Source organism: Adiantum capillus-veneris, chromosome 4 (genome assembly GCF_014529385.1).
Source record: "Adiantum capillus-veneris isolate H3 chromosome 4, ASM1452938v2, whole genome shotgun sequence".
NCBI classification, from domain to species: domain Eukaryota; kingdom Viridiplantae; phylum Streptophyta; class Polypodiopsida; order Polypodiales; family Pteridaceae; genus Adiantum; species Adiantum capillus-veneris.
The window spans coordinates 69,505,768-69,577,856 of NC_140934.1; the positions used below are offsets into that span (position 1 = coordinate 69,505,768).

General features: G+C 44.4%; 1 protein-coding gene across 1 annotated transcript; it reads left to right on the plus strand.

The window, feature by feature from the left end:
- Positions 1-7,556: 7,556 nt before the first annotated feature.
- On the plus strand, positions 7,557-57,754 carry LOC147459369 (NADH dehydrogenase [ubiquinone] 1 alpha subcomplex subunit 13-B-like). The gene is made up of 3 exons (XM_086510649.1): positions 7,557-7,853; positions 57,141-57,212; positions 57,326-57,754. The coding sequence occupies exons 1-3, from the start codon at positions 7,639-7,641 to the stop codon at positions 57,468-57,470; spliced, it is 432 nt and encodes a 143-aa protein (XP_086366775.1). The 5' UTR covers positions 7,557-7,638; the 3' UTR covers positions 57,471-57,754.
- Positions 57,755-72,089: the final 14,335 nt, after the last annotated feature.

Genomic DNA, 72,089 nt, shown 5'->3' on the forward strand with positions numbered 1-72,089 from the left:
GAACAAAGAGTTTCAACCCCAACACACAACTCCACATTGAGCATCCAATACCAATAAACAATGCACAATGATAGCTCACCAATAAGACATTCCACCATTTACTTAACACTCCCTTTCTCCCAAATCCTTCTCCATATCCCTTCAAGAAAACATTTTTTAGAGCACTTTCTTAGCAAGCCAATGTGATCCTTCACCTTATTTTATTTTTGGATTTTGTATAATCTTAAAAATCAATCATTTCTTCTGAAAGGGCTTGCTCTGGTCAATTTTATGAGCCTATAAGAAGGGGTCCTTCAAATCTTTAGTGACGTTCGTTCAAAGCGGGCCTTATGTGGTGTATATGGTAGAGCGCTCGTAATAAGTATGCATCTCATGTGTCATTTTTTCTTTCCAATCTTTGGTTTTAAATAGTTTAATGAGAGAAAGGGGTGGTCTTCATTGACTTGTCCTAACGGTATACATGATTTTATGCAAGTTTTGGTGATGCTCGTTTTGTGACAATAGTTTGTTTTGAGATCTTTAGTGTGGCCACATCTTATTAGTGTGGATGGTGTTTTAGCTTTGTGTTGTCCCGATGGTGTACACCATTGGTTGATTTCAAGGAAGATTTTGGAGCATGATGTCTCGGTAGCCCTTTGCTGCTTGGGCTTGTATGAGGTCTTCAACAAATTTTAATAGTCTTTTCAAGATCAATAGCCTCTTCAGATTTATATCCTCCTTGTCTGCACATATCTTAATACTTAGACTGATCCATGGGTTTTCTCCCTCAATTTGTGCTTCTTTAGAGATTTTGATGGGTTTTTTCACCACACACACACACACACAAATTTTGCCCATGATTTGCCAGAAGCTACTTGTGGCAGCAACCCCCAAACTCACTAGGATAAAAGGGCCAATAATGGGACACTCTCTAGCTTTGAACCGTACCCTCCCTTAGATATCACATGGGAAAGCGTTAGTTAGTGGATATCGTATCCGACACGGTGCCATTAGATTGGTAAGATTCAAGTTGGATGCATGCACAAAATTGTATTGATGTTGGGGTGGGATAGTCCCTTTCATTTTTAGACGTTGTTTTAGCATCGAATCCTATGAACACATGTCAAAATCCATTTGTGGTAGGTAGCTGCAAGGACACGGGTCCTACGTGCAAGGCCAGTGGCACGATCGGACAGTGTGTATGCTAGGGGGAGGCTATAAGATAGCATGGTTGGGTGGAGACTAGCACACAGAATTACTCTTGTCCTTTCAGTGGTATTTGAGCTATTTCGAGAAAGGGGGAAAGTGGGTTGCATGTGCATGCGACGCGTATCCCCTCTCTCACAATCTGCAGGCAACATGTGGGAAAGACGACACCCTTTACAATGCAGCAAAAAGGAACACAGACACAAAGTTCTATGCGCAGTAGGAGAGGACATACAGCGAGCATCAATCCCACGTATGCCCTCCATAGCAGGTGACAAAGTCAAACTCGATCGACAACTCTACAACACCGAGGCTCTGTTGCACCTTTGGTTGCGCGCGTAGGAAGACCCTCTATACCCTTGCATGAAGGAGGGTTGAACCCACCCCATGAGGGTAAGAGGCCAACACCCTACCATCCAAGCTATTGAACCTTGTTGAAAGATAGCATACTTGTGTTGACAAAGAAAGCTAGAAGGAAAGGAAAGCTACAAACTTCAAGGAAGTAGTTTCACCGTTCCTTTTCACTCCCTAGAGAAAGACAAATTTTCTTCCAAAATTCATTTTTCTTCAAGAAAGAAGCTTCACAAGTGAACAAAAGAATTTACAAAAACGACAAGTTTTTGTTAAAAATCAACGAAGGCATTCTTACGAAGAGCAAGACGTGAAGCGCTACAATTTTCGCAAGGCGAGGTTCACATGCAACGCAAAAGTCACCGCGCATAAAAAGCACAACGACTTCAAGCTTTACAAGGTACAAGTCAGCATTTTTTTTCTCTCTCTACATTAGCGTGTGTTTACCATGGCCGACGAGGATATCCCACCTTTCACACTTTTGATTTTGAGCATGCACGTCAAAATCCGACCACCACAAGTGCCGCCGACATTAATATGCATGACGATGATGATCTAGGAGATCATGGTCTCGTAGGTTTGGCTGTTTTCAAGACTTTGGAAAATCTCCAAAGCGTACTTGAACGCAACCTCTCTGCATTAAATGCAAATGTTACAAATCTTATTGAGCTACTTGTGAAATTTATGAATTCACAGACGGCTTAAGGAGCCCAAGCTGGCACGGTTCAATGAACCCAAGCTCACACTACTCAAGGAGTCCATGAGGCAAGTGATTCAGAAGATGCAGAAGGTAGCAATGTACTACTTAAGAATATTACCATGCTTGAGTTTCACGGTGAAGAGCGTGATCGCAACAAGGATGCGGTCAATACGTTCTTAGACAAAGGAGTGATATTCATAGGTTGAGACACACCCCAAATATTAAGACAGTTGTGGAAACAAGTCTATCTCTTAAAGGAAAGGCCTGTAAGTGGTGGGGATGACATTTCCAATAGATGCTCGTCCTCAATCTTGGGTTGCGTTTCAAGCTTCTTTCTCTAAAGAGGTTTTGGACTCTAATGAAGGAGATAAGAATTGGCTAGCATGGGATGCATGCCGCATGTCTGGCCTCTCTCTCACTCAGTATCTTTCTAAGTATTGAGAAATCATATTAAAACTAGAAGGTCTAGATGAATTCCAAAAGATACCGGGTTTCAATAGGGGTCTTGACAAAGACTATCGTCTTCATGTCAAGACCCATCAACATCCAAAAAATTTGGAAGAAGCCATCGCTCATGCCCAAATGTATGATGATGCCAAGAGAGGAAGGGAAAATGTTCCCTACTCTAAGAACACTTTTGCTAAGAGCAATTCGGCTAAGAGCCAATGGTGAGGTAGATCTCCTACATGTTCCAAAAGAAACAAGAGACAATCCACCTCTCCGTGCCCTCAAGAGGTTAAGAAGCCTAAGAAATCACGAGATACTCCACGCGGGTCTCTCAGCACTGCCGATGTTGAGCGTGCAAAAAAACACAATTTGTGTTTCAGATGTCTTTCAGACCAACATAAGAAGGAAGGATTGTCCTCTTTTGCAAGTCAAAGAAAAAGGCATACACACGGTGCAACGCCTCACATTAGACTCATCTCCTAAACATTGTGATGTAGAGATTCTTCATATGAAAGAAAAGCACAAGTGTTGTGTGCCTGTTTCAATTTGGCAGCCCACCTTTGGCCCCCATGAGTTGATTCGCATGCATGGCACTATTAACGGACAACGTGTTCATATTTTAATGAATGATGGTGCAACTCATAACTTTTTGAACTATAAGCTAGTCAACAAATTGAAGCTTACACAGACTCCCTGCTCCCACAAGTATGTGGTAGAACAGATGTCTGGAAATGATGAAGAAGTATGGACACAATAGTTCAAGGGATTGAGCTTATTGTTTAAGATGATACGATGACCCTTGACTTTCTAGTTATGAACATGGACCGTGCTGATGTAGCCTTAGGACGAGAGTGGATGCATGGTTTAGGAAACACATCGCACACTAGTTACGAACATAACTCCTTATCCTCTATGGACAATGGTAAACATGTGTTTTTGCTTGGTGAGAAAAATATACCATCTGCACCTCTTATATGTACAACCGAGCTTTCTATTTTATAGAAAGCAGATTTAATAGATGAAATCTTTTTGTGTTACTGCTTCTCTCCAAGTCTTGTAATTTCTCAAGAGCAAAGTGATGTGGATTCTAGTTATGTTATGCAAAGTGCAATGAATTTTAATGAAAAGCAAAGTGCTAACAATTGTAAAGAGCAAAGTGCTCTCCATTCTAATTATATTGAGCAACATGCAACTATTGTAAAACAAACATTAAAGGAATTACAAGATTCTCCATCTTAGCATAACTCTAGTTTACTTTCTCCTTTTGCACAACAAAAGCTGACTCACTTACTCACGGATTATAGTGATGTATTCTCAAGTGATTTACTGCCGGGTTTACCCCCTACATGTGATGTGAAGCATGGCATAGATGTCCTGCCGGGCACTAAACCAGTGAGTAAACCACCTTATCGTATGAGTGCTAGTGAGGCCAAGGAGGTTGAGCGTCAATTGACTGACTACCTTGCCCATGGTTTCATTAGACCTAGCACTTCACCTTGGGCATCACCAATTCTATTGGTAAAAAAGAAAGATGGTACTATACGCATGTGCTTAGATTATCGCAGATTAAACTCCATAACAATCAAGAACAAGTATCTTGTGCCTCGAGTGGATCAGTTGTTTGATCAACTCCATGGGGCAAGATACTATACAAAGATAAATCTTCGTTCAGGATACCACCAGGTGCGTATCCTTTCGAAAGATAACTCTAAGACTGCTTGTAGAACACAGTTCGGGCATTTTGAATTTTTGTTTATGCCTTTTAGTTTAACCAATGCTCCAACTACATTTATGATACTCATGGATAGTGTCTTACTTCCCTATCTTGGAAAATTTATTGTGGTTTTCCTTGATGACATTCTCATTTACAGTAAGACTGAAGATGAACACATAGAACACTCACAATTAATGTTCAAACATCTACGAATTCACGCCCTGTATGCTAAGCCAAGCAAGTGTAAATTTTTTAAAACAGAGATACATTACCTCGGTCATGTGATCTCTTATTCTGGCATCAAATAGACAATGACAAGGTCACTGCCATTCTTTGATGGCCACATCCCAACACGATTGAGGAGATTCAAATCATCTTAGGCATGGCTGGAATCCTTGATTATGCCAAAATTGTTGCTCCTACGATGGATCAAATTAAAGCAAAAGATAAGACCTTTTCTTGGGGAGAAGCCCAACAATGCATTTTGGAATAGCTCAAGGTAGCTGTAGCCACTGCTCCCATCATAACAGTCATTGATCCACTTAAGTAGTTTGTGGTAGAGACTGATGCTAGTGATAAAGTAATTTGTGCGGTACTTCTCGAGGAGGGAATACCTATAGCCTTTGAAAGTAAAAGTTGGATAGAGCTTAACAGAATTATTATGCCTATGAGAGGGAGCTCTATGCCATTTTCACACTTTACAAAAGTGGCGACATTATTTATATGGTGCCGAGTTTGAAGTGGTTTTTGATCATGAGAGTATAAAATGGTTTACTACTCAAACGGACTAGAAGGGTCGTAAAGCTAGATGGATGGAGATCCTTCAAGATTATGATTGTAAGCTACGATATCGCAAGGGCACTATAATGTAGTAGCGGATGCACTAAGCCGGATGCCTAAGATTAATTCACTTGCTTTCACGGGAATAGAGAGTGAATTATTGGATTCATTATGTGGCAAGTGCGCACAAGATCAATCGTATGCTAAAGTGTGGAGTGTAGTTTTAAGAAGGGATCCTTCACACTCACATGTCTTTGCACGACCAAATCAAAATGTTTCTGTACGCGCAGATAAAAAATCCAACACACAGAGCTTCACCCCTACTCAGGAAGAGACCCTAAGCCTTGGAAGAAATTTTCCATTGACGATGGCTACTTACTCCAAAAGGGTAGAGTATGTGTGCCAAAGGACTCAGACAATAGGCACCAAATATTATTTGAGTGTCACGATAGTCCAAGTGTTGGTCATCCAGGTATCCGTAAGACAAATGTCGTAGTTCGACGTCAATTTTATTGGCCATGCTTACATCACGATGTTCAAGAGTACGTACTGAACTGCCAATAGTGCCAAGTTAATAAGGCAGAGCGCCTCAAGGTAGGTGGCCTTTTACATCCTTTAGAGATTCCACAAGGTAAGTGGGAGACTATCTCTATGGATTTTGTAGTAGGACTCCCTTATACAATCGTGGCCATGATGCCATATGGGTAATTGTAGACCGTCCAACAAAGATGTGTCAATTCATTCCCACTAAGACTACGGTTAAAACACCGGAATTAGCACGGCTATTTATAGAGCATATATATAGACTCTATGGCCTTCCAGCTAGTATCATTAGTGACAGAGATCGAAAGTTTTTTGATAATCACTTTTGGAGGGTTGTGTTCCAAAAGTTGGAAACTACACTTAATCTTAATACGGCTGATCGTCCAAAAATAGATGGTCAAACTGAAAGGGTTAAACAAGTGCTAATGGATATGCTATGAGCGTACATTAGCAAGAAGCAAACCAATTGGGAAGACTACTTGCCTATATTGGAATTTGCTTATGATAGTTCAAAGCATGTGACTCAGGGTTTAGTTCATTTATGCTTTTATATGGTTTTCAACCTAGATCACCTGTTACGGTGGGGTTGGCTACGGAGAAGATACAACAAGCGAACGATTTTCTCCAAGACCATTTTTACTTTTCAAGAAGGAGGCAAGGTTTTCCTCAAGGTTCCGGAGCATTCAAAAAGTCTGAAGACGGGAGAGGTTGCTAAACTTTCACCATGATATTGTGGATTGTTTACCGTTCTCAAATGTATAGGTCAAGTGGCATATAAGTTAGCTCTTTTCAAGCACTCACGAGTTCATCCTGTTTTACATGTTAGTCGTTTACGAAAACAGCTAGGACAGAATGATAATGTCATTGACATAGTTGTGTTAGTTGACCTTATCGAACCGCCAAGCATCCCTCGTGAACCCAAAAAGATTTTGGATTCTCATGAGCTTCACACTAGACATCATGTCAGACAACAGGTGTTGGTAAAATGGCTAGAAAGACCTGAAGAAGGTTCTACATGGGAGAATGTCTCCGCACTTAAGAAACGTTTTCCTACATTTGTTTTCGAGGACGAAAACGATTCTCCAAGGGGGGGCGGAGGGGGGGATAATGTACATAGTTTCTATGAGCAAGGCCACCGACACGGTCAGGATAGTCTGTATGCTAGGGGGAGGCTATAAGATAGCGTGCTTGGGTGGAGACTAGCACACAGCATTACTCTCGTCTGTTTAGTAGCGAGTGACGTTGGCAGCTTTTGGTGGAAGATCGCACTGCCGTCCATATGAAAAACCCCAAATCTATCAAGCATAGGCTATAACTTGTTACAAGATTTTTTGTTTGTTTTAGGAGTCGGGTTTGGGCACTCTCGACTGTTCCCCTCATACACCAAAAAAAATGCACAAGAAGAACAACCGAGACTATGCACCCATGCTCTTAGGCCAGACACTTGTGTCACTAGTTTCCTCTGGATTACGTGAGGCTTTGCTTCCCCAAGAGGCCATAATTATCTACACTCCTAGGGCAGCGCCCTTGACAGACCCATCTCGTTGACTAGTTATGGGTGTGACAACGATCAAGTACCTCTGTCCAGAGGCTCAGGTACTACAGGACTTGCATTGGTCTTCCCTTTGGAGTCTCCTCCTCCAAGTAGCTTATCGCTCACCTCGCTAAACTGCCATTGTAACCCGGCGGTTTTCCCCTACCTAGGAAATGCCATACCCACTTGGAAGGGCTTAGGCTCACAACTCGTCACAAGCTGTGTGCAATTTGGGTGTCCCTAAGTTGTGCGTTTTACATTTTGGAATTAAACGGAGAAATCATAAATGCTGAAGTTCATTAAACGGATACGTACTCTTTTCGTTTGTATGCGAGGAAGGACCACAGTCGTGAAGCGTCAGCGAGATCGTGAGGCCTTGCAGCCATGACGGAGCTTCTGATAAGACGCCGCAAGGGCATGACCAGCGTGAAGGACATGCCCGTGCAGCAGGATGGGCCTCCGCCGGGTGGCTTCCCCGCTGTCCGTTATGCCCGTAGGATTCCCAGTTCTGGCCCTGGTGGTGTCTCTATCTTTATCGTCTCTACTGCTGTTGTCTTCTATGGACTTTATCAAGTTGGGCAGGGAAACAGGAAGCGCAGGTATGTGTTCCGTCTTTTGCATTGCCTCATCATGAACACAGAGAATGGGACAGCATTTCATATCTAGTAAGATGTGAGGTTCAGAGCTCTTAAGGTTTTGCCTCGTGTAAGCAATAAGTGCCTCAGGTCCCTGTCTTGGATATTCGATCAGGAACGATGGATCAAATATAAATTTTGTCTCTGTCATTGTCTTAACAACTGTTTCAGTGGCTGCTCTTATTTCTATTGAATGTCAATGTCAAGCATGATTAATGGTCCAATCCATGTATGATTTTGTAATGTTTTTTTTATAGCATACCCATGTATGGTACGATCCACTTTGACGTGGTATAAGAGCCCTTGGTGAAGCTTTGTGCTTGAAGAGCTTTGGTGGAAGACAAGCAAGTTGAGAAGTAGAGCCATGAAGAGAATCACCTCCCTTGTCACCGACAACACTTCCCCCCTTTGTCTCTAGCGTTTCAAAATACCCATTCTCTGCAGCCATGTCACCCCCCCTTACCACTTAGGAGCTCAGCCTTTTAAAACACCGGAGGTGTGGAAGAGGAGGGTAGCTAGGGAAGGTGAGAGGGAAAATTGCCCTTGGTGGAGGTGTTTAGGAAGGAGGTCTTCGAGGCCCCTTGGCAAGCAGTGTTTGGAGTCTGGAGCTCTAGAGAGGGGTGTAAAGCACCCTTTAGCTTTGGAGAAATCAAAGAGAGGAGCGCACTTTGTGTGGAGCTTTCTACGCAGAGGGTGTGGAGCGGCTTGGAAGAGGCGAGGAGGTTGGAGGCTATAGACAAAGAGCCCTCTTTTTGTACGGCTTGAGTATGAGTTTGAGGAACTGTTTGGAGATTATTTTGTGACTTTTTTACTGCGGTCGAGAAGGATTCTCAAATTTCTCGATCTTGCAACTTCAACATGGCCCCCCCTTGTTTGAGCGCAAGCAAAAAATTGAACGGCAATAAGTACGCTCATTGGAATTGTAATGTGCAGCGGAAGTGAATGATGGTGTAAGCTTAGGATGAGTGATCAGTGAGTGCTCAAGGTTCCTTTTACTTAGCGGAAGGCAGAGCCTTCCTTACTTAGAGAGAGAATGTGCAATGACCAAAACAAAGAGTGGAAACTTTGAGTGCAAGTGCATGAGAGTGCTAGAGAGAGAGAGAGAGAGAGAGAGAGAGAGAGAGAGAGAGAGAGAGAGAGAGACGACACCAGATGAGGTCCCAAACCCCCCTCCAAGTGCCCCCCTCTCTATTGCTAAAGAGGTATTTGCTTTAGATTGCACAAGTCTGGTACAATGGTTCTAAATGCAATGGTACTTGTCGACGGCGATGATATCGACGGTGACTATGACGATGAAAACGACGACGGTGCCGACATCGAGGTCGAGGCTAAAGGGCTGGACTGCTGAAATCTGAAAACGCTAGGTATGATGATGGGATTTGAGTCGTGCGACGAAGCTATTGGGCTGATCCATCGCGAGGAAGTCGAGGATGGCTGAAAATTGAAAAACGTGGGCTGTTTTATGGGCTGAAAACTGAAAATACTGATCTTGCCAGGACGAGGAAGTTGACCGCGATGAGACGATGCTGATCGGGAATGGTACTGCAGCAGTACGCCGATGGAAAAGTGAAGCGCTGCTGGCTGAAAACACTGTTGATTCAAAACGCTGGGGATGCTGAGGAAAACGGGATGCTGGGTCCTGCGGTGCACTGCTTGCTCTGTGCTCCTTGGTCTTCTTACTTTGTGTCTTTTGCCTCTTGCTATGGGGTCCCATATATAGGTGCAAGTTGATGGGTTGAGCAGCATGCTGGAATTCCCCACGATTTGGCATGTGAAAAGTCACTTATTCATAAATAAGTGTAAGAGGTGGTTCATATGCACTTTGGGAAAAAAGGGTTCATGCGGTGGAAATTACTGATGTTGGGTACTGATGATAATTCTAGTGGCATAGTAGCATGGAACGGTAGGTCGGGGTCGGGAACGAGGACGGGGACGGGACGACAGAAGTTAAGAACGGGGACGGGGTTGGAACAACAAAAAAAAAAAGGACCTACACACATGCCACACACATAGAGCATCACTTTGACCACAAATTTACACTAAATAGACCAAAGAACACGGGTCATATAGACGCAAATGTGCTAATAAAACATCGATGGCACGAGAATCGAGATGGATACAAAATGAAAAGTACTTGCCACAAGGGCTCAAAATGAGTCAAATTTTAGTGTCATCTATGATCTCAGTGACAAGGATAACAAAAAGACTAAGTAAAAGGGGGTAAAGTTTAAACAAAAGTGTAAAGGGCTAGGTAGAGGAGTAGACTGTAGACTCTAGAGTCTAGAGTGATCATCAAACTTCGGAAGTGCTGGCCTGTTGAATCTCCACATCATTGTCATAGTCGAGGTCATCACTGACATATGAGGCCTCGCGGTCCTCCCCTAGCTTCTCCAGAAGTGTCTCGGCTGTAGATGGATTCTCTTGTACTATCTCCCACTCAGTGAAGGGATCTGCCTTGTGTGTGATGCTCTTCGAAAGCATGCGCAAGTTAGCACTCACAAACACCAAATCATTGGCCCACTCGACCCCAAGGCGATTCCTCTTCTTAGAGGCAATGTGGTTGTACACACTCATAGTTGCTCCAAGCAACTAGTGGTACATGCGCATACTGATCGGCCATATCCACAAAGCTGTGTATCGCAGAAATAGCCAGGACCAACGGCTACCAGGACAAAGCATCCGCCACCAAGTTCTTCTGTCCCTGCACATGGACAATCTAGAAGTGAATCTGTGACAAGATGTCCGCCCACCGCATCTGCTTTTTCGATAGCTGCTTCTATGACAAGAAGTAGCGTAAACTTTGGTGATCTATAAAGTCGGCTCCGAGTAGGTAATGTCGCCATTGAGTAAGAGCATGGATAACCGCCAAAAGCTCTTTCTCATATATCTGTGTTGTCAATTCCGGCCTTGAGAACAATCGGCTCTCATAGGCAATGACATGGCCTTCTTGCATTAAGACCGCACCCAGACTACGATCACAAGCATCACAATATACTTCGAATGACTTTTGCAAATCCAGCAAAGTCAAAACTGGTCCTGTAGTCAATTTCTCTTTCAATGTGAGAAATGCAGTCACCTCTGTGGGTCCCCATGAGAAAGGGTCTCCTTTCTGCGTCAACATATGCAAAGGGGAAGCAACCTCTGCCTGTAGTACGAACACAAGCCCAAGAAGCTTCTAACTTCATGGACATTCTTCAAATCGGGCCAATCACGGATAGTCTCTATCTTGGCCGGGTCCATCTGCACTCCTATTGCCGAGACAATGTGTCCCAATAAGTGTATCTCGGGTAGGAAAAAATCACTTTTCTTTGCATTAATCACCAACTTGTGATCTCGTAATGCTTGAAAGACATGTAGCAGATGTTCTCTATGTTCTGCCTCATCCTTGGAGAAAACAATGATGTCATCAAAGAAAGTGCCAACAAATAGTCTGTACTCTCGAAAAATCCTGTCCATCATCCGGTTAAATGTCGCTGGAGCATTGGTTAGGCCAAAAGGCATCACCAAAAACTCAAATAACCCAAAAGTCGTCCAAAAAGCTGTCTTGTAGACATCTCCCGGCGCGATTTGGATCTGATGATATCCGCTCTTCAAATTGATCCTGCTAAAACACGAGGATCCCTGTAGTCGGTCAAGAATATCATCGATCCTAGGAATCGAAAATTTGTTCTTGGTGGTGATTTTGTTGAGAGCTCTATAATCGATGCACATTCTCCAAACTCCGCCGAGCCAGTGTCGAATCAATTGGGAACTGTGAACTGTTTTGAAGTGTTTATTTGTATTGACGCGGTAGATTCTCGACTTGGAGTGTCCAAGTCTGTTACAATATTTTATGTTTGGTTCCACCTTGGCATCCTCTAGTGTTTTTGCACCAGCTACCGTATTAGATCAACCTACAAAACCCCATCAGCTCCAGCGTTTTCAGTTTTCAGCCCTAACCTTGCTGTCCCGTCGCAGATCCAACAAGTCACACGAGCATTTCCAGATTCCATCCATAAGATCAGCCAACATTTGTCACAAATTGGTGACGTGGCTGCCATTACACACACACACAACTGCCCTGCTGGTGTTGAATTGCTGACGTGGCAGGCCCGCAAAAACCGGCGCATCTCACGGAAAAGCAGGCTGTACGGAAACCTGCGTTTTGCGGCAGTTTTGGGCCTGCTTTTGGCTACGCAGTTCTTACGCAATGCTTGAGACTTTTTAAAAAAAGCTTTGCTTTATTTTTTTACCAAGCCTTGTGAGAGGAGATGCATTATTTTTGAATGCTTTTTATGGCCAGCTTTTGGGGCTCTGCTTTTGGCATCCCTTGTAATCTCTTTATAAGTGTAGTTGGGCTCCCACTTCTCAGAGCATTTGGACGCAGAGTCTGAGAGTGAGACCCAGCCACTCCGTGTACTTTGTGCAACAGATTAATACAAAAAGAAATACCGAAAGGGGCGCCAGTCTGTGGGGCCAATATCTCTAGGCACGGAACTCCGCCAGGCCGTGTCGAATCAATTGTGAACCGTCAATTGTGAACCGTGAATTGTTTGGAGTGAATTCCTGTCGTGTCGCGGTAGAATCTTGACTTGGAGTGTCCAAGTCTGTTACAATGGTATCAGATCGCGGATTTCTCTTCTATCGGGAAATCCAATCCTTTTTACGCGCCACTTATGGATTCAGACAGAGATCAATCGACTTCCTTTGCATCTGGAGATGCGGGAAGAGATCACGAAGAAGATTCACGCAAGGAGTACGGCCCACCTCGGTCTACTTAGGCAGAGCTCGAAGAGGTGGAGCGTCGACGATTGATCGACGATGCAACAAAGATGATGCTAAATTTTGCGAGAGACCCGAAATTTGCAAAATTTATGACTCAGACCTCCTTCGACGAGGTGCATTCACAGTGGCGGCAAACCACAGAACCACCCCTCAATCCGGCACTTAAGAAACCTCCTCCTCCAAGGATGTTTACAGAGCAAGAATTAGAAGAGACGGTTGATGCACGGATTTCTCAGCTTTTTGACGCGCAGAACAAAGCAAAAAAGCACGACAAAAAGCGAAAGAAAGGAACTGACTTCCCGAGTTGCTTGGGTCATCAGTCTACTTTTGCCTCGGCAAGAAAGCAGAAGAAGCATGTGCCATTTGAAGGAGTACCCAGTTCTTCTTCTTCTTCTTCTTCTTCTTCTTCTTCTTCTGACAGTTCTTCTAGCTCCTCTGACTCGAGCGAAGAAGACAGAAAAGAGAAAAAGCGAATCAAAAGCAAAGCTTCGGAAAGGGCAAGAAAAAGGCAAAGCAGTCTAAATCTCGCCCAGTTGTTGACAGTTCTACAGAGGACTCGTCTTCGGATAGTTCGGACTTTGACGACAACGGCTTTTATGCAAAGAAGAAGAATTTCTATAAAGCCAACTAGTATGACTTTCTGGAGGATAAAAGCAAGAAAGTTCGAGAGTTTAAAGAAGGTGGACAGTCAATTAAATTTGACACGTTTTCTGGATATCGAGATGCTTCGAAGGCATTGGCCTTCATACAACAGTTTGACATAGCTTTCTCTGGAGGGCGTCACTCAGAGCACTTAAAGATTCGGAGGGCTACCTCTTACTTCAAGGGAAATGCTCGAACTTGGTGGTCCACGCTTCTATTGAACAAGACAGCGCCAGTTAAATGGCTGAAATTTAAAAGGCTTTTTATTTCTTCTTGGTTGACTCGGGAGTATGAATGCGACATACGAACTGCTTGGACCCATCTTCGGATGACCAAGAAGGATACATTGGACGCATATTGCGAGAGATTCTGGAGCTCTTTTCTACCAGCCTCTTCATTTAAGAAGATCTCGTTCAAAAGACAGATTGAGTGGTTTACCTTGGGACTTCCTACAGAGATCCGAGATCACTGCTTAGAGCAAAAGTCAAATTCCATTCTAGAATTGATGAGTCATGCGAAACGGGATTTTGCCATTTACTCAGGCAGTTTGACCTACCCCATAGATGAAATCATGACGCAAAGGACCGAACAAACTTCGAACAATGAAAGTAGAAAGAGAAAGAGCAACCCAGAAAAGAAAGAAAAGGATGCACGACCCAAGCTCACTCTTTGAGAGAGAGCTCTCTACATCAAAGAGGGGAAGTGCTTTGGATGTGGGGAAACTGGGCATATCTCCGCGAAGTGCCCTAAAAAGGCACCAAAGGAACAAAACGACAAGGATGAAGACATGCATGAGATTTTGAAAGCAGCTCAGGAACGTGGACGAAAAGGCAAGATGAAAGCAGGACTGGTTCCAGATTGCATGGGTACTGACCCAAGCACGACCAAGCACGATTGACGAGAGTACTGAACTTTGCTGAGCATGGGGCAAAGTGAAAGACCAAGAAGCCCTGATTTTCTTTGATGGAGGAGCTAAGGTCAACTTCATTTCACGTGAAATGGCGGCGCGGCTAGAGATCGCACCCGATCGGATGGGACCACTAGCAGAAGCAGTTCTAGCGGCACCCGGCAGGGACGTAGCCATTACACCTGCCATTGGCAAACTTCGGTTGCATTGTCAGGGGTATTTGGGGCAGGAGGACTTCTACATAATGCCCTTGGAAGGTTGTGATGTCCTTTTGGGAATTCCCTGGTACCATAAGAACAACGTCGTGGTCGACTATCGAGCGAGAAAAGCGACTTTGACTACATAGAAGGGCCAAACCATTGTACTTGATGTAAAACTTAAGGGCGAGTCTGTCCCTATTGTATCGGCTTCGGCTGTTTCAAAATTAATGAAATCCTGTCTGTTTGTTTACTTGATCTTTTTGAGAGAGTTGAATGATGAGAATAGGACAAATATGTCTGAACTTGATAAAGAACGCCAAGATTTTCTCCACACTCATGCCGATTGCTTTTCAGAGGGCTTTCTAGGCGAGTTACCACCCGCTCGTCTTGAGGATCATACCATTGATCTGATACCTGGAAGCACACCACCGAACCAGCCACCTTATCGTGTGAGCCGAGCCCAGAACGAAGAAATTATGAACCAAGTGAAAGACCTCTTGGAAAAGGGGCTTGTCTAGCCTAGTACTTCACCGTATTGCTCTCCAATGTTGTTGGTTTTGAAGAAAGACGGATCTTGGAGAATGTGCATCGATTATAGAGCTCTCAACAAAATCACCATCAAGAACAGATTTCCGATTCCCATGATCGATGATATTCTTGACCGACTACAGGGATCCTCGTGTTTTAGCACGATCGATTTGAAGAGTGTATCAGATCCGAATCGCACCGGGAGATGTCTACAAGACAGCTTTTCGGACGACTTTTGGGTTATTTGAGTTTTTGGTAATGCCTGTTGGCCTAACCAATGCTTCAGCGACATTTAACCGGATGATGGACACGATTTTTCGAGAGTATAGATTATTTGTTGACACTTTCTTTGACGACATCATTGTTTTCTCCAAGGATGAGGCAAAATATAGAGAACATTTGCTACAGGTCTTTCCGGCATTACGAGATCACAAGTTGGTGATTAATGCAAAGAAAAGTGAAATTTTCCTACCAGAGATACACTTTTTGGGATACATTGTGTCAGCAGCAAGCAGGAGTGTAGATGGACCCGGTCAAGATAGAGACTATTCGTAATTGCCCCGATTTGAAGAATGTCCATGAAGTTAGAAGCTTCTTGGGTTTGTGTTCGTATTACAGGCGGTTCATTAGAAAGTTTGCAGAGGTTGCTTTCCCTTTGCATTTGTTGACGCAGAAAGGAGTCCCTTTCTCGTGGGGACCCACAGAGGTGACTGACTTTCAGACATTGAAAGAGAAATTGACTACAGGACCAATTTTGACTTTGCCAGACTTGCAGAAGTCATTTGAAGTATAATTGTGATGCTTGTGGTCGTAGCCTGGGTGCGGTCTTAATGCAAGAAGGCCATGTCATTACCTACGAGATTCGATTGTTCTCAAGGCCGGAATTGACAATACAAATGTATGAGAAAGATCTTTTGGCGGTTATCAATGCTCTTACTCAGTGGCGACATTACCTACTCGGAGCGGATTTTATTGTCTTCAGAGATCATCAGAGTTTACGGTACTTCTTGTCACAAAAGCACCTATCAGAAAAGCAAATGCAGTGGACGAACATCTTGTCACAATTTCACTTTCAGATTGTCCATGTGCAGTGTAACTAAGTCAGACTTTGTAAATAATTAATTTATTTACGAGAAAAGAATTATCTAATTAGTTGTGTGCACATCAGAATAGATTTAGCAGTTCTGGGGCCTCAGGTGCGCCCAAGTTTGGGCCAGTGCACCTCAGGGAGACCCTAGCAGAAAATACTTTGAAGCCCTAGCGATTGGGAAATCGGGTCTTCAATGAAGGGGTAGATAGTAGCCTCAGATTTCAGGCTCAGAAAATTACGCGCGCTAGTGCAAGCACAGGAATGAGATGGGGTTCTTAGAATAATAACCCTAAGGCCTGATTATTTTACGGCCTTAGGATAAGTTAGTTAAAGTATTCTTAAATGATTTGCGCTGGACCAAATGGCCAGATTGGTACGAACAGGTAATGCCAGAGCCGTGTCGGTACGGCATTGCGTTGGAGAGCAGCTAACAATTTAATTGGTTGCATCTATGTGTGCAGTTGTGCACTTAATTGCACATTTCATTAACTAGCATAGGATTTTTAAAGTCAAAAGTTGAATGGTTTTTAAATTTTAAAGTAAGTGTGCCACTTAGTGTGCCAAGTGGCACACTTTCCCATGCAATCTCTCTCTCTCTCTCTCTCTCTCTCTCTCTCTCTCTCTCTCTCCATGCTAGCGCCCCCTCCTATGGGAGGCTATAAGAGAGCAGCCCCTCCCCCTCTTGCCAGGTTGGCAGTGCACTACCCCCCCTAAGTTGAACGTCCTCTACGCAGTGAAGCTCTCCATTGAAGCTTGAGAGCAGCACCTTGTGGTGTATGTGGAGCATCTGTGCACCCATCACCTAGAACAAGGCCTCTCATGGTCATAGGCAGCTGTGGGAGAAGTTTCATCGCGTAAAGTAGTAGAAAACTCTTTTTCTCTCTCTACTAGCTGCTGCAAATTCTCAGTTTTCAGCCCCTAATCACTTGTATTAGGGTGAATTTCAGCAAAGCTTTAGTAGGAAACTATTCCTCTCTACCTACTATACACACACACAAAGTTTGGAGCATTTCTGTCGCGAAAAGGACCTCCGTTTCGGCATTGGAACGCGCTCAGGTAACAATTTCTGGTAATGTGCAGAAAATTACAGCAAGCGTGTGTGTGTGTGTTTTGCATGTTTCCTTCGTGGGTTGACTGCAGGAATGATTATGTCCGAAGAGACATAGTTAGCGGAAGATAGACTCTCGTTTTTGAGACTTCCGATGAGTTTTGTGGAAGATAGATTCTCATCTACGAGAGCTTCCCAAAATCTCACAGAAGAGGAAAGATCCTCTTAGTAGTCAGGAGAGCAGTTCTTCTACTCTCTCAGTCAGAAGAAGAAGAAGGACAAGAAAGAATAGAGGACAGGCTTTCGCCCCGTTCCCGTGCTTGTAAAGAATTCTCTCTTAGTAATAAAGATATTCTCTTTATGGGGGGGGACCAGCCCATCTTCTGGTCCCCAATGATGTGTCAAGCTTTCTCTCTGTCTCTCCAAAGTCTCTTGAGTATATAAATTGTATTTAACAATCAGTGTTCGCTTCCGTATTTTTGTGACAGTGGTATCAGAGCAAGGTCATCTCTCTCTTCCTTAAGGGATTGACGACTCTTGGCAGACTGCAGAAATGGGAGGACGCGAGATAGAGTTCTCTCTCCTTCAACAGCAGGTGGAAGAGTTGCAAAAAGCTCTCTCCCATTCAGAAGTCCAAAAGATTCTCCATACTCTTGAGAAAGGGAAGGAGAAAATGCCGATGGGGTCGGGAGAAATCCCGCTGAACCCAAAGGCACCAGAACCAAGGAAAGATCCTTTGATTGGAACCTCCTGCATGCACGAGAGGCACAGGAAACCTCCAGAACGTCATGTGCGGTTTAACCCAAAGGTTCAAGAGCAAGATCCTCCTGATTTCCCTCAGTTCTCTTTCATGAAGGATCTGGATGACATAGTTGCTCCGGAAGACATGTTCCTGGAAGATCCGTCGTAGCAAGAAGTGCATTCAAGGGAAAAGACTCCTGTCCATAAGGAGTCTAAGCATAGAAAGAAGGAGTATCATAAGAAGAAGCACCACAGGCAGAAAACATTCAAGTCGGGAGACAAAGATGTGAAATTCGTCACCTACAATGGGTGGCGTGATAATGACAAAGCGTTGGCTTTCATCCGCCAATTCGAAGTTGCATTTGTTGAAGGGAATTTTAAAGAAAGATCCAAGCTTCGCCATGTTAGTATGTACCTGAAAGGCACCGCCAGCAGTTGGTGGTTAACCCTTATCCTGGAAGATCGTAAACCCCAAGATTGGACTGCTTTCAAGGAGTTCTACGCACAGTTCCTTCCTCCAGACTATGAGGAAGAGATAAAGAAAGAATGGGATCGACTTTCACAGTCGGAGAACGAAACTGTTTCATGCTATGTGGATAGATTTTGGGACGTTCTCTTGAAAGTCATTCCATTCAAGAAGATTGACGATTCGGAAAAGATGCGCAAGTTTGAAGTAGGATTGCATGAAGCCTTGCAAAAGGCTATGAAGCTTTACCCTCGAGGTAACTTGCAGATACTTATGGAATCAGCCCGCATAGCTGATGGAATACATGACAAGGGTACTCCCAGGAAGATGGAGCAAAGCACTTACCATGCCAAGCAGAAGGCTCTCCATGAGCAACCTACCTCTACTTCTTCTTCTCAAAAGAAGAAAAGAATCGCCTCCGAAACAGAAGCAAAGCCAAATCAGCCCAAGAAAGGGAGATATCTCTCTCTTGCTGAGTTGCGAACTTACATTAGTGAAGGAAGATGCTTCAAGTGTGGACAAGTTGGTCATATGAAGGGTGACTGTCCTACCAAACCTCCACAACCACCCTCTTCCAATGCAGTCCTGGATGTACAGGGAAATACAACCAAGGATGGAAAAGAAAGAGCTCTTCTTAAAGCATGGGGTAGCATCAACAACCAACGGGCTCTCATTTTGTTTGACCCTGGCAGTACAGACAACTTCATCTCTACCAAGCTAGCCGATGACTTGAACTTGCAGCCCAATCGTTTTGGAGTTTCTATTCAAGCACAATCTGCTTTCAAAGGGCAAAACTCAACCTCTACTCCAATCATAGGGAAGTTGAATCTAAAGGTCGACGACTACAAGGATCAAAAGTCTTTCTTACTGGCTTCACTTGAAGGATGCGATGTTATCTTGGGAATGCCTTGGCACTACAAGATGCATCCCATTCCTGACTATGTTCATAAAACCTTATCTTTTGCTCATAAAGGAAAGGAGTATCTTGTACTTGCAGATGCAGGTGATTGGCGTATCCCTATCACCAATCACATTGCCATCAAGAAAGAAATGAAAAAGTGTGTTTCAGGGTACTTGATTTTTGCAAGAGAGAGAGATGTGTCTGTTTCACAACTTTCTTCCTCTTTAGAGCAAAAAAGACTTAAGTTATTAGAAAGTTATAAAGATTGCTTCGCAGATGAACTTCCAAATGAACTCCCACCTTCGCGACCTGAGGATCATACAATTGATTTGATCCCAGGAAGTTCTCCTCCAAATCAGCCCCCTTATCGAGTTAGTCTAATGCAGCAAGAGGAAATTCTTAAGCAGGTTAACGAACTTTTGGAGAAGGGCTTAATAAGACCTAGTACTTCTCCATATTGTTCACCTGTCTTGCTAGTACAGAAAAAGGATGGCACATTCCGCATGTGCATAGACTATAGATCTCTAAACAAGATCACAATCAAGAATCGATTTCCAATCCCTCGGATTGACGACATTCTTGACAAGTTACAAGGAGCAAGTGTCTTTAGTCGTATAGACTTGAAGAGCGGATATCATCAAATCTGCATAGCTCCTCAGGATGTGCATAAGACTTCATTTAGAACAACCTTCGGGTTGTATGAATTCTTAGTGATGCCTTTTGGACTCACTAATGCACCAGCCACATTCAACAGAATGATGGATAGAATCTTCCACTCATATAGAAGCTTCAGAGGCGTTTTCTTTGATGACGTCTTAATCTTCTCAGAGACGGAAGACGAACACTATAAGCATCTCGCCTTAGTGTTTGAAGAATTACGCAAACACAACTTATTTGTGAATGCTAAGAAGAGTGAGTTCTTTCTAAAAGAAATCCACTATTTGGGCCATATAGTATCTCACAATCAGGTGAGAATGGACCCTGATAAGATTCAAGCAGTTGTAGAATGGCCTACGCCAACTACAGTACATGATGTACGAAGTTTCCTTGGCCTCTGTTCCTATTATCGGCGTTCCATTCGAGCTTTTGCCGCGATAGCAGGTCCCCTCCATGACCTGACAAAGAAGCGGATTCCATTCCATTGGGAGTCTGGACAAAAACAAGCTTTCGAAAAGCTTAAGTATCTACTCAGTCACGAACCTGTTCTCACCGTCCCTGATCTTCGCAAACCTTTCGAGGTATACTGCGATGCATTGGAGATTGTGTAGGAGTAGTTTTGAACCAAGAGGGTCACGCGATAGCCTATGAAAGTTGGCGCCTTAAAGATGGAGAGTTGCATGTCTCCATATACAAGAAAGAGCTAATGGCAGTAATTCATGCTCTTTCCATTTGGAAACACTATCTATTAGGAGTTGATTTTATTATCAAGACAGATCATCAAAGTCTTCGCTACTTTCTCACACAGAGAAAGTTATCAGAAAAGCAGATGAGATTGGCCAACTTTCTTTCAATGTTCTATTTTCAGATTTTACACACTTCTGGAACAAAGAATGCAGTTGCAGATGCTCTCTCCAGGCGTCTAAAGATCAATGCACTAACAACAATTTATCATGAAGAACTAGAATCTCTCAGCGAGATGTATCCTCAAGATCCAGACTTCGCCACAATTTGGGCAGATCCTCAGGCAGATCCTCAAGCTGGTCACTCAAGGCCACCTTATTCCATTAGGGATAATACGCTCTATCGTCAACAAGCAATATGCATAGCTCAGCCCTTACGACAGAAGGTGATGGATGAAGCACATAATTCTCCTTATGCCGGGCATCGGGGAATTGCTTCCACCACTAGTGCCCTCGAAAGGTATTTCTTTTGGCCAACACTCCGTGTGGACATTGAAAAACATGTACGTGAGTGTTTAGTCTGCCAAAAAGTAAAATGACAGACATAAAGTTTATGGCAAGCTTCAGCCGCTCTCTGTGCCTAACACGCCATGGGAAAGTATTGCCATGGATTTTATTACGGATCTTCCTAGGTCCAAGAATGGAAATGATGCAATCTGGACTATAGTAGACAGATTCAGTAAGCAAGCACATTTCCTTCCAGTAAAGAAGACGATCAAAGCTGATCACATGGCTAGAATATTTCTAGCTCAGATTTTTAAACACCATGGATTGCCAAAGACTATTGTCAGCGATAGAGATCCCCGCATAACTAGTCTATTTTGGTAGGCATTGTTCGAAAACTTGGGAACTAAGCTTGATTTTTCATCAGCTTATCATCCTCAAACAGATGGTCAAAGCGAAATCGCTAATGCCACTGTTTTAGATCTCCTCAAGTGCTATGTTTCGGAACGACAATCCGAATGGGAACAGTACTTACCAATAGTTGAGTTTGCGTATAATAATACCATACATTCCTCAACTGGTAAAGCTCCCTTGGAAATTATTTATGGGAAGCCACTCTTACTTCCTATTATGGTTACCAAAGAAAACATCTTCGCCGCAGATGAATTTGTGCGCAATATTGATATTGCCCATCAAGAAGTAAAGCAAGCGATTCTTCGTACTCAAGAGCAACAGAAGAGAAAAGCAGACAAGCATAGAAGGAATCTCAATCTAGAAAAAGGACAATATGTCCTGCTTCGGTTTGAGAAAGCGAGATTGGAAAAGCAGGTCGGCAAAGGGAAAGTTGTCAAACTTTCCCATAGATTTTACGGCCCTTTCAAAGTTACAGATAAAGTCAATGATGCGACTTTCAGATTGGATTTGCCTTCTCACTAGCGCATCCATAATGCTTTTCATGTCAGTCTCCTCCGACCATATGTTGGACCTCCTCCAGTGGCGCCAGTACAAGAAGATCCTCCAGAAGTCGAAGAGACTGAGGAAATCCTTCAACCTGAACAGATAATACACCACTCGGAGAGACAACTCAAGTCGGGGAGTCTACATCGAAAGTATTTAGTCAAGTTCAAGAATTACACTCCTTTAGATGCAAAGTGGATGACTGAGTCCGATCTTAAGGACTACCCAGACATCTTGCACAATTATGTTGACGTTCTACAGTTGAGGTCAACTGTTTAGAACCAAGAGGGATGTAACTAAGTCAGACTTTGTAAATAATTAATTTATTTACGAGAAAAGAATTATCTAATTAGTTGTGTGCACATCAGAATAGATTTAGCAGTTCTGGGGCCTTAGGTGCGCCCAAGTTTGTGCCAGTGCACCTCAGGGAGACCCTAGCAGAAAATACCCTGAAGCCCTAGCGATTGGGGAATCGGGTCTTCAATGAAGGGGTAGATAGTAGCCTCGGATTTCAGGCTCAGAAAATTACGCGCGCTAGTGCAAGCACAGGAATGAGATGGGGTCCTTAGAATAATAACCCTAGGGCCTGAGTATTTTACGGCCTTAGGATAAGTTAGTTAAAGTATTCTCAAATGATTTGCGTTGGACCAAATGGCCGGACAGGTATGAATAGGTAATGCCAGAGCAGTGTCGGTACGACATTGCGCTGGGGAGCAACTAACAATTTAATTGGTTGCATCTATGTGTGCAGTTGTGCACTTAATTGCACATTTCATTAACTAGCATAGGATTTTTAAAGTCAAAAGTTGAATGGTTTTTAAATTTTAAAGTAAGTGTGCCACTTGGCACACTCTCCCATGCAATCTCTCTCTCTCTCTCTCTCTCTCTCTCTCTCTCTCTCTCTCTCTCCATGCTAGCGCCCCCTCTTCTTGGAGGCTATAAGAGAGCAACCCCTCCCCCTCTTGCCAGGTTGGCAGTGTACTACCCCCCCTAAGTTGAACGTCCTCTACGCAGTGAAGCTCTCCATTGAAGCTTGAGAGCAGCACCTTGTGGTGTATGTGGAGCATCTGTGCACCCATCACCTAGAACAAGGCCTCTCATGGTCATAGGCAGCTGTGGGAGAAGTTTCATCGCGTAAAGTAGTAGAAAACTCTTTTTCTCTCTCTACTAGCTGCTGCAAATTCTCTGTTTTCAGCCCCTAATCACTTGTATTAGGGTGAATTTCAGCAAAGCTTTAGTAGGAAACTATTCCTCTCTACCTACTATACACACACACACAAAGTTTGGAGCATTTCCGTCGCGAAAAGGACCTCCGTTTCGGCATTGGAACGCACTCAGGTAACAATTTCTGGTAATGTGCAGAAAATTACAGCAAGCGTGTGTGTGTGTGTGTTTTGCATGTTTCCTTCGTGGGTTGACTGCAAGAATGATTATGTCCGAAGAGACATAGTTAGCGGAAGATAGACTCTCGTTTTTGAGAGCTTCTGATGAGTTTTGTGGAAGATAGACTCTCATCTACGAGAGCTTCCCAAATCTCACAGAAGAGGAAAGATCCTCTTAGTAGTCAGGAGAGCAGTTCTACTACTCTCTCAGTCAGAAGAAGAAGAAGGACAAGAAAGAATAGAGGACGGGCTTTCGCCCCGTTCCCGTGCTTGTAAAGAATTCTCCCTTAGTAATAAAGATATTCTCTTTATGGGGGGGGACCAGCCCATCTTCTGGTCCCCCAATGATGTGTCAAGCTTTCTCTCTTTCTCTCCAAAGTCTCTTGAGTATATAAATTGTATTTAACAATCAGTGTTCGCTTCCGTATTTTTGTGACATGCAGGGACATAAGAATTTGGTGGCGGATGATTTATCCCGGGAATCGTTGGTTCTTGCTATTTCCGCGATTCATCATAGGAGCTTCGAGGATATGGTCGATCAGTATGCCACAGATACAGATTTTGCAGATATTTTCACTCGGATACGGAATGGGGAGATAGTATTGGGATATTCCATTCAGGATGGCTACTTGATGAGGAAAACCATGTTGTGCGTTACACAGCCGTTCAGGGAAAAGATTATGACCGAATGGCACTGTCCACCTTTTACGGGTCACCGCGGCATTGCTACCACCTTGAAAGGTGTGGAGAGATACTTCTTTTGGCCGAGACTCAAGAAGGACGTGGACGATTTTGTACGCAGTTGCTTGGTATGCCAGAAGGGCAAGTTTGATAGGCATAAAGCATAGGGATTGTTACAGCCTTTACCCATAGCCACCCGCCCCTGGCAAAGTATTGCAATGGATTTCATTTTACATCTACCGAGAACATAGAGTGGTCACGATGGTATTTGGACTGTTATTGACAGATTTAGCAAGCAAGCTCATTTCTTTCCAGTTAAGAAAACAGTCAAGCCCGATCACTTAGCGAGACTGTTTGTGGCCCAGATCTTCAGATTACAAAGCATGCCCAAGACGATTGTCTCCGACAGGGACCCAGATTCACGAGTTTGTTTTGGAAGGCTATTTGGGAGAACATTGGCACGCGGTTGCAGTTCTCGTCATCTTTCCACCCGTAGACTGACGGGCAATCCGAGATTGCCGACTTATTGAAGTCTTACATCTCGGATCAGAAGACTCAATGGGAAAAGTGTTTACCTTTGGTGGAATTTGCCTACAATAACATGACACACTCTTCGATGGGGAAGGCGCCATTTGAGATTATTGAAGGTGCTACGAAGGTTCCACCCTTCCTAAGCACGAAAGATAAGATTTTTGAAGCCGATGAGTACACACGTGACTTGGACACGGCTTTTGCCAAGGTCCACGAGGCTTTGCAGAAATCTCAAGAAAGATAGAAAAAGGCAGCAGATCGCCATCGTCGTGATTTGAAATTGAAGGAGAACGGTTGGGTGCTCTTACGTTTTGAGAAGGCACGCCTGAGAAAGAAAAAGAGAAAGGAGAGTCTTTTTCCAAAGCTTAGTATGCGATATTACGGATCTTTCCAGATCTCCGAAAAGATAAATGATGTCTCCTTTAGACTGAAGCTGCCCGACACTTGGAGGATTCACAATGCTTTTCATGTGAGTCTCTTGAAGCCTTTTAAAGGCGATGTGTCCGAAGATGGGGTTGCTCATTAGGCGATGTGTCCTAATGAGCAACCCGAAGTGGAAGAAAACTAGGAGATCCTTGTTCCAGAACAAATATTGGCCCATAAAGATAGAAAGATTAAGGGTAAAGTGATAAGGCGGTTCTTGGTTAAATTCAAGAACTATCCTGCATTGGATGCGAAGTGGATGGAGGAGGAGGACCTCGCAGATACTCCTCAGATTGTGAATCTTTACTTTGAAGCATTTGTATTAGCATAGTCTATTCTAAATGGAACCCCGAACTCAGCTTGGGTGGAATGTGGTGCAGCGGGTATGCACAAGAGGGGAGTTGCTCCGCTCCTTTGTCAACATATTGCCTCGATTTTTGATGTTAAAGTCATTGATGTCTCTTTGAGTTTCAGGGATACTGTGAGCTGACAATATTCTGCTCACAGTATCCCTGAAACTCAAAGAGACATCAATGACTGATACTGATTGTTCTTGACTTGTTTAAGTGCAGGAACTGATAGACGAAATGACTGCAACATTTTGGTCTTAATGATCTCGATAGACATGGCTGCAATAGGGACTAGTGAATCGGGCATCTATGAGGTCCTGAGTGGATCTAGATGCGATTGCTAAATATGTTGCCGATAAATCATGGTCTGAGATCCTAATGAATATTGAATGAGATTTGTCATGTGATGTCCTGTGATGTGATTGTCGATTGGTACATGTGCTAGATGTGTGTTCCTAGTGCGTTGGTACTAACAGTCAGTGTCTGCTAAGACAATTATGGCCTCTGTCTGTTTTGCAGGCGTAATCGAGGACGATTACAATGCTTTCAAGAGGGGGGTATGTCACAAACTGGTGACGTGGCTGCCAGTACACACACACAACTGCCTTGCTGGTGCTGAATTGCTGACGTGGTAGGCCCACAAAAATCGGCGCATCTCACGGAAAAGAAGGCTGTACGGAAACCCGCGTTTTGCGGCAGTTTTGGGCCTGCTTTTGGCTACGTAGTGCTTGAGAGAGAGAGAGAGAGAGAGAGAGAGAGAGAGAGAGAGAGAGAGAGAGAGAGAGAGCTTTACTTTTTTTTAAAGCTTTGCTTTATTTTTTACCAAGCCTTGTGAGAGGAGATGCATTATTTTTGAATGCTTTTTATGGCCAGCTTTTGGGACAGCTTTTGGGGCTCTGCTTTTGGCATCCCTTGTAATCTCTTTATAAGTGTAGTTGGGCTCCCACTTCTTAGAGCAATTGGACGCAGAGTCTGAAAGTGAGACCCAGCCACTCCGTGTACTTTGTGCAACAGATTAATACAAAAAGGAATACCGAAAGGGGTGCCAGTCTGTGGGGCCAATTTCTCTAGGCACGGAACTCCGCCGGTCCGTGTCGAATCAATTGTGAACTGTGAATTGCTTGAAGTGAATTCTTGTCATGTCACGGTAGAATCCTGACTTGGAGTGTCCAAGTCTGTTACAACATTTTCAGATTTCAGTCCATCTTCATCGTCATCTTCAGCAGCCTCGACATCGGCAACAACTGATCAGCACATAGCCTCGTCAAGTTGTAGATCCAAGTCAAGTACTCTAGTGTTTTCTATTTTCAGTCCTTAGCCTCTCAGATCCAAGCATCTACCGCAAACGCAAAATCCCATTAGCATCTCAATATCTAGATCCATTGTGCCAGCATTTGTGCAATCTAAAGCAAAAACCTCTCTAGCAATAGAGAGGGGGGCCCTTGGAGGGGGGTTGAGGACCCTATCCGGTGTTAGTCTTCTTTCTCTCTTTATCACTTACAGAACCTTTGCTCAATAGTAGCATTCTCTCTTCTCTCTCTCTTGTCTATTGCATACCTCTCATGAAATAAAAAGAACCTTGTGTACGCATTGAACACTCATCCTAAACTATCACCATCAATCACTTCTGTTGCACCTAACACTGGGTCTGTACAAGAATGATGAAAGGAGTGCTGTAGGAAGAAAGAGTCTATAATCTGGTACACGCTCGAGAGGCTTGCTTCAAACCGTAGAGAGCCTTCCACAACTTGCAAACCATGTCACTGAAAGATGGAAAAAAGCTTGCAAGAGCAAAATCTGTATTTGAATAGTCGCCATCGTTGCAGTTAGTGCAAAGGTCTTGTCATAGTCCACATTAATGTCTTTGGGAAAGCCCTTGGCAACAAGACGTGCCTTGTGCCTATCCAAAGAACCATCAAATTTGTACTTGGCCTTGACACCAATGACCTTTTGCGTTGCTGGCCGTGGAACCAACTTCCATGTGTTATTCTTCTTGATGGAATCAACCTCTTTCCACATGGCCAACTTCCATTTCGGTTGTGAAAGGGCCTCCTCAACTATAAGAGGGTCTCTGTCCTTGATTAGTTCACCTTTAATAAGTCGTTGAGATCGTCGTGTAGTACCCACATCACACTAATCTGGTCGAAAATTTGAACTAGTTGCATCTTACAAAGTCTCCAATAGCCACTGGTAACTTGTCGGGACTGCCCACGGAAGAGGGAGCTACCAATATGTTTTCCTCAACATCGGCACCATGGTGAGAACTGCTGTCTTTGCATCATCAAGGATAGGTGCATTCCCCTCCGGAGCTTGAGGGACATAAACTCGAGAAGAGGGTTCATCGACCTAAGAGAGAAATCATCGTCATGATCTCCACGTCCCCCTTTGCTTCTTTGGTACGTGGACGTATGCATTGTTTTCAAATATCCGAAAATGAGAGACATTGGGCTTTCTACTGAAGTGAGCTTTAAACATGGTCTTCCCTGGAATTGAAGACGTAAAAGATAGGTTGATAGTATGAATTGCTGTGGCTACTGTCGCCGCCGACAAAGACTTTGGCAGGTCTCCATGCTCGAGCATCGTCCTCACCATCTCCACCACAATCCTATTTTTTCGCTCCAAAACTCTATTCTGTGAGGGCGATCCGGTGCTCACAAGCTCTCGTTTGATGCCGTGGCCCAGACAAAATTGTATAAGGGGATTTGACATGAACTCCCCACCTTTGTCCGATCGAATTATCTTCAACACTTTGCTGTAGTCCTTCTCCACGATTGTACGCCAGTTCTTGAAAAGATGAAATGCCTTTGACTTGTGCTGTAGAAAATATAACCAAGTAAAGCGGTTGAAATCATCTACCAGCAACATGAAGTAAAGAGCTTTTCCCAAAGACGGAGTCTGCATAGGTCCACAAAGGTTCATATGAACCATCTTCAAAACTACAGTAGCTTGGTGTGTAGAGTGCTTCTTAATAGCCTCTCGATTTACTTCCCATGAATGCAAGTAATGCATTTCCCATGCTTACTTGGTAAGCCTTCAATCAACCATTAGACGAAGAGCATCAATGTTCAAATTGCCAAACTGATAATGCCATAAATCACCTATGGGAGTACCGGTCATTGAGGAAAGAACATGGAGCTTGTAGAGACCGTGCTCGACCATGCCCCTTCTGACCTCCTTTCCAGAGTCAATCCCGTATGGACACTGCATCCTTTGTGAAAATCATCTCCATGCCTAACTTACACATTTCGTGCATAGACATGATTTGAAAATCCAGCTTTGATGCATAAAGGACCTTGAAGATATCCAGTGGTTTGAAGCCCTATGGAGCAGTTTTGTTAACTGATGGAAGGATCTTTTTCCCAAAAAAAAAAACTTGTGACTGGAATTAACACTTCAAACCAAGCACGGCTTGGTAGCTAGAGTGCTTCCAAGCAGACAACGACACCCAGTAGGCCCCAAAGACTGGCGTCCCTTTCTGTATTTCTTTTTTCTTATTAAACTTGGGTGAAAACCTGCAAATTCCTACGAGCTGGCCCGCTTTTCCCGGGCTGAAAATGACCTACTTTAGCCCGATTTGAGCACCATAACCGCAATAGGAGGCTTCACAGACAAAATCCCTGTGCAAAAGGTGACTTTCCCATTGCATTCGAGCACTTTCCCAAACCTGGCGAGAATCTGCAGCACGCCGAATTCTCTGTTTTGTGCCCCGACAATGCACCAGACATCCGTATAGTGATCCCCTAGCTTCCCCAAAGCTCCTGGCGGTATTAGGGATCAATTAGGTTCAAAACCCTAAACCTGCAAAAGTACACAGCAGGCTGTAATTTACGATTTCGGGCTCAATTTCGCGTGCCGGTCGCATCCATAGCAAGCCCTCGAGCTCCTGCTCCTGTAGGGCTACTTACCCTTTGAATCGGACGAGATTTCTCGCGTGAAATTTGTCTGAGTTCACCTGTACCTACGGGGGATTAGCAATTAGCTAATCCAATACCTGTGCAAGAGGCTCTTGCCCCGGCAATCGCGCATGAACCCACACAACTGTACATACAGATGAAAAGCCCTCGAACGGGGCATCATGTTTGTGTATGCACAGGTGGAGAGAGGTGCACGAGAGCGGAATCTTCATGCTACATAAGAGAAGGGAGAAGGCAAGCTTTCCATTAAAGTTGTGATCACTTGCACCCACTATTCACACACACTGGAGTTCACTTATGTTCAAAATCAGCCTCCTCTCTCGATTAGGCGCCAGGGTGTCCCCTCTTCATGCAAGTCTGGAAATTCGCTTGGTGCCGCCATGTGTCCACTTTGCCTCTTTTGAGTTAATTTCCTAGTACCCACCAACTTATAAGTGTTGCGTGGGGCCTAAATGACTTTAAACAGAGCCTAGACACCCTATTATTGTGCGTCATTTCACACTAGCCACACAATGTCGGACCATTTGTGACTTCAAAAAGAGGGTCCCAACAATCAAATAAAAATCAAGGGAAAGAAACCAACAACTAAGGTTAGTGGTTGCGACAGCCTCGTGACAGAAAGAGACGACACGGCATGGCGGAGTTCCGTGCCCATAGATACTCGCTCCAAAGACTGGCGCCCCTTCTCGATATTTCTTTATGATTATGCTTGCACATAGTACAAGGTCGGAGGGTCCTCTCTCTTCGTAGTGCTCCCAAGCTAGTTGCCGGCAGAGGAGGCCCTAACACTCTTTTGAAGGCCCTTGGCCTATCAAAATGCAGTTACATGAAAAGCTTATGTTCTAAAAGCACTCGGAGCCCCCAAAAGCTAGAGACCCCTTGGGCTGTCCGTATAACACGCCATGTCAGTCTGTTAGTGCAAATTGCGTCGTGATTCGCGGACGTCAGTACAACCTTCCACACCATCAGTTGCTACTTGGTTTGGGGTCCGTGCGTTTATTTAATAGGTTTTAGGCCCCTCCGCCAGGATACCATAAGTTGGTACAATGTACCAACTTATAAGCTTGTTCTTTTAAGAATTGGGCCACTCGGATAGACTCCATAAGTCATTCAAACTTTTGTTGGCTCTTTCACTAGGGTTTTGGCCCCTTTTTGACCGAACTCTATCCTTTAGGCCATGCCACATCATCACTTTGTGACATATCCCCTTCTTGAAAGAATTGTAATCGCCCTCGATTACATTTGCAAAACAGACATAGGACAAAAACTAGTTCGATAGACACTGACTCTAAGTACGGACGTACTAGACGACGTATATCCAACACTTGCACGAAGATGACAATAACTGAACATTCACATCACATTCACATTGCTATCCCCGTCAAGATCTTAGATGAGAATCATGATTATTGTGACTCATTTAGCAATCACATCCATACCGCGCAGATCTTGACAGATGTTGTGATTGACTAAATCTCGTTACTATCATATCCACATCACCCTCAGGTGAAGAAGACAAAATGTTGTAGTCATTTTGTCTATAACATGCAGTGAGGCAATAGTGTCAGCTTACCTTTCACTTACCTTTCCTTGCGAGCTAAGACTTTCTTGAATGAGAATCTCCTCTGTCTCTCTCAATTCGGACTGCTTGTCACAAACTGATGACGTGGCATCACTACCTAGACACTAAAGTCACTTTATAAGTTGTTCCAACTTATGGGTACTTGCTGACAGGGCCCAAGTGACACGAGATTAAAAAACGCTAATTGGACAGCTATTCAGACGCCCGAAAATTGCGCTGACATGCTAACGTGGCAGGTTGTATGGAAATCCGAAAAACGATTGATTGTGCTAACGTGGCAGCTGTACGGAATTCCGTGATTTGTGCTTGTATCTTTTGGCGCCAATTTTTGGACCAATGCTTTTTGCAACTTAAAAGCTTTTGAGCTGATTGCTTTTGGGGCTCTGCTTTTGGCATCCCTTGTACTGTTTAAAAGAGCCCTTGGGGCCTCACTCTGCAGAGTATCTGGACGCATAGTCTGAGAGCCTCTAGAGGTCCCTTGGGAGTTGTACTTTGCAATGATTAACGGTAAAGAAATAGCGAAAGGGGCGCCAGACTTTGAGACCAATATCTCTGGGCATGGAACTCTGGCAGGCCGTGTGGACTCTCTCTCTCTCTATTAAAGTTCAGTGATATGAAGTTTCTGTTCGTGTGTTGTTATTGATTTCTTGCTTGGAGTGTCCAAGCGTGTTATAGTGGTATCTGCGCTTAGAAAGATTCTTCTTCTATGGAGGATCCGATCCTAATTGCAACACGCACAGTTTTTTTTTTGTGAAAGAATCTTCGTGTCCCGATCCCAGACTTATTAGCCATTCCACCCTTCATACATCGCGCATCGGGCACACTCCTATCTTCATCGCTTTATCTTACAAGGCATAAGCCATAAAGAACCCTAGATTACACATGGGTTCTCGCAGAGAATTTGACAGAGAAAACACCTTTGGTGGGTAGGCAAAGAAAGGTTGAAATCTGGGCGCGGAAATTGAAGAAAAGAATGAAGATTTGGACAAATTCTTGGCGGAAAAGTTTGCTAGAGCGAAGTACAAACGCCAACTGAAAGTTGACACAATTGTGAAAAGATTGATCAAGTACTCCAAAGACCCAAGATTTGCGAAACACTTGAAGCATTACCCGATTGATGAGATTTACTCGAGATGGCGTGTGTAGACAAGTGAAACTTGTACTCGCAGAAAGAGCTGGAGAGAACTCTTGAAAAGAAGATGAACTAGAGGATCACCAGAAGATAAGCTAGAGTTATAGAGCAACAATTGAATGCGGAAGGAAAGGAAAAATAAAAGCAGGATTGGTAGCAGATTTTGTGGGGACCGTCAACCATGATCAGATGAATGAAAATACCGAACTTTGCACAACATGGGGCAAAGTGCGAGACCAGGAAACCCTTATCTTCTTTGATGGAGAAGCCAAGGCCAACTTCAATCGAATTGGCTGTTCGATTTGGAATTACGCCCAAGGAAATGGGGCCACATGCCGAGGCTGTTCTAGCAGAACCCAAACGGGATGTTGCCATTACACTTGTCATTGGCAAACAATGTTTGCATTATTAGGGGTATTTAGGGCATGAAGACTTTTACATCATGTCTTTGGAAGGGTGTGACGTCCCTCGAGAAATCCCTTAGTTCTCTAAGAACAATGCCATGGTCGATTATAGGGCAGGGAAAGCCATCTTGAAGAATGAGAAGGGCAAAGAGATTGTACTTGATGGAAACTGAAAGGCGAGTCCGCCTCACTTGATGAAATCCAATTTTTTTGTTTACCCGATTTTCTTGAAAGAACTGAATGATGATTAAAGGTCGAATATGTTAGACCTCGAAAAAGGAACGACACGATTTTCTGCAAGCTCAAGATGACTCTTTCTTTGAGGGCTTACCAGGCAAGTTGTCTCCTTCACGTCCTGAAGATCACACGATTGATTTGATTCCTGATAGCATACCACCGAACTGGCCATCTTACCGACCTAGCCGAGCCCAACATGAAGAAACGAGCCAGAATAAATTTCCCCATACCGAGGATCGATGATATACTTGACAAACTTCAGGGTTCTACTTGCCAAATTGATACGAAGAGTGGTTATCATCAGATCCGAATTGCTCCTGGAGTCATCTACTAGACAGCTTTCAGGACGACTTTTGGTTTGTATGAATATTTGGTGATGCCTTTTGGTCTACATTCAACCGCATGACGGATAGGATTTTCAGAGAGTACCGATCATTTGCGGACACTTTCTTTGACAACATTATCGTCGTCTCCAAAAATGAAGCAGAACACAGACACCACCTATTGCATTTTTTCTAGGTACTGCGGAACCATAAATTGGTTATAAATGCGAAAAAGAGCGGATTTTTCTTGCCTGAGATACATTTCTTGGGACACATTGTCTCAGCTAAAGGGGTAAAGATGGATCCGGCCAAAGTTGAGACTATTCGTGATTGGCTTGATTTGAAGAATGTTCATAAAGTTCGAAGCTTTCTAGGCTTGTGCCCATATTATCGGCGGTTCATTTGGGAATTTGCAGAGATAGCTTCTCCTTTGCATGTGTTGATCTAGAAAGGGGTTCCTTCTACTTGGGGATAGTCAAAGATTGCAACCTTTCAGACTCTCAAGGAAAAGTTGACCACCGGAACAGTATTGACTTTACCAGACTTGCAAAAGCCCTTTGATGTTTAGAGTGATGCATGTGGTTGCAGTTTGGGAGCAGTCTTGATGCAAGAAGGCCATGTCATAGCTTACGGGAGCAGGATGTTTTTACCTCCTGAGTTGGCTGCACAGATTTATGAAAAAGAGCTTTTGGCAGTTATCCATGCTCTTACTCAATGGCGACACTATCTACTTGGAGCCGACTTTATAGTCTTTACAAATCATCAAAGTTTACGCTACTTCTTGTCGCAAAAGCAGTTTTCAGGAAAGGAGACGAGGTGGGCTAAAATCTTGTCCATGCTCTTACTCAATGGCGACACTATCTACTTGGAGCCGACTTTATAGTCTTCACAAATCATCAAAGTTTACGCTACTTCTTGTTGCAGAAGCAGTTTTCAGGAAAGGAGATGAGGTGGGCTAACATCTTGTCACAGTTCCACTTCCAGATAGTCCATGATTAGGGACAAAAGAATTTAGTGGTAGATGCATTGTCTAGGAAGCCCTTGGTTCTGGCTATTTCCGCATACATCATTGAAGCTTCGAGGATATGGTAGATCAATACGTCGTAGATCCTGATTTTTGAGATATCTTTCATCGCATTCAGAGTAGAGAGACAGTTCGAGGCTATTTCATACGGGACGGCTACGACCTTTGAGGGAAAAGATTTTGACAGAGTGCCATTGTTCACCTTTTTTCCAGCCACCGCGACATAGATACCACCTTGAAGGGTGTTGACCGTTACTTTTACTGGCCGAGGCTCAGAAAGGATGTGGACAAGTTTGTTAGCAGTTGCTTAGTATGCCAAAAGGTCAAGTTTGATTGGCATAAGGCACGAGGATTTCTATAGCCTTTACCGATACCCTCCTGTCCCTGGGAAAGCATTGCCATGGATTTTTTTTTTGATCTTCCCAAGACTCAAAGTGGGCATGATGGCATTTGGACAGTCATCCACAGATTCTTTAAACAGGCCCACTTCATTTTTGTAAAGAAGACAGTTAAGCTCGATCATTTGGTGAAATTGTTTCTCACACAGAATATATGGCATACCTGAGTCCATTGCTTCGGACGAAGATCCCCGGTTTACTGGCTTGTTTTGGAGGGCAATTTGGGAGAACATTGGCATGCGGTTGCAGTTCTCGTCCTCGTTCCACCCGCAGGCAGATGGGCAATTTGAGATAGCGAATTCAATGGTTTTGGATTTGTTGAAGTATTATATTTTGGATCAGAAGACTTAATGGGAAAAGTAATTGCCCTTGGTGGAGTTTGCCTACAACAACACATGGGGAAAGTGCCATTTGAATTATTCGAGGGTGCTAAGAAGGTTCTCAATTTCTAAGCACCCAAGACAAGATTCTTTGAAGAAAATTTTCGGAAAAGTCTAGAAGACATTGGAGGCCATCTAGCAGCTCAGAGGAGGAGAGCTCGTCCTCTTTTGAGTGTGACTAGATGAACAACAGAACGAAGGAGTTCAAGGAAGGAGTCAGGTGGCCAGGTTTGAGACGTTTTCAGGCTACAAGGACACCCATCGAGCCCTTGAGTTTGTACAAGAGTTTGACGGCGCCTTCTCTGGAGGACGGTTCACAGTCACTCCACGGTGCGAAAGGCGGCATCCTACTTAGGAACTGTACACACATGGTGGTCTACTCTGTTGTTGCATAGAGAAGCACTTGCGACATGATTATAATTCAAGACAATTTTCACGTCAACTTGGATATCAGATGAATATGCAAGAGATGCTATCACGGCTTAGCATCACTTGAAAATGACTGAGAAAGATACATTGGTGAGTATTGCCAGAGGTTTTGGGATACTTATTTGCCAGTGTCTTCGTTTCGGAAGATTACTTTAAAAGACCAGATTGAGCGGTTTTGCTGTGGTTTGCTAAAAAAGATTCGAGGCTGTTATCTAAACCAGAAGTCTGACTCTACTCAGAGACTTATGCAACATGCTAAGGAATGATTTTGAACGCATGCCGGCTCATTGACTTATCCTACGGACATAATAGTATCCACCTCAATAGGGCAAGAGTCGGCTAGTGGAAAGAATGAATCAGGGGAATTGGATGATAGCTCATCACAGAATTCTGGAAAATCAGATGGTAGCAGATTTGAATGTCTCGACGAACTAAGGGAACCAGAGTATTCCGAAAGAAGAGGATCATATGATAGTGCGTTTCAGGGTTCCGATGATTGAGACTGACGTGTCAATGGACAGGGAAAGCTATCAAAGCCACCCACAGGTCCCACATGAAAAGCATTGTGAATCTTCCAATTCTGGCAACTTCAGTCTGAAGGATACATCACTTATCTTTTCTTGGATCTGGAAAGGGCCAAAGTACCACATTTTTATCTTTGGAAACAGTTGCTTTTGTCCCTTTCGTTTCCTAAGGCGTGCCTTCTCAAACCGTTAAGAGCACCCAAAATCATCCTCCTTCAACTGCAAGTTGCGTCGATGTCTATCAACTGTTTTGTTATGCCGTTTTTGAGACTTCTCAAGAGCCTCACGAACCTTGGCAAAAGTAGTGTCCAAATCTCTCATATACTGATCTGCTTCAAAAATCTTATCCTGGGTCTTGGGAATTCTCTGATCTATCAGCTGATTCCCTTTTCCTTTCTTTCCTCGTGTCCTAGTCTCTTGAAACCTTTCAAGGGTGAGGTGCTAGTCGACAGGGAGCCTGAGGAGCAACCTGAAGTAGAAGAGAGCGAGGAGATTCTTGTTTCAGAATAGATACTGGCTCCCAAGGAAAGGAAAGAGAAAGGTAAAGTGAACGACAGCTCTTAGTCAAGGACTATCCGGCATTGAATGCGAAGTCGATGGAGGAGGAGAACCTAGCAGATACTCCTCAAATATTGGAATTTTACCTTGAGGTTTTTGGTCTAGATTCGACTATTCCGAGAGATCTCGTGGATCAGCAGGGTTGAATCTGGTGCAGATGGGATTGCACAAGAGGGGGGAGTCACTCCACTCCTTTGTCACAGATTATCGATGGAATAAAGTCACTGATTTTTCCTTTGGATTTCAGGAATACTGATGGGCTGACAATATTATGCTGGGTGACTTTATGAAAGAAGTAGTCCGACATGGGAATTCTCGAAATGATTTTGATTGATAAATACTCTAATATGTGACTGTGTTTAAGTACATGTTTGAAAGATGAAATGACTGTAGCATGTCGTCTTGAGAATTAGTTAACCTGACATCAGTGAGGTCCTGTGTGGATCTAGATGCGATTACGAAATACGTTGCCAGGAATCATCGTCCTAGATCTCCATGGATTCTATGTGATCTGATTTGAATGTGACGTTCAATGACTGTCGTCTTTGTGCAAGTGCTAAATTAGTGTTGTCTAGTGCGTCGGTACTTAAGAGTTAGTGTCTACCGAATTGGTTTATGGCTTATGTCTATTTTTGCATGCGTAATCGAGGGCGATTACAATTATTTCAAGAGGGGGGTATGTCACAAACTGATGACGTGGCATCACTACCTGGACACCAAAGTCACTTTATAAGTTGTCCCAACTTATGGGTACCTGCCTACAGGGCCAAGGGACACAAGAGATTAAAAAACATTGAATGGACAGTTGTACGGACGCCTGGAAATCGCACTGACATGCTGACGTGGCATGCCGTACGAAAATCCTAAAAACGCGCTGACTGTGCTGACTCACTCTGCAGAGCATTTGGACGCAGAAGTCCCTCGGGAGTTGTACTTTGCAATGATTAATGATAATGAAATACTGAAAGGGACGCCAGACTTTGGGGCCAATACCTTTAGGCACAGAACTCCGTCGGCCGTGTCGACTCTCTCTCTCTCTCTCTCTCTCTCTCTCTTTATTAAAGTTCAGTGATTTGAAGTTTCTGTTTGTGTATTATTATTGATTTCTTGCTTGGAGTGTCCAAGCTTGTCACACTACTCCTCTAGCTCCCTGTCCACCAGCACTTCATCTTTGAAAGGTCTCAATAGATTCACATGAAATACATTGTGAATCTTCCAAGTATCTGGTAACTTGAGCCTGAAGGATACATCATTTATCTTCTCTTGAATTTGGAAATGGCCATGGTAACTTGAGCCTGAAGGATACATCATTTATCTTCTCTTGAATTTGGAAATGGCCATAGTATCGCAGACTTAGCTTTGGGAAAAGCCGCTTCTTACCCTTCCGTTTCCGTAGGCGTGCGCACGTCTTGAACCGTAGTAGCACCCAATCATCTTCCTTCAACTGCAAGTCATGTCGATGCTTGTCTGCTGCCTTCTTATGCTGTGCTTGAGACTTCCTCAAGGCCTCTTGTACCTTGGCAAAAGCAGTATCGAGATCCTATGTATACTGATTTGCTTCAAAAATATTATTTTTGGTGCTCAAAATCGGTGGAACCTTCTTGAGACCCTTGATAATCTCAAATGGTGCCTTCCTCGTAGACGTATGAACCGTGTTATTGTAGACAAACTCCACCAAAGGGAAATACTTGTCCTATTGAGTCTTTTGATCGGAGACGTACGACTTGAACAAGTCCAAGACCACCGAATTGGCTATCTATGATTGCCCATGTATGTGTGTGTGGAACGAGGATGAGAATTTAAGCCGTGTCACGTGTGCCTATATTCTCCCAGATTGCCCTCCAAAACAAACTGGCTGTGGGGATCTCTGTTTGAAACTATAGATTCAGACATATCATGTTATCGAAAAATCTGCGAGACAAAGAGCTTAGCCAGATGATCGTCTTTAACTGTCCTCTTTACTGAAATAAAGTGAGCCTGTTTGCTAAATCGGTCGATGATGTCGTCATGCCCACTTTGATTCTTGGGAAGATAAAAAATGAAGTCCATTACTATACTCTCCCAAGGTTGGCTAGGAATAGATAGATCAACCATATCCTTGATGAATTGCTGAAATAGCTGAAACCTGTGGCTTGCGAGACAACGCGTCTGCCACCAACATCTTCTTCCGCATAACATGGACGATCCAAAAGTGAAACTGTGACAAAATATATGTTTGTTTGTCCGAGAGTTGTTTTTGGGACAAGAAGTATCTCAAACTTTGGTGATCGGTGAAGATTGTAAAATTGGCTTCGAGCAGAAAATGGCGCCACTGAGTAAGAGCATGGATGACTGCCAAAAGCTCCTTTTTGTAATTTTGTACAACTTGCTTTGGTCGTGAGAACATTCTACTCTCATAAGCTACAACATGGCCCTCCTGCATTAAGACCGCTCAAACACTGCTACCATACGCAGCAGAGTAAACCTCAAATGACTTCTGCAAATCTGGTAGTACCAACACTAGACTAGTTGTCAACTTCTCTTTTAAAGTCTTGAATGCTGTAATCTTTGATGGTTATGGTTGTACCAACATTGGAACTTCTCTTTTAGAGTCTTGAATGCTGTAATCTCTCATGGTTCACAAGCAAAAGGAACCCCTATGTGTTAGAATGTGTAATGGAGAAGCAATGTCCGCAAATTTTCGAATGAACAACACGTAATACGAGCATAGCCCAAAACGCTTCGAACTCCATGTACATTCTTCAAATTTGGCCAATCTCTAATGGTTTCAGCCTTGACCGGGTGCATCTTTACACCGTCTGTAGAGACAATGTGTCCCAAAAAGTGCATCTCTGGCAAGAAAAACTCACTCTTTTTCCCATTTACCTCGTCTATGTTGCTGTAGTGCCTGGAAAACCTGTAACAGATGGTGTCTGTGCTCTGCGACACTCTTGGAGAATACGATGGTGTTGTTAAAAAAGGTGTTCACAAATGACCGATGTTCTCTAAAAATCTTGTCCATCATCCTATTGAACGTTGCAAGAGCATTCGTGAGTCTGAAAGGCATCACCAAATACTCGAACAATCCAAAGGATGTCCTGAACGCTCTCTTGTATACATCTCCAGGAGCGATCCTGATCTGATGATATCCACTTTTCAGGTTGATTTTGCTAAAACATGTAGAACCCTGTAGCCTGTTCAATATATCATCGATCTTAGGTATTGGAAACCTGTTCTTGATGGTGATTTTTTTGAGAGCTCTGTAGTCAATGCACATTCTCCAAGATCCATCTTTCTTTAGTACCAACAACATTGGCGAATAATAAGGTGATGCATTGGACCCTTTTCTTGAAGCTCTCACTTGGTTTATAACTTCCTTATTCTGGGCTCTGCTAACTTGGGAAGGTGGCCGGTTCGATGGCGTGTTGCTGGGAATCAAATCAATGGTGTGATCTTCAAGTCGTTGAGGAGGTACCTCTCCTGGTAAGCCTTCAGAGAAACAATCGGCTTGATTGGGATCATCCTCAGATTGAACATGTTTCTTTGGTTTATTGGAAGCCTCAAAGGTAGATTTGCAACCCAAGTAGCCATGATAGTCTACTGCTTGACTCTTCTTTCACGACTGCCTCTTGGTCCTTATGGGTCTACTAACTCGTCGCTTTACAACCTCATCAAATTCATCCTTGGAGTACACTCTTTGTCTTGGTACCGCCGGTGTAGGTTTCTTCTTTAAAGTTGAGTTGAGAGGTGGGCTCAAACTGGCTGATAGTTACATGTGCGGACACAGCATTTGCACGCTGTGCTCCTAGTTAGAGGGTCGTTCGCTTTCACATTTGTTGATGAGTTGTTCGGCGGTAGATGAAGCAAGGGGGTGCTGGCTAAACTGATTCAAGTCCACCTTCAACGTAATCGACCCTTTGTTGGACCCAGAAGAAAGGACGGTTATCCTCCTTGGTGGGGAGGCTCGCGGGAAGCGGATGCCCTTCTGGGTACGCCGTGATCTGCACTCGAGGGACGGAACCGCAGGGCACGTGCCTGTGGCGAAGTTCCTCGCTGAAGTTGTACCCCGGTATTTGGGTGCTCTGCATAGGCGGATGGGGAGATAATACTCCCCTTCCTATGCTGTTATTTTGAATCCGATCCCTTCCGGGGGAAATGACGTAATTCTCCCCAAGCGAAGCCAGATGAGCTACAAGAGCGCCCAAGTGCCATTCCACCCGGGGGGGTCAACTTCACCTAAAAGGGGTTGGGAGGTGCAAACGGGAGACACCACCAACCTCAGCGGACGCCACCTATGAGCCGATGCCCTTCCAAGCGGGTCGGGTTTCAAAGGCAGTTTAGTGAGGTGAGCGATAAGTTACCTGGAGGAGGCAACTCCAAAGGGAAGACCGAAGCAAGTCCCGCAGTACTTGGGCCTCTGAACAGAGGTACTTGGTCGCTGTCACGCCCAAATCCAAGTGGCGAAGTGGGTCTCTCAAGGGATTAGTCATGGCCCTAAGAGTGTAGATAATTCTGAACTCTTGTAGTCCAAAGGAAACTAGTGACAAAAGCGTCTGCGTTCGGTTTCTGGGTGCATAGTCCTGGTCGTTCTTCTTGTATACTTTTTTGGTGTATGAGGGGAGCGGCCGGGCGTGCCCTACCAAACTCCGAAAACAAAACAAAACAAAACAAAAGTTGAGAGGTGAACTGATAGCGGCACACCATCGAGAATGCACCTTGTCAAGTGGATGCTTCGCCAAAAATTTTGCGACACTCCATGCCAAAGATGTCACAAACTGATGACGTGGCGTAATCTAGTGACAATACGTTGTTCTCAACTTATGGGACATTATCAAGGGGACAAAAAGGGATACAAAGAAATTAGCCTGCCTAAGGGCTGCTGACGTGGCTGATTGTACGGACGCCGTAGATTGCGCTGGCTACTCACTTGGCAAAATGTACGGATTTTTGCAGGTTGCGTTGATAGTGCTGATGTGGCACAACTGTACGGATTCCCGCAAACAGCGCTGGCTGCTTTTGGACCTTCTGCTTTTGAACTAGAATCTTTTGAATTATTGCTTTTGCGGGCTCTGCTTTTGGCATCCCTTTGTAAGAATAAAAGGAACCTAAGGGCCTCACTTTGCAGAGCATCTGGATGCAGAGTCTGAGAGTTGAGGACTTGCGGGAGTTGTACTTTGCTCAAAGATTAATACAAAAGGAAATAACGAAAGGGGCGCCAGCCTTTGGGGCCAATCTCTCTTGGCACGGAACTACACCGGGCCGTGTCGACTCAATTGAACTGTGATTTGTCTGTAAAGTGCTTTAAGTGAATCTCTCTCTCGTGTCGCGACAGATTTTAGACTTGGGGTGCCCAAGTTTGTTATAGTGGTATTAGAGATCGGTCGATTTCTCTTCTACCGGGAAATCCGATCCCTTTTCTCGCGACACCCATGGATTCAAGCAAGAGTCAGACGACGACTCCTTCCACCTCGAAAAAGGGAGGCGGTATAGAAAATTCAAGTGGATTAGCAGAGAACGAGTACGGGCCACCTCGGCCTACGAAGTATCAACTCATGGAGATGCAACGCCAACAACAGGTTGATGAGTGTGCAAAGCAGATGCTCTAGTTTGCCAAGGACCCATAGTATGCCAAATTTGTGACCCAGCACCCGATGGATGAAGTGCATACTCATTGGACAGAAAGCCATGGAGTCACCAATAAAACCGGCAATCAAGAAACCTCCTACTCTAAGGATGTTCACTGAAGAAGAACTCAATGATGTTGTCGAAACCCGAATTAATCAACTTTTGGATGCGAAGAAGCAATTGAAGAAGCGCAACAAGGGGATTGACTACCCCGGTTACTTGGGCCGTCAGTCTTCTTTTGCAATTGCACGAAAACAAAAGAAGCATGTACGTTTCGAAGGACTACCTAGTTCTTCTTCTTCTTCTTCTCTTCTTCTTTGACAGTTCTTCTAGCTCTTTGTCACCAGCGTGTGACTACTATCTATCCTTTTTGTTGATTTCTTTCTTATTATCTATTTACTTTCACTTTTTGGAAACACCCCTCGGGAAATCTAACTGCCCTGCATTGCATAGCTAGTGTGGAACTGTCCAGAGGGAGTCCAGGCCTGAGGGCAAGAGAGCACTAAGGTTGGACAAGGACTATGGTTAGCCAAGTGGGGTCATTGACTAGCCAAAGTGGAATCCTTTGCTACAGAGGCTACATTTCAGTTTTGGATGTGGCCACAGTGTACAAAGAGGGTCGGATGACCTAGAAAGATATAATGGCAGCATCTCCTAAAATTTAGGGAACTGCTATTTTGGGACCTGAAAATGTCTTCGCGTCATTACGTGCAGTTTGACATGGGGATCATTTTGTTACTCTGTGGCCAAGTCAACAGAGGCTGCAGGTGAGATATTTTTAGACCCGAGGGTCTAAAGCGGGAAAATGCACAAATGAGTGACACTTGGCACTCTGAGGCCAGTTTACTACTTATAGAGAAGGCAAAAACGTGATTTATAGCTGGGAGGCTCATTTTGCAAGTGTCTGTCACAGGTTAAGAGCTATGGAGTGCTTGCTTTCCCTCTTATGCACAGTGCGGTGCCAGGAGTGATGCCCTGCACGCTACGCACTGCCCTCTCTCTCCCCTTTGGCAGTATGTTATGCCCCTCTAGTGGGCTCTTCATTTGACCAATGTACAGTTGTGTGGGTTCATGCGCGATTGCCGAGGCAAGAGCCTCTTGCACAGGTACTGGATTAGCTAGCGGCTAATCCCCCCGCAGGTACAGGTGAATTCGGAGAGGTTTCACGCCAGAAATCTCGTCCAATTCAAAGGGCAAGTAGCCCTACAGGTGCGGGAGCTCGAGGACTTGCTAGGGATGCGACCGGCATGCGAAACGGAGCCCGAAACAGTGAATTACAGCCTGCTGTGTATTTTTGCAGGTTTAGGGTTTTGGCCCTAAACGGACCCTAATACCCCCAGGAGGTTCGGGGACGCAAGGGGACCGCTGTACAGGCGATCTGGCGCATTTTCAGGGCTGAAAACAGAGAATTCAGCGTGCTGCAGATTCTCGCCAGGTTTTGCAAAGTGCCCGTATGCGTCGGGAAAGTCAGTCAATGCGTGGGAATACTGACCGTGAAGGGTTCTAGTACAGTTATGCTGCCGAAATCAGGCTGGAACAGTGGAAATTCAGCCGAGTTTGTGCGGGGCAGCTTGTAGGGAACCACAGCGTTTATTCCCTCTTTTGAACAATAAAGAAATACCGAAAGGGGCGCCTAAGTTAGGGGCCAATCTGGTGTCCGTCTACTCATACAGGTGCAATCTAGCAGCCTGTATCCCTCTCCCCTTTGTTGTGTCTTGAAAGTACAGGTAAAATAGACGACTAATAATGGGTGAAAGCTAAATCAAGGTTTAAAGTAAAGTCTACCGCCCTTTTTGGATTGAACAGGCCGGTTTCACTCTTCCTCTTTTGGCTCGAGCGAGGAGGACAGAAAGGGTGAGAAGCGAAGCAAGAATCAAAGTTTTGGAAAGAACAAGAAAAAGTCAAAGAAGATCAGATTCCGACCGGTTTCTGACAGTTCTACTGAGGAGTCATCTTCTGACAGTTTGGACTCCGATGATCACATGTTTTATGCAAAGAAGAAACACTTTTATAGAGCCAACCAGTATGATTTCCTCGAAGATAAGAACAAAAAGACTAAGGAATTTAAAGAGGCTGGACAATCAGTGAAATTTCCCTTTCCGGATTCCAAGATGCCCCCAAGGCTTTGGCTTTCATTCAGCAGTTTGATATAGCATTCTCTGGAGGACACTACTCAGAGCACTCCAAGATCAGGAGGGCAGCATCGCTCTTGAAGGGAAATGCACGAATATGGTGGTCCATCCTTCTTCGGAGGAGAGAAGCTCCGACCAAGTGGTTAAAGTTCAAACGGATCTTTATTTCTTCTTGGTTGACCCAAGAGTACGAACGAGATGTGAGAACAGCTTGGAACCATCTTCGGATGACCAAGGGTGACACTTTGGATGCTTACTGCGAAAGATTTTGGGATTCTCTTCTACCGACCTCCTCTTTTAAGGTCACTTTCATGGAGTAGATTGAGCGGTTTTGCTGCGGACTCCCCAAAGAGATCCGAGATTATTGCCTTGAGCAGAAGTCTGAGTCCATACAACAATTGATGGGACATGCTAAGTGGGGATTCTCGATACATTCAGGTAACTTGACCTACCCCACTGATGAAGTTTTGATACAAAGGACCGGACAGAACTCGACTAACGACAATAGAAAGAAGAAGAACTCCCAGAAAAAGAAGGATGCACGACCCCGATTGACTGCGGAACAGAGAGCTGACTATCTCAAAGAGGAGAAGTGTTTTGGTTGCGGGGAACAAGTACACATCTCTGCAAAGTGCCCCAAAAAGGTGCAGCGAGGATAGTCAGAAGAAAGGCCAGAGAGTTCTAGAGCAGCAGAAGAACGTGGCAGAAAAGGCAAGATGAAAGCAGGAGTTGTACCGGATTGCATGGGGACTGACCCGAGTCAGCAGATGGACGAAAGTACAGAACTTTGCTGCGCATGGGCAAAGTAAAGGATCAGGAAGCCCTCATTTTCTTTGATGGAGGAGCCAAGGCCAGCTTCATTACACCTGAATTGGCGGCTCGACTTGAGATTACCCCCGACAGGATGGAGCCACCGACGGAGGCAGTTCTAGCGGCACCTGGACGAGATGTTGCCATTACACCTGCCATTAGCAAACTTCATTTGCATTGTCAGGGGTATTTAGGGCACGAGGACTTTTACATCATCCCTTTCGAAGGGTGCGACGTCCTCCTAGGAATCCCTTGGTACCGCAAGAACAACACCGTGGTTGACTATTGGGCCAACAAAGCAACTTTGACGAATGAGAAGGGCAGGAAAATTGTACTTAATGTAAAATTGAAGGGCGAGTCTCTCCCTGTTGTATCGGCTTCGGCCATTTTGAAATTAATGAAATCCAGTCTTTTTGTTTACTCGATCTACTTGAAAGAATTGAATGATGAACAACAAATCAATTTGTTTGAATTGGATAAAGAACAACAAGAATTTCTGCACACACATGTTGATTGTTTCTCAGAAGGCCTACCAGGCGAGTTACCTCCATCTCGTCCTGAGGACCACACCATTGACTTGATTTCTGGAAGTACACCACCAAATCGGCCACCTCACTGTATTAGCCGAGAACAGAATGAAGAAATTATGAGCCAAGTGAAAGACCTTGAAGAGGGTCTCATCCAGCCTAGCCCCTAGGAAAGCATTGCTATGGATTTTATCTTTGATCTCCGAAGACTCAAAGTGGGTACGATGGCTTTTAGACTGCCATTTACAGATTTAGCAAGCAAGCTCACTTCATTCCAATAAAGAAAACAATCAAGCCGGACCATTTAGCGAGATTGTTTATTGCTCAAATTTTCCGGTTACATGGCATGCTTGAGGCCATAGTCTCCGACAGAGATCCCCGATTCATGAGTTTGTTTGGAAGGCTATTTGGGAGAACATTGGCATGAGATTGCAGTTCTCGTCATCTTCCCACCTGCAGACAAATGGTCAATCTGAGATAGCCAATTTAGTGGTTTTGGATTTATTGAGTCTTACATTTTTGATCAAAAGACTTAATGGGAAGAATATTTGCCTTTGGTGGAATTTGCCTACAATAACACTGTTCACTCTTCGACGGGGAAGGCGCCATTTGAGGTGATTGAAGGTGCTAAGAAGGTCCCTCCCTTTCTAAGCACTAAAGACAAGATTTTTGAAGCCGATCAGTATGTGAGGGACTTTGGATACTGCTTTTGCCAAGGTTCGAGAGGCTCTAGAGAAGTCTCAAGCACGACACAAAAAGGCAACGGATCGGCATCGACACGACTTGAAGTTGAAGGAAGATGATTGGGTGCTTTTACGTTTTGAGAAGGCATGCTTGAGGAAACGAAAGGGAAAGGAGCGGTTTTTTCCAAAGCTTAGCATGAGATATTACGGCCCTTTCCAGATAAAAAAAAAGATAAATGATGTATCCTTCAGAGTTAAGTTGCCAGATACTTGGAAGATTCACAATGCATTTCATGTGAGTTCTTGAAACCCTTTAAGGGTGCGATGCCAGTTGATGGGGAGCCTGATGAGCAACCCGAAGTGGAAGAGAGTGAGGAGATACTCGTTCTAGAACAGATTTTGGCACACAAGGAAAGAAAAGTGAAAGGTAAAGTGATTCGGTGGCAGAGATATTGGCCCCAAAGACTGGGCCCCCTTCTCGGTATTTCTTTATTATTATGCTTGCACAAAGTACCAAGGTCTGAGGGTCCTCTCTCTCTGCAGTGTTCCCAAGCTAACCTATTGGTCCCTTGGCCTGGCTAAAAGCAGCTACATGAAAAGCTTATGTTCTAAGAGTACTTGGAGCCCCCAAAAGCTATCTATACAACAGGCCACGTCAGCCTGCCAATGCAAAATTGCGTGGTGATTTGTGGACGTCCATAAAACCTACCACGTCATCAGTTGCTTCACGATTTTGGGTCCATGCCTTTATTTAATAGGTTTTAGGCCCCTCGGCCAGGGTACCATAAGTTGCAACACTGGCACGTGGTTCTTTTAAAAATTGGGCCACTTGGATAGGCTCCATAAGTTGGTTAAACTGCTGCTGGCTCTTTCACTAGGGTTTAGGCCATGCCACATCATCACTTTTGTGACAATCTCAAGTTTATAACCTATCTTGGATGATCTAGTTGCATAGGTAGAGATTGTTGGAGAGTTGTGGCAATTATCCATGGTCTAGAATCCAACACATGGTGGTGGTTGTAGTTCTCGATGGCCTCAGTTGCCCAGATTATGTGGACTGCTTGTAGTGGCTGGGAGATGCTGGTATGTGGCATGTGACTTAAGGTACTGATTTCCGACTCTTTGTTCAAGGGTGGAGTGTTTGTGAAATGGGAATTGATTTGGATACCCCCAATTTATGCCTTTACCCTTAGTTTTGATGCTATTTCTTGGAGCAATCAACAACAGTACTTGCTGCTGATGCCGGTTTAGCGTCGGCTGAGTTGAGGAGATTCTTGGCAGAGCTGGGCTTATCCCCAGCGTACATGATTTACACTTCTTGGATGTTTTCCGGGGTTAACGGCTGGATGGTATACTGCAGCATACCGTTTGACCTTGGAGATTTGTTGTAGGTTTCCTTGTCCACGGAACCCTCACATGACACTTACAGACTGCTCACTCTAGCTCCCTGGGCCGTCTTCCTTTCCAAGAGCTGAGAGGGGATGCTAGAGTTTGGCATCTCTTTGGATTCATCAAGTCGGTCCTGATATCTCCTACGGACAGGTGATAGGGAGTGGGGGCTGTATGCGCGGCCAGAGTGAGTTAGTTTTCTCATGTCGGGGTGTGTGTAGCCATGTATAGCCATGTATGCTTTTGCAGGCTTGAGATATCTTATCCCCGCCTTGGTCTAGTTTCCTTTGGGCCCCAAATGAGCGAGCTGCTGTGTTTTCCCCTATTTTCATATTTTAGCCCATTATATCATGCCGTGGGGCTGGAGGAGTGGGTTGGGCAGCAGCAGTACATGCCTACATAGGCAGGGCCGGGGGGGGGGGGGGGGGCGCCTCTAGAGGGCTCCCCCATAGACCCTCTAAAGGGCCTTGCAATTGGGGGGCCCTTTACGAACTGGTGGGCCCAATATGAACAGTGTGGGTGTCCCATAACCCCAAGCTCCCGATCAGCCTAATCCGTGTCCAGGTAGAAAAAGAGAGGCTCGCTGCCCGCCATCGCCATCGCCGTCGCCCAGCCCCCCTTCTCCCCTTCGTGCAGCCTCTCCCTGCCCTCGCCCGCTGCCCGCTGGCTGCTGCGCGCTGCCCATTGCGCGCTGCCTGCTGCCTGCTGCCCGCTGCTTGCCTGCCTCATTCTCCCCTTCCCCCACCCTTTCCCCCTTGTGCGTGCCCCCTTCCCCCGCTCCATTTGCCCCACCTTATCCCCCCTCCCTCCGAGTCACGCTTTCAGCTTGCAGGCAGGCTGTATTTTCAGCTTCCTTGTAAGCGCCTCGTCGCCAACGCCCTCCTCGATTCAGCAGCAGACACAGAATAGCGGCTTTTGCTCCACCTCAGAGGGACTCCACAGAAGCCCTCGCCCGACACCGCGGAGCTGACCCTTCGACTTGCTCTTTCGCCAGAAGAGCAAGCGAGCTTGATGGCCGAAGTGGAGCGCTTGCAAGCCACTTCGGTTATCTGTAAGATCATTGGCACTCGGCCCAGTCAGGGCGAGGTTTGGGATTTACTACAGGTCCGTCTTCTCTCCAATGTGGGCAAGATCACCGATGTCCAGATCCTTGGGAGAGGGTACTACCAGGTAGAGTTCGAGTCTGCGGATATGACGCCCGCTCAGCATCCGAGCAGCTCGAGCTTACTTCCGACGATGGCATCATGGTTTTGTTTCTACTACAGATGTGCTCGAGGAGGAGGCAGACTTGCCGATTTCGATCTGTTTCCCAGGCTTGAGGCGAGAGTACCTCCCTCTTCTCTCTAGGATTGGTTCCATGTTCGGGACAATTCTGGAGTCTCCGCGCACTGTAGCTTCAATTATGGCCAAGGCCGCACGTTTACCCTACTATGCGGGTTCTTGTTCGAGACACACTCCCCCTCCCCAAGGTGGTACTACTGCCTCTGGTGAGTGGGGGATGGATCAAACAGAGTGTGGAGTATTCGGGTCTCCCGAACCAGTGTTTCATTTGCAAGCAGATGGGCCATTTGGCAAAGGCCTGTCCTCGCAGGAGACCTCGATCCACAGCGCACGCATGCGCAGCCTTCCAAGGCTGAGCATGCCAAGCAGCCAGATACACAGGACGCACAGGCTGGTACCTCGAGAGAGACCAATGATCAAACAACTGACGGTTGGCAGCAGGTACCTGCCCGCTGTCGACAGGGGCGGGCTTACCCCACTGCTCCCCCTGGTGGTCGACCTTCTGCAGCTCAGCAGCACTGGGTTCCGACTGAGAACCGTTTTGACCCCCTCCAGCAGGACCCGCCTGAGGAGGCCCTGTCCACTTCAGTTCCTCCACCATCGCCTCCTCCTTCCTCAGACGCTGTCGCTCCGCCTCCCCCACCTCCGCCTTTGCCTCACGCCCCTCCTCCCTGATGGGGCCCACAACCTCATCTCTCGACCCCTCCTCCACTCCTCCTCAGACGCAGGGTACTGGACATGCTTCTGCCGCGAGGCATTCTCTTGGTAGTGCTTTCGCTACGAGCCGTGTGGCTCGAGAGGGACAACCCCACCGGAGGCCACCTTTTTTGGTGCAGACTTCTCCCTTTGCAGCAGTCCCTAGAGGCTTGACTAGCTTTGACATTCGCAGACGATGGGACTTCTTCGACTACAGCTTCACTCGGTTTCTGGGTGACTCTTCTCGGAGGCTAGCTTTTGAGTCCACGTCCTCTTTCTTGCAGCTAGAGGCATTGAGACTCGGGACAGCGGTGGGTTTCTCCTTTCCGCTGTGTGGTAGGGATCACAGAGTGGACCCAACACACAGTCCTTGACTCGCTCGAGATTGAGGCTATTGAGTTCTCACACCACACATGGGACTTAGGGGTGACAGATCTGGTGCAGACACTTTGGCCTCTTGCCAACTTCAGCATGATGCCTCCGGATGCAGCGGGTTGTAGGCACATTGTGGTGCATTTGTTTGCTGACAATTAGTGCCCTCCTTGTTATGTATTTGTGCATGAGGATTCTTGGACAAAGGATGTAGCCCATCAGGCTGCACGCTCGGCTTGGGCCTGGGCGGGACAATCACTTCTTTCGCGCTTGTCTAGAGGTCGTTCGGATGCGGATTACTCCCCATCCAAACCGGCCTCAAAGATAGCGAGGTTGGCTGCTGTGGTAGCATCTTTTTTCTCTCACTTGACTCCATGAGGATCATCTCATGAAATGTGCAAGGATTAGGAGGGCCCCAATTTCAACGTCAAAGGGGTCGGCTGCGTAAGGAGCTTCAGAGATGCCTCGTGGGTGGTGAGATTGATATTCTTATGCTACAGGAGCATCATCTTTGTGAGAGCCGCATTCGACGGTGTTGTCAGATTTTGCGTGGTCACTATGAGACGTTTTGGTCAGCTGCATTTGGAACTGGAGGCATCCAGGGTGGGGTATGTATGACTATTGCGGACTCTTTGCAGCAGGCCATTGTGGGCAGAGGGATTATTGTGCCAGGCAGGGCTCGGTGGATTACTATGCAGGTTCAAGGTTGCCTCATGGGCTTCCTAGACATCTACGCACCCAATGTGGCGAGTGCACGTGCAAAGTTTTGGGCTCACATTGTAGAGTCTCTGCCGCAGGCAGAGCAATGGTGCATTGGGGGTGACTTCAACATATTGGAGGACCCCTCTGACACGATTGGAGGTAGCCATAGTACTGTGCATGGAGTTGAGTGGGCAGCTTGGGAGAGGTTATGTATGAGTGCGGGTTTCAGATGTGTGACAGCATTCTAGCTTTGTGAGGCTACCTGACAGCCTGACCTTCTCTTGTTCGGACCGTAGAGTGGGAGCAGTGAATCTATCTCGGATAGATCGTTTCTACACTAGTGACCACTTCTGTGACTTGGGTGGGTCTGTTTGCATTCTGCGTGGGACTTCTTTTTCGGACCATGCACCAATGATCCTCACAGTGACAGATAGACAGAGGAGGGGGAGCACGATGCTTCGCATCCCTGAGAGGGCCTTGCTGGACTCTGCACTCAAAGAGCGAGTGGTGACTCTTTGGACAAAGGGCTTAGACTTGCAGGACTCTCCTGCTGACAGAGTGGCCTCTGGACTTGCTCAGCTTAGTCGACTATTTCTCTAGGAGTCTACGGCCCGCCTGGATACAACGAGAGAGGAGCAGCGTCTCCGATGAGGTGTTGCTTCCCTGCAGAGGATGCAGGAGCAGCATCCAGACAGTCCTTGGTTGGAGGAGCAGTTACAACAGGCTCGCCAAGAGCTTGCCAGCACAGAGGAGAGGCGAGAGGAGTTTGCTTTTCATCGTCAGGCATCTGAGTGGACCCACGTGGGTGACAGAGTGACAAGGGCTTTCTTTGAGTCAGTGGTGCCCCGGCAGGCGCATGCTAGGGTCAACCAATTGAGGAGGCCTGATGGGTTAGTTGCTTGAGAGCCAGAGGACATGCGTGCTGTTGCCACAGGTGTGGGCACAGATGCCTTGTATTGTGACTGAGGAGATGCACCAGAGTCTTGAGCTGCCTTTACAGTTAGAGGAGCCCCACGCGGCCCTCTGAGCACTTCCCCATGGTAGCTGTCTAGGTGAGGATGGTCAGACTCCTAGCTTTTTCTTCGAGTACTGGGACGTGCTTGGCTCAGATCTCTGCAACGCTTTTCAGTACATCCTACACACATGTCACGTGACACATCCAACCCTATGTGTCTGTGGACAAGCTACAACATGACCATGGTTTAGTTCTGTCAAGTCAGTCTAGAATAGGAAGTGATCTGCCACTTTTGTGAGTCTGTTCGCAGACTGTGCATGTCCAAGCACTGAGATTAGATGCATATCCTCTGGCTGCACACAGCATGATCATCAGCATTACCATCAGAATCCAGGAGGAGCATTTTGCAGTGCATTAAACCTATTTTCCCTATTTTTGACATTTTTCACTTATTATTTTTAAGTGACTTTTGTTGGAAACTGGGTAGGGCAATTTGCCTAAGGTAATATATAAGCAAACCTAGCGCTAGGCTTATCTGGCAGAAGTGGAAGAAGTGCACAAGGCAACAGGTTTGCAGCAGGCATCTCTCCCTCTCTCTCAAGCAAGACTCCTTGAAGCTTTGGCGTTTATCACCCTAAAACCTCAGCGTTTCTAGCAAGCAAGACCAGCGAATTTCAGCCATCTTCTACAGCGATTCCTCATCAGTAGAACCAGCGTTTTTCAATCAGTAGAATCATTGTTTTCCAAGCCTCAAGAGCAGCATTTTTGTACAGCCTTAAACCTGCGTTTTCAGCCCTGCATGGTGGCATTTTTGGACCAGTACATCAACGTTTTACACCTGCAGCAGTCAGCGTTTTTGGACCAGCAAGGGGCAGCGTTTTGCGACAGCAAATCAGCCAATAAGGAATAGCAGAAGGAAAGTCAGTTCAGCCAGTCACCGTCGTCGTCCCTCATCTTTACAGCATTCAATGTAGCATCACCTAGATTTGCATGAGCATCTTGTACCATATTGTGCAATCAATAGCATAGACGGCTCTCGCCATCGAGAGTGGGGCCCTTGGAGGAGGATTTGACAACTTGTCTGGTGTCGTATTCTCTTCTCTCTCTATCTCTCAGTCTGAGCACCTTCATTCACAGTGTTCACCACTTTGTGTGTGTCCCTTGCACTCTCTCACTAAAGGAACGGAAGGCTCTCCCTTTCGTAAGTAAAAGGAAGCCTTGAGCACAGTTCGGAGCACTCATCTTGAGCAAAGTTCAACATTCACTTCCGTTACACCTTACATTGGTATCAGAGCTTTGGCAGTGTTCTGTATCGCTCAAGGAAAGAACCACAAGAACCACGGTTTTTTTATGCTTGTTGCGGTCTCACGTAACCCAAGACCTCTTGGGCGTGTCTATTCTTAATCGTGTTTTTGAAGAGTGACAGGAAACCCAAGAAAGAAGGGCTTGTCCAGCCTCCCCTTGTGCCTCTTTCACTTATTGAGAGTGGACCGTGCACTTAGTGGTTGGCCAATCGACGTGAGGGGGAAAAGGCAACCTTGGTGTGAGCGCAAGGCCGCCAAGGGGTGCGCCCGCAGAAAAGAGCAGAACTCGTGTGAAGAGAAGATCCTTCTCTAACACAGATTGCAAGCGAAAGAAGAACCTCAAGAACTCAAGAACCTCAAGACCCTCAAGAACCCAAGACCCACAAGAACCCAAGTTCCTCGTGAACTTAAGAACCCACGACTTCAGTGGATGGTCATCATCAGAAGCGGAATGGATACTTCGCATGGAGGTGATGAGCATGAGGGTGGTGAAGAAGAACTTTCCCCACCAGGAGGTTTTTCTGTCCCTCCCCCTTCCCCATCTACGCTAAGGATTGCACTAACCCCTATGGAGGCTTTTGACAAGATGAGGATGGACAGGAAGTTAGAAAGCGACGAAAGAATTGCAGCCATAAGCAAAATTTGATCGCGAGAACAAAGCAAGAATGAAAGAGATGTTGTGACTCTTTTCTCAAGTGCAGGCATAGATGCAAGAGATTCGAGAAAAGGAGACTCTCTTAGTCTCTTCTTCTCCAAAGCATGACACACATGATTTGCATGATAATGGTAAGCATGATGATTCGAATGATAATGACAAGCATGAAGAATTGCATGACAATGACAAGCATGATGATTTGCAAGACAAAGATGTGATTATTCACGAGCATGATGATTTGCAGGATAATGATGTGATTGTTCACAAGGATGATGGTTTGGTTGATACTTTTTCTAGTGAAGCTAACCTCATTGCAGATTCGATCGATCACAAAGAACCGATCTTGGCTTTCGAGTCGAGGTTCAAAGAACCCCCATAGGAAGATTTGATCAATCACGAAGAACCGATCTTGGCTCTAGAGTCGAGGTCCAAAGAACCCTCTCAGGAAGTATTATGTGTTCGAATGATTAGTCAGCACGCATTGTTCGAGTGTTTCATTCTTGATGCTTTCCTGTATTTTAGTCACCGTCCTTATGTGATCCCTTTTCATAGGCATGCCATATTGTACGTTGAAGACGATTCACTCATGAATGAGCACGGATGTATACGGATTATTCGTGGAAAGATGAAATGTTTGCATTCAAGGAATTCACATTCCATGTCTCTTCCTTGACATTACACAGCCAAGGAGGCCAACCTTCATAGGTGTGAGCAGGCTCTTGAGACCTTTTGTTGTGCATCAGGCGCATTGATCAACTGGAGAAAGACAGTGGCTTTCTTGGTTGGTAGTGCTCCTACGCCTGATTGGCTGCCAGGTGAGGGTTTCAGATGAATTCCCCCAGGGACTGCAGCTCGGTACTTTGGCTGTCAGGTTGGCTTGAAACTTGTCTCTGGAGCAGCAGATTGCTCCCCTCCTCCTTTCCGCACGACTTTCTTTGGCAGGCAGAGTTGTAGTGGCCAACCAGGCGTTGTTAGCTACTATGTGGTACATCACTTCTTGTTGGATCTTTTTGAGTTCCTGCATCAGCCAAGTAGAGAGGCTGATCAGGAACTTCCTCTCGTTAGGACGTGACACCCAGATAGCCTGGGCCAAAGTGGCCTGGCAGGTCATCACTCTTCCTTGTTCTTAGGGAGGGTTGGGGATCATAGACCTAGCACAACAGAGTAGAGCCCTTCTTGGGAAATTTGTTGTAAGAGGATTAGTTCTTGTCAGCTTTTTGGGTGAGGTTGTGGGACTCGAGACAACCATGGCGAGTCACTTTGTTCCAGTGGCTGGTTGCACATCGGGCTAAAGCAGTTGGGGCTAGCTTTTACATAGTGGTCTCTCGGCAGCATGCGCAGCTTGTGACCATCCTGTGGAGAGTCAGCGCCATTGTCTTTGGGATTGTCCTTTGGCACAACAGGTTTGGCTTCGTGTCCTTCGGCCGATGCCAGCTCTTTCCAGGGCACGATTGTACACTTGGGGGCCAGCTGCTTGGTCCACCTTCACAGGCCCGGCGCTTCAAATTGAGCTGTCCTCCACCAGCAGGATGATAGTGATGCAGGGGGGTCGACCTACACCCCAGCCTGGTACAGAGCTTACTCCACAGGAGTGGTGCAGTGAGAGAGAGGAGTGTTGGGAGCTCATCTGTGGCCTCACACTCTGGTTCATTTGGCGGGCCCGCTGCTTTCGCATCTTTGAGGCTCACCCTGTACCACCAGCAGAGATTGCTGGAGATCTTTGGCTAGAGCTGGTCCATACTCTTAGAGGACAGTTCGAGAGACTCTAGGGCAGCTCCGTCCACATGCGGGAGCGTAGAGAGGCTTTCCTTCGACTCTGGCGCCTTGGGCCTTTCTTCACCATGGTCCATGGTGTGATGAGATGGCACTACCGTCCACCTCTATGGCTTTTCCCTCCTCCCATCTCTTGATGTAGCCTCATTGTACCTATGTTGTTTTTTCATTGGGAGAGTTTCCCCCTTATGATCGTTGTAGCCCTCTCTAGAAGAGGTGGTTGTAGCCCTATGGGCAGTTTCATTAACTAACAGAAGGATCTTTTTCTTGGAAATAAGAAAAGGTAGAAAAAGAGAGTACAATACTGACAATTAGCGGCTATGGCGTACAGCTAGATGGTTGAGTATGCAGCATGAGTTGCCCGCCTGACAAACGGAGGTTGCAGTTGTGTGCGGTCCAGGAGGCAGACAATGGAGCTGGAGTCATGGGCTCCAATTGCGTCTGTGCGAGTACCATGTTCGTGTGCCAGTTTGTTGTCGAAGGTTACCTACAATTAGGATTAATAAAAGCGCTTCTCTAATGTAGGGGTGCCTCAAGCCCCCCCCCCCCCTATTGTTCAAATTGCAGTTTTAGAGAGAGTATGGGACACCCATCCTCCGCCCTCGAGTACCAACTTTAAGGGGCCTATGGAGAGCCCTCTTAGAGTGCATAATGTGCATTGTCCTGCCTGTCTGGGCGCGGCAGCCCCCAATGTTTTTGGGGTGCAGCCCATACCTATAGTTTTGGGCAGCCCATCACCCCTTCAAGTCGAGGCTATGGGGCAGCACCTTGGCGACATCTTCTTCTAAGGGCAGCCCACATATCGGTGATCTCATGCAGAGGTAGGTCATCTCCGATGCAGGCCTAGGAGAGTAGAGGATCCCCTTTCCTCTAGAGAGCAGCCATACAACGGCAGCCTTGAGTCATGCATCCTCTTTGTCCGGATTCATCTTGTTGCCAAGAGGAGATGCAATTTGTTATGGTCCCAGTTCATCATGGGAATGTTGAGCAATGGCCGCGAAACTTTGCAGGGGCAAGGAGTAGGGTAAATTGCCTGCCCCTTCAAAGTTTCATGGCCATCTGTTGCGGTCTTGTCGGTGTGGTGCTGCACAATCGCCAATTTTTTGCCATAGGGCTCACTGAGGGCCCAATTACAAGAAATTGGCGTCTGTGCCGACCATGACCGTTGAGACGGTGAGCGATGGCCATGAAACTTTGGAGAGGGACTAGGGTGCATTACCCACCCCTTCAAAGTTTCATGGCCATCCGTTGTTGTCTCATTGGTGTGGCACTGCACAATCGCCACTATTTTTCCTTAGGGCTCGCTTTGGGTCCAATGGCAAAAAATTGCTTGTTATCATCATGGAGAGCCTTTCCCGGATCTCTCTCTCTCTCTCTCTCTCTCTCTCTCTCTCTCTCTCTCTCTCATGTGTCCTCTCTTTCTACCTCGAGATCTCGCTACTCCACCGTTGGCTTGTGTAAGTGTGTGGCATTGCAGTGTTCTCTAGTGTTATATCGGAGTTGAGCCAGATTGGAGTTGAGGTGCACCATGTCAGATATTTAGTCCGTGTCTTCGTTGCATCTTCTGCTGCCTATTCTGACATTGAATCCGCTAGCCTTTTGATGACTGTGCAATGTACACGATTGGCTCTGGAAGTCGATGTAGGATGTCGCGCTAATAGCTTTGCTATAGAGACCATGTTTGACAAGAAACTAAGATTTTTCGTTACCTGACGCTCCGCTCCCTTGGAGCGGGAATCAGGAGCTTAAAAAAATTTGCTTACTCTCTGAAAACACTTACTAATGTGCCTTGTAGGGTTGTAGGATATGTTCCTTGTACTTCTATGAAAGCAGATAATCCACGGTCCAGCTACAACATGGGGATGAAATGGTTGTAATATTTACCAGAGTATTTGTTGAGCTTGAATTTTTCTTGTTCTTGCCCGTCTTATTGTGTCAGTGATTATTTGTCTATTCTCTTTTTTACATCCAGTTTTTTCTTACTTAAAGGTATCTGCATGTGTCCCAGAGCTTATAAGCAAGAAAAGTTTGAAGCGCGCAAGACGATACTTCCATTTATCCAGGCAGAAGAAGATGCAAGGTATGTTTTCTGGTTGTTTTGTTGTTGTTTTTAAAAAACAGAAATCAGTTTTTCATCCAGGCATCTTAATGAGCTTGAGACTGACAGTTTCATGTACTGTCCGTGACCTTAAGGTTTATACGCGAGAGACAAAAATGGCTGGAGGAAGAAGCCAAGATTATGGCTAATGTCCCAGGCTGGAAGGTTGGGGAAAGCGTGTACAACACAGGAAAGTGGCGCCCCCCCGCTCGAATGAAGATCGCTGCCGACTATCAATGATGCCATAGTGCTGTTTCACATAACCATAGTTGTTTGAGAGGCTTATGCAAATAAAAGCTTCCTGATTGTGAGATGCACACGGCCTGAACCTTGAAGTCAAATTTCTGTTTCATCGAGTGGAAAGTCGGGCTTTTTGTTCACATCACTTAAGGATTCACACGATTGAGCTTCAACAAGTTATGATCTCAACCAGTCTGACCGTTTTCTTGAAGTGTGTGCTTCAGTTGTATAAATCTTTAGGAAGTCACTGTTAATTTCTTCACCAATAAGGACTATTCACATAATTGTGGTTTTTCCATGGTAGGTGCTCTTCAATCTAGTATCAAAACCATTCCTTCAATTGTTCACTCTGCAATTAAACAAGCCCAGCAAATTTGAGTATGCGTAGAAGAGAAATTGTTTCAAGTGCAGGATTGTCCCTGTCTGACGGACAAACCCACCCCTGCATCCGATCTGTCCAATCCGTTACCGACATACAAACCAGTATGGTAGGCGTCCGGTCACTTAGACCGTTGATCTGGGCAAATTTGGGTCCTTTAGGCCACTATTGTCACATGGCCCATTGAACAAGGTCCAAGGCTCAAGGGGTGGGGCCAAAGTTCAAGCTTCGTGTTGCAAAGATGCTACTTGGGCCTTTCAACATCCTCAGCTCTTTTCTAAACTCTCTCTTTCTCTCTCTTTCTTTCATTGTAGGTGTTGTGCTAGCTTTGGCTTACTCCATTTGAACCGTACTAACACTGGATAGTACTAGCATTGGATGTTTGGACATATCTACCGTGTACGAGTGCTAGCGGGCGGTGCCTTTACTTTACTTCAAACATTTGTATCCCATGTTTCAAGTGTATCCAGGTTGTGGCTGTATTTGTGGGTACATGATCTACGTGATTATCCCCCTTCGTGATAATATGGTTTGGATGTGGTTATGCCGGAGTCTGAATAGACGACTTCTTTGATTGTATTTGCACTACAAAAGGTATGAACACTGTTTTAACTCAGTGGAGGTCTTGAGTTCAAGACTCGTCCAATAGTTCTGTGAGTTATCTTGGGAATGTTCCTCGGGCGTAAAATCTCTCTTTTTATGTCAAAAAGTGTTTTTGTCCTAATAACATGTAAATGCCTCTTTGTTAAGATTGTCGTGATGGACATGCGTGCACGCACACGTTTTGAAAGAAAGTCTGGACTTACTACAGGTTGTAGGCATCTTGGCTCAAGGTTTTTAGTATCTACTTTAGGCCTTGAGACTAGCCTTTTACCAACACAGTGACCAAAGTTGTCCTACTCGCTAGACGACCAGTTCTTCTTTGTTAACATAACTTTGAAGGCTTGTAAAAATTGCCATACAGAGTTGTTTCCTCACTTGTAGGGTCAACTAAATTGCTCACTTGGAACTACATTGTGTTGACACTCATTTTTTGAAGAGAGTTATATAACCTCTTCTCCTCAAAATGCATGCATGTATATTCACTTCCCTTCATCAATAAATGCAGTGATTGATTAGTTGGCCGTTGCCTAGTGCTCAGATATGTAGCATATGGGGTTTCTTAGCTTGTCTTTGGCACTAATCCTATGCACACTAGTAGCAATGGGTGATGTTGAAAAACCTCTTCTCCCATGCGTCCCTTCACAACAATAGACACGTTTTTCTTCCTTTGGGGCTTCTTTGCTTGACTTGGCACTAATCCTACGCACATGAGTAGCAAAGAGTGATTGAAAAACCTCTTCTCCCATGCCTCTTGTCACAACAATACAGGTTATTCTTTCTTTGGCCAAAAAAATCGGGCTTCTCTATATGTAGAGCAATGTATAGACACTTATACGTGCACTCATCCTAGTGGCCATTCTTTCTTTGGCCAAAAAAATCGGGCTTCTCTATATGTAGAGCAATGTATAGACACTTAGACGTGCACTCATTCTAGTGGGCACATACATGCATTCTTGGAAAGGTTTTTACAGGAAGCAACTTGGATGGCTCTGGGATTGCACAACAAACTTCTCTCATTTCCTTGATGCAATAATCATGCTTTAATGCAACAAGTAAGACCAGCTTAAGGTATTGTCTACAATATATATGTTGATCTCACACTTTAATGGGTTTTGGGGAATGAGTTATGTATAGGCTTGGTGCTAGTTTGCAAGCTAACATATAGCTTCTATTGCTTAAAGCTTGAAAACGCTTACTACAACCTTGGGTGTAGGTTTCTTATAGGTTTTACGTGTTGATGCCTCAATCTCTTTCATGCGTTTCAATAGCTCACATGACAAGGTGAAGATGGAGATGACTACTTGAGATTCAGGGTATGTTTGGTTAGTATTCATTGCATTACATACATTGTATAATCCGACCTAACGTTGCCAGCCTATGTATGGCTTTTGCTTGCATGCTTTTACGTGTTGATGGGTTATGACAATCATGATAGTTGGGTGTGTGCATGATCAGAGGTACTCACTTTGTACAATTTCTCAATTCAATATTGTCTTGAAAAATAGACATTTTCATGTGAATCTTATTGCATATTGCCTTGGTTGTGCTCACTATTTGGAGCCCAAACTTAGTGGAAATCCTTGATTGTCGATTACTCTCATTAGAACAATTTTGTGTGTAAAGATAATTTTTCATGCGTAGTCATTACGTTGAGAAATAAATATGACTTCTTTTCCATAAAAGTCACGTTTCATATCAAATATACACATGCAAAGCAACTAATTTTTCCTCATATGCGAAGTTTTATCAGAGCTTTTCTTGACAATGTCCTACCATGTCTCACTTTGTACACTATTTTTAGAGATATAGGGCTCATTTTACAAGATTCAATGATCATTTGGTAGTTAGATTAAGATTACAAAGAACGTGCTCTGTCCAAAACCCACAAATTTTTGCTATCAAATTTTGATGGATCCCTCTTGGGAAATTGTTGCAGCTATAAGGTATGAATAGCTTACTATCATGAATCGTATTGTACCACCTTTTCTTATCGTTCTCATATATATTATGGTCCTTGGAAAAGGTTTTTAAAGAAAAAACTTGAGTGAACTTGAGGCCCATAAATTCATCTTTCTCCTATCTAAATTTATGTACATCATCAACTTCACTTATGGTGTTATGTTGAATATGTATGACTCCTTGAGTAAGGTTTTGTCTCGGGATAAAGATCTATTCCATGGGCTATTGCTCTAGACAAATGCATACCATAAAATAATCCGGAAAAGTAGATATTTTCTTGTTCCTCCTTGATAGCTTTCTTATATGAAAAGACTAAGAAAGTTTATACGTCTCGCCCTGGTGACATGAAGTAATGTGTACTACCGGAATCAATCAAGAAGTTTACTTTATTTAAACCTATCTTTCTCAATATTCAAATGAGTTGCTTCTCACAAGAGGGCCTGAGCACTTACCTTCTTTGCATGCAACTTAAACCACAATGGTGTCCATGTTTGATTCACATTTGCTTGAACTTGCTTGCCAATGTTTTTGTTTGGGCACTCAAATGTGTGATGTTCTTGCTCCCCATATGAAAGCATAATACAAGCTATCTTGCTCACTCAAGGAATTTGGACTGTCCTACCATTGCAGAGCTTGTCTTCAATTATAATAATTGATCTATATAGTCCTCTAGTTCACATTTTGATTAGTGTTTGATTGGGGTTTCAAATGTTTTGAAGTCTGACTGGTTGTATTGGACAACTCCTGTGCAAATTGTTACCCTAGTTTCTATGAGTTGTTCTAGAGTTGGTTCTAAGTGGAGGATCGGATTATCTTGTTCTTTTGATGATGTGGTCAGCAAGAATAACTCGATTTTTATTTTTATTTTTGTTTGCATCAAACTTTGCCTTCTTTTTGTACTTCTAAGCATTCACTAATATATCGAAGAAATCAATAGCTCCATTACCCTTCACCAGGCAATAGGAATCTTTACGTAGCTCTTCAATAAATTTACTTCTTAGTGTATCTCTTTTTGTAAAGTGTGAGCTTTGTCCTAAAGTGTGAGTCAAGGAGAGAAGAGTGGAATTATCCCAATGCTGTGGAGCAAGGCTTTAGAGGTACTTAAAGCTCATTTCATGAATGAATAAACACAACTTCATTTTGCCCTACATGCTTGTCTATGGTGAGCTTGTGCTAATCTAAGTCAATACTCAAGATTGTGTTTATGAGTCCAAGCTAATTCTATCTCGGAACCTAATTCACTTGAGTGATAATCTTGCTTACACACACATGCACACATTGACACTATGTTTCTCTTTCATCCATCCTAGCTAGCATGATCCCATTCCCAACAATTGGTATCAGAGAATTAGGTTATACTAGCTAGTTTTGTTATTATTAGCATTCCTTAATTATCATTAGCAAGATCCTTGATTATTAGCCCCCCCCCTCTCTCTCTCTCTCTCTCTCTCTCTAGGCCTAATTAGAGCTCTAATGGTTATTTTGAGCATGTCCTTGAGTCTTGGAACTCTTGGGCCACTACTCTTCGATCATTAGTAGCCTAATTAGTGCTAGGCTTCGCTAATTCTTAATTGGGGTCCTTGATAAAGTCATTTTTGTGTCATATTTCTAAGTTGTTTGAATCTCCAATTAATCTCCTTGATTTCACAATTAGCGTGCATTGCTCTCCTCATTTCAAAATGCTCATTGCAAGGTTTCCATAGAGTCTTCAAGCTCTACAATCCGAGCCCGAGAACTCCATTAAACCTATCCTCAATGCTACCTATTTTTAGGTGTGCGTGTGCGCGCGCGCGCGCGCGTGTGTGTGTGTGTGTGTGTGTGTGTGTGTGTGTGTGTGTGTGTGTGTGTGTGTGTGTGTAGCCTGCTAACTTGAGTTTAAGGTTTTATTTTTAGGAGCCCCTTGCAAGCAAACAAGCTTGATTTATTGGCTAGTGCACTATAAACGGTGTGTTGACTCGGTGGGGTCTACGGCTCAAATCGTCTTGTTTATTTCGAGCAAGCTGGGCGGACCTGAGTTCACATCAAATCCGACTTTTCGGAGCAGGTCGGTTCCGCTAGGGACTGCTCCTACCAAGCGGTGCTCCCCCGTGTTCGTGGACGCCAAAGGCTTCTTCAAAATGGGTTTTTTAACCCCCTCGGCTCTACAAGCAGGTGGTCCCCTGCGCGTGCCACCCCTTTTTCTCCTTGACAGCTCGACCGGCTCAACTCTGCGTAAGCCTGAATTCCCGTGGCCCTGCTACACCGAGGTGAGCCCTAAGCAATAAAAGGGCATTTCCAAGCAATTTAAGGGAGGGTGAAGCTTCATTAAGACCACTCAAAACCTTCATCGAGCACTCCAAGGGCTACCAAAGGGGCCGTTCTTACTGATTGCGGCATTGCAACAATTCAAAGAAGATTATTACCAAGCTTCAAGGAGGGTTTCTTTTGAGCATCAAAAGCAAAAGAAAAGGGTTATTTCCCTTATCTGTGAAGAGGGGCTTAATAAAGGGATTTCTCTCTCTCCCTCCCTCTCTTAACTTGCAATGAAATGAACCCAACCGAGCACAACTTCAAATAAATTTTCAAATTCTTGTGCACCGTGTAAAGAGGTAGACACTTTCTAGGAGAGTCTCCTAAGCTAAGACCCCTCTATTAGCACAAATGGGGGACAAGGGAATAGAAAAATTCAACGGGGAAGGGCTTCACACCTGCAAAACGAAGTTAAGAGGTTACCTTATGAAAAAATGTTTGTGGTCTGTCATCAACACTGCCTTAGAGCAACAAGCCGAACCCAATGGAGTGCACACTAGGGCATCTACACTCATAGCAAGTGCACAGAATTTGGCCAAAGACGAACAAGCCTTAGGAATCATCATCACCTCCTTGCATGACAATTATGTGCATTTCATAGACGAATGTACGCATGCACATGATGCTTGGATTGTTTTAGAAATCACTTTTGGAGCCAGGGCCAAAAGAAGTAAAGTTAGTCTCAAAAGACAACTGTACAAGGTTTCCATGATTGAAGGGGAGGACATTGCTGGCCTAGTAAATAGGCTTGAGAGCATTTTCACGCAGCTCACTTATAAAATTAAATGTTCGTGTGTTTAATGCAAGTATGGATGATGATGTGTTTCTTTCTTCTTTGTCACCCCAGCAGAGGAGGTGGTACGAGGAGAGTCATTACTCTAGAGCACCATCATGTCGTTCCAGTCCTTCAACGTCTCCCTCTGTTTCAGAGCATTCAACATGCTCCAAAGCTTCGGTTGAGACGATCTTCACACTCTTTTAGGCACCGACGCTCTAGTGGTGGCGGTTGTTGTGGGGATGTCGTCGCTGATGCCTCGACATCGCCTCGTGTTCGACGAGACTCTTTACCTTCTCCTTGTTTGACCGCCCGCACACCAACCACGACATCGCCATCTACGCCAGGTTTTGCGAGGCTGTCGGCCGTTCCTGGCTACACACCACTAGCTACTCCTCTGGGAGTCACCCCGATCGACACTCTTCGCTTCACGGCCCAGACTCTAGTGGAGACACCTGACATCCATACCCACATCGAGACGCCTCTAGAGACACCACTCGAGACCCTTGCCGAGACACCCAGGTTCACCATGTCACAGGTGAGAGGGCTTGTTGTACTTGGTTGACATCAACGACGGCATCATCTTGGATGACGAAGGCAAAAAGGTGATCTCTCGCATGCGCGGTCTTTGCTCTCAGGTATTTCAACACTACATACTCAACACTTGGGAGTGAAGTGCCAAATAAATTAAACGACAGAGTCATCAGTATGCTGCATGTCAGGTTTCTCGTGTTAAGTTGGGATGAGCGCTTTAATGAAGACCTGACGAAGGTTCAAATGCGCGAATGCTGCAAGCACAAGCGTTCTGAAGTACAAAAAGCAATAAAGCATGGGTGGAATAGACCAGCTTGGCTAGCCAAAGAAGATTGGAAGAATGTGAAGCGAGCAGCACTCAAGAATCCTGACAAGTGGAAGCAACAAAAGGAGGCAACCAAATCGCAAGTAGAGGTAGGGATCTCGCACCACTTGGGGAGCGGCGGGTGGGCATCATTTGAGGCTGATTTTGTAAGTGTTTTTGCATTTATCTTTAGGTTTGGTAGTTACGTCTATTTGTACTTTTAACATAATGTATTCTTTGTATGTTTTGAACGGTGGTCAACGACAGGATGTGACCCCACACTGTACGAGCGCGAGGACACAGGCAGAAAGGGCTTAAACTCCCTGATGGACATTCTTATTTCTCGCGGCAACATGGTTAGTATTCCACTTTACTCTTTTATATTTGTTGTATTTTAATGGTAAGCTAAGAAAATAGATTGTTTTGTAATTTATGTTTATACTTACAGAAAGTCTTATTGTTTTTTTCTACAGAATCCGACAGATACGCCACTTGGACGTGATAAGACGTTTGATTGGACGACGTCAATCTAGCTGTAGCCAGATAGAATTAGTTTTATTTTGTCATAGCATGTATAATGAGATGACGTGTATATGTCTTTTTGTAACTATTGGAAAACAATGTATTTTTCACATAATGACAATTGTGTTGTAATTATTACATTTGCAAAGCTTAACAATCAAGTGATTTTGCTTATGGTGTGTATAATTGTCATTGATTTACTTTAGTCAATTCACTTTCATCCAATTACTTTTGTCAGTTTTGTATCTTTAATTTGCAAACAATACTGTGCATGATGGAGTTAATGGTTATATTGTCTTGTGGGTGACTAGTCACTTTGGGTCTATACCTTGCACTTTCTTTCAAAGGTGAATATGGGCTTATCTTGGATTCATTTAGGTTTACTCTATTGTGGAAACATTCAATATGGTTGATGGGTGGATGCCTTGCCACCCAAAGTTTTTTACTCTCGGGCATCACTATAAGCATCTCTATATCAGGTTCTGCAACATCACTATAAGCGTCACTACAGAAGGACTACAATCGTCGCTATGATCATTGCTATAGGCGTTGCTATAAGCGTCACTATATAGAGATGATTATAGCGTTGCATATAGCGATGGTTATAGCGACGTTCCCGTAGCGACGCTTTTAGCGATTATCTTAGCGACGCCGAGGATTAAAAAAACCAATGGATTTCCATCGCTAAAAGCATACAAAACATGCAGTATAAAGGAAAACGACTACAGGAGACTGAATACTAATTCATAGAACGACAAAGCATATGAGAACAATAGACACCATAATTGAAAGAAGAAGGTATGACTTCACTATGTATTCATCATCATCATCAAAACTACAGACCCAAAACAATAGCACGACTATGGGAAGATTGCAAACTTCTCGTTAGTTACATCCAAAAACTGCTCCACATCGTAAGACAATTTGGGTATATCAAACTACCTAAGCATTAGAAACTTGTATAAACATGCCCCTAAGGTTTAAAAACAAGACCTTAGTTATAGTCCAAAAAGATAAGTACCGTGGCACATCATGCACTAACAAGGTGGAGATAGATAGGCATGTGTCGTTTGAAGTAGCTATCGCTTTAGCGAGAGGATGGATGAAGAAGCACCAAGCTACATGGTTTTGTTAAGTCAGGTGATGCCAAAGCAGGCTGATGTGGTGGAAGTAAAGCTAAAGTCATTGCAAAGGGAAGTGTCGATGCAAGAGGAACCAAGGTTGTATGGCTGCAAAGAGATAGAGTTGTTTCTATGCCCAAAATGGTAGATAGAGAGGTCTACATGTGAAGGAAGTGCCACTGGTTCCAAATCCAGTAGAAGGTACACGGGCAAGTCCAGGTATGGTTGGTCAAGCTCCATTGAAGTGTGATAGGGATCAAAGGGTGAGGTTTGAAGATGAGATCAAAGCGATAAAGCTGGATAAGATTCCAAATCTCAATACATATGAGGAGCTATAGATGAGTGAAGGCAACTCCATGGATGCAGATATGAGTTGGGAAATTGAGTCGTCCCAATGAAAGCATAAAGAGTTTGATCTCTTGCATGTGGATGGTGATGTGGTGAATGCGTGCAAGGAACATCCTAAAGAGAAATTTAAGATGCTTGATGGAGATTAAATGGAGGAGTCCAACCCTACAGATGGAGATATGCACGTAAAGATGGTGTGTGGTGCCATGTTGATGGTGTGCTCATGAAGGTTGTTGTGGAATTTTCTACAGTGGTGCAATAGTTGAGTAATCTACCAAAAGTGTCAAGGTAGCCTTGCATATGGAAAAAGACCAAGATGGTGGTGTATGGGGTGATTTTCTCTCTTATTTGGTAGAGCATGATGCAACAATAGTGTAGGTGCTTGAAGAGCAAGCAGGTGAAGCTAACACGTAGAAGTTGCTAGTTGACCTTGAAGGGAAAACTGATGAGGAACATCTTGATGATGCTAGAGTTGAGTGCATTGCAAGTGTGGAGCAAAAAATGGAAGAGTTTTGAGTGAAAAAGTTATTCTCTATAGTGAATGGATAGAAATCCTAGGTTGCGGCATTGCTTCCAATGGAGGTATGTAGAACATGGTTGGAAGGTATGTTGGTAGGCACAGCTGTGGAGTGGACTATCAAGAAGATACAGAGTCCGTTGGGGGAGGATCTTGCTTTATATGGTTGGGAGGGTGGGTCAGGTATGTCCAGTGTGAATGTTGGTATGTGTTTGTGCAGTGAAAGGGATGGTGTGCTTGATGATGCTTGGTTGGAAGTGGGTAGTGTGCCAAGGGGTGCTCAAAGTAGTCAAAGTATGTTATGGGAAACTAATATTCATGATGGGATATTAGCTTGGGAAAATCACTATGGGAGGATGTTGCAAGTAGATGGATGAGATGAAAGCTAGGTCTTTGACCTAGGTGGAAGCCATGCTGTGAAGTAAGGGATTGGGTAGCCCGCTTGAGCAAAATCTTGGGGGAGTCATTATGTACAGATTATGTTTATCACATGCCTTCAAGAACTATTTATTAAACTCCTTGTCTGTGAAGTTTTTACAAATAAAATATATCCTTTTTCTATTCAATCTATTTTTTTTTCTAAATTCTATTTAATACTCTTTTGTATGTAAAAATGTGAGAAAAAATAAAAATTATAACCCCTTATGTTGCACTCACATGATAGTCACAAAATTATTAAGTGACTCCCTCCCTCAAGAGAAAAAGTGGCGTGTAGCAAGAGACAAGTTTTGTATGTATATGGTAGCAGGTTTGGTTTGTAAAGAGTGCTTGTCTAGTGGTGGTGCAATATTTTTTGTTCAATAAGCCTATGTGTGGTTGAACATAAATGTTCAACAAGGGGTTGGGCAATGCCAGTGCAACCAACGTTGGTCAATGCTAGTAGTAGGCACAAGCGTGGATATGTATATTGACAAGACTGTGCAAGCTAGAGTGCTAAAGCATGTATGGAAGACCTGGGCAGGCAGGTGATAGCTAAATGTATGCATGATGGGATTTTTAAGGCCAAAAGGGCTCCAAGAAGGGCCAATCAAGATGGCAGGTCAAGGAATCAAAGTTGCAAGGATTTAGATTTGGAATTAGTGTTTGATATGTGTTACGATCTAAATCCCTGATGCTATGAGAGATTCCTTCCCCTTTATCTTCCACCAATATCCCTTTCTTTCTTTTCTTAATCTCCCCCTTTGATGATAGTTCAAGAGAGTTTTTATGAAGAGAGAGAGAGAGAGAGAGAGAGAGAGAGAGAGAGAGAGAGAGAGAGAGAGAGAGAGAGAGAGAGAGAGAGAGAGAGAGAGAGAGAGAGAGAGAGAGAGAGAGAGAGAGAGAGAGAGAGAGAGAGAAGATTTTTCCTTTGTCCTGTTTTCTTAGTTGCATGTGGCCTCAAGAATTGAAGAACCCTCAGCCGAGAGATCTTTCTCCTCTCCTTGTCTTCTTTTTGTCTTTGTTCCTTCTCTTCATCCCCAAACGAGCCCCAAACTTCTCCTCTGCTTTTTCTTTTGAATTGAGCACACACCCCTCTTCCCCCACATGTTTCCTTCTCTCTTGCATGCCCAAGGAGTCTCCTAAAATAGTTCTCTCCACCCCTTTTACCAACAATGGTATTGTTGTTGGTAGTAGGGGAACCCCAATGATGACATGGCAGTTGGACTTTGACTTGCATGAAAATCGCCACCACTGGTGTGGACTAGGGTGCAACGAGACACCCAAAATTTTTTCCTTCATGGTTCTAGCCACCCTCACCCCCCCATGAGCTTCTTCACCTCTTGTGCCCTCCTTGTTTACTACTAGCATACCCTCGCCTTCCTTGTCTTCCCTCCCTTCACATTTATTTGCCACCCCTTCTTAAAAACTCCATTGGGTAGCCGGCTTGTTGTGGGTGGCCTTCATGACCAACCCCATCTACCACACTTGAAATACATATTGACCAAGCATCACCTAGCACATCATGTTTCTTCATTAACCCTTCTCTAGCATACAAATTCGTTTGAAGCACTACCAAGCATGGCATCTTTCTCCGAAACTCCATACCAACCATCTTATCATGAATTATCTTATCTATGTCAATATCTTGCATAAGACTTCAAGATGCAAGCATAGATGAAAGAATTTGGAGAAAAGGCTTTCCTTAGCAATAGGTGAAAACAACACAGGACTTACCTGCCCAAGCCATGTTGGTGGGTACATACCACAATCAATGCATTTCAAGTGATGATATTTATGATGGGAAGCGCTTTAAGAATTATTCGCGCTTTTGTAAAAGCATCACATATGGCATAGAGATAAACCGCAGCATTTACAAGCACCAAGTTTGAGTCAAATATGAACCAAAGGAGTGCGGAGCACAACTTGGACTGCATTCACATCAATTTTCTCTACTCATGGATGTCCAAACTTGTGGAGAGAACTATATGAGCCATAAGTTGGACAATTGAATATGCCACTGCCATGTTGGCCATCGCCTGCTATCAATGTACTCCAAGTGACACCATCCTAGGTAATAAATTCCTCAAACATTGAAACTCATTGCATCTGGCATACTTATCTGCAATCATTCGTACTGCAAAGCACCACATTTAGAAAACATGTTGACTAAAGCATTGCCTGTGATGTACATATCAATCAAAGCATCCACAATCATGAAAGTTTCCTAAATAGCCTACTCCCAAGTCTGTAGGGTGGATGCATGAATAGGTGGACCAAAAACCTTGTCCCGGACAGAGGTTTTATAACCGGTACATAAAACCATCTCTATTAGTTCAATTCGATATATTCTTTTGAACAACTTTTTAATTAAATATAGAATTTCCACAGCTTTTTGTTAAATATAGAAGACGGCTCTGTACCTCTTAACTATGCACGTCAGCAGCCAGCTCTTTACACCATTACTATTTCCACGTCTCTTTTTCAAATATAGAAGACGGCTCTGTAGCTCTTAACTATGCACGTCAGCCATCTCTTTGTCTTCCCCGTTTTCCTGTGTCTCTCTAACTCTCTGTGTAGGAGCACAAATTGCTGTTTTACTTTGTAGGCCTATCACACATCTATTGTTGTCATATACTGCTCTTGCTCTCTGTAGGCCTATCACCCACTCAATCTCTCCCTCTCTATCATGGAGCAAGAATCTCACACTGTATGTGACTGCTCTCAGCCTCACTGTGAACTGTGTGCTTGGTATGCTGTTGATGCGGTCAAGGAATATCATGCTAGGAGAAAGAGGGAGCAGCGTGCTAAGAACAAGCTTGAGCAAGTAGCACGTGAGGAAGATAATGATCAAAATGGTGATGATGATGCAAAGCGTCAAAGACTTTGCAATGACCTTGTTATGCTCTTCAATCGGCGTACAAAGGCCCTCGATGTTGCATCACGCTCAGATATTTTGTGCAAGTTTGTCAATCATCCTTCTCTTGGAGACCTTGAAATGACCAGGGCACAAACAACCTTCGTTGAATCCATACGCAACACAATAGATGCAATCAAATTACCCAAGAGCGGATAGGAGCTCTTTCTTAAAAGGTTCATCACCACAATGCTTATGAATGTTGAGTGTACATCTACCTCAAAAGTGAATGTTTCAGCTGCATCTAAGTTGCTAAATTTGCACAAGAGGAACTTCATAGCTGCAAAGAATCGGTTGAGGGCAGCAGGTGATGGCAATTTGCCAATCTCTTTGTGTGCTCTCGACAGCCCATGGATCGTGGTTTCATAACACGTGATGAGAAAGAGTTGATCTTCTCTTTTTGGATGTCTAACACTCGTGTTTCACCCAATAAGAAGGATGTGTGCAGAAATTCATCGTATTGGAAGAAATTCATATGTCAAACATCCTGTGCATCTTCTTGAACAATCTCAGGTAATAACTTGCTTCACTATATCCATTTTTGTTTTCTAATATTTGCATTCATGACCTATATTCACTATAATTGGGTTGATAAGAGTAGATATGAAATCGGATATGAAGGAAGTTCTAAATGGAAATAAGGGGAATCTGTATTTGGTCCTAGACTAAGAGTAGATAAATATTGGATGTGAAGGAGAATATAAATGGAAACATAGTTTTTATCATACGCGTATGTTTGCTGAAACATACGTTTGCAGACACATACTTTCACACGCGTATGATATGTATAAACTGGTTAGGTAAAAAACTGGTTTACATAACCAGTAAAAATATTTTAACACTTATTTCTCACTGGTATACATAGTGGTTAAGTGTTCACATGTACTCGTCAAGTGTTCACATGTACTATTTGTCATGTCAGATAGGTCAAAAACATATCTGTTTGAAGGAAAATACTGTTTTACATATCCAGTAAATTTTTTTTTACACTTATTTCTCACTTGTATACATCGTGATTAAGTGCTCACATGTACTGGTTAGGTAAATAACATACCGGTTTTAAATGAAAAGATTGGTTTACATCAGCAGTCAGAACATTTGAACTGGTTGACACTTATATACCACTGGTACGTACCAAGGACATGTGTTCATTTTTTTAACACATTTTTCTCACTGGTATACATCGTTGTTAAGTGCTTACATGTAGTGGTTAGGTAAATAACATAGCGGTTTTAAATGAAAAGACTGGTTTACATCAACAGTAAGAACATTTGAACAAGTTGACACTTATATACCACTGGTACGTACCAAGGACACGTGTTAATTTCTTTTAACACTAATTTCTCACTGGTATACATCGTGGTTAAGTGCTCACTTGTACTAGTTAGGTAAATAACATACCGGTTTTAAATGAAAAGACTCGTTTACATCAGCAGTAAGAACATTTGCACTGGTTGACACTTATATACCACTGGTACGTACCAAGGACATGTGTTCATTTTTTTAACCCTTATTTTTCACTGGTACACATCATGGGTAAGTGCTCACATGTACTGGTTAGGTAAATAACATACCGGTTTTAAATGAAAAGACTGGTTTACATCAGCAGTAAGAACATTTGAACTGGTTGACACTTATATACCACTGGTACGTACCAATGACATGTGTTCATTTTCTTTAACACTTATTTCTCACTGGTATACATCGTGGTTAAGTGCTCACATGTACTGGTTAGGTAAATAACATACCGATTTTAAATGAAAAGACTGGTTTACATCAGCAGTCAGAACATTTGAACTGGTTGACACTAATATACCACTGGTACGTACCAAGGACATGTGTTCATTTTTTTAACCCTTATTTTTCATTGGTACACATCATGGGTAAGTGCTCACTAGTTAGGTAAATAACATACCGGTTTTAAATGAAAAGAC

Bases quoted from the DNA above. Each gene is read 5' to 3' on its own strand.
- LOC147459369 (XM_086510649.1), top strand. From the start codon at position 7,639: ATGACGGAGCTTCTGATAAGACGCCGCAAGGGCATGACCAGCGTGAAG. The intron at 7,854-57,140 runs GTATGTGTTCCG...CATGTGTCCCAG, and splicing joins CAGGGAAACAGGAAGCGCAG to AGCTTATAAGCAAGAAAAGT. The intron at 57,213-57,325 runs GTATGTTTTCTG...CGTGACCTTAAG, and splicing joins CAGGCAGAAGAAGATGCAAG to GTTTATACGCGAGAGACAAA.